Below are 60,858 nucleotides of genomic sequence, written 5' to 3'. Positions count from 1 at the left end.
GGCTTTAGGGTATTTTTAGGGCGTTTTGGGGTGGTTTTTTTTGGGTTTTTAGGGTGTTTTTTGGGGTGGTTTTTGGGGTTTTAGGGTGGTTTAGGGAGTTTTGGGGTTTTTAGGGCGTTTTTGGGGTGGTTTTTTGGGTTTTTAGGGCATTTTTGGGGTGTTTTAGGGTGTTTTTTGGGGTTTTAGGGTGGTTTAGGGAGTTTTTGGGGTTTTTAGGGCGTTTTTGGGGTGGTTTTTGGGGTGGTTTTTGGTGTTTTTGGGTGTTTTTAGGACGTTTTTGGGTGTTTTAGGTGTTTTTGGGGTTGTTTTAGGGTGTTTTTGGTGGTGTTTTGGGTGTTTTCTGGTGTTTTTGGGGTGGTTTTTGGGGGTGGTTTTGGTGTTTTTGGTGTTTTTGGGGTGGTTTTGGGGTGGTTTTTGGGGTTTTAGGGTGGTTTAGGGACTTTTTGGGGTGTTTTAGGGTGTTTTTGGGATGGTTTTAGGGTGTTTTTGGTGGTTTTGGGTGTTTTTGGTGTTTTTGGGGTGGTTTTGGGGTTTTAGGGTGGCTTAGGGAGTTTTTGGGGTGTTTTAGGGTGTTTTTGGGGTGGTTTTAGGGTGTTTTTGGTGGTTTTGGGTGTTTTTTGGTGGTTTGGGTGGTTTTTGGGGTGTTTTAGGGCGTTTTTGGGGTGGTTTTTGGGGTTTTTGGGGCATTTTTGGGGTGGTTTTAGTGTGTTTCAGGGTGTTTTTTGGTGTTTTAGGGTGTTTTTGGGTTTTTGGGGTAGTTTTGGGGTGGTTTTGGTGTTTTTTGGTGTTTTAGGGTGTTTTTGGGGTGTTTTTGGGGTGTATTTTCTGGCCCCCCTCACCTGTCCCCTGACGTGGGGGCTCAGCCCTCCAGGAACTGCTCCCGAGGCACCTCCAGGAGCACCACGAGCACCTCCCGGGCCCTGGGGGGAATGGGGGGCTCGGAGCCCTGCGGGACCCCAAAAATCCCCCAAAACCACCCAAAACCCCAAAAACCACCCCAAATACCCCCCAAAAACCACCCCCAAAAACCACCCCAAAACCACCCCCAAAAATCCCCCAAAACCACCCCAAAAACCACCCCAAAACCACCCCAAAACCCCCCAAAACCACCCCAAAACCACCCCAAAAACCCCAAAAACCAGCCAAAACCCCCTAAAACCGCCACAAAAACCACCCCAAAAACCACCCCAAAAACCCCCCAAAACCACCCCAAAAATCCCCCAAAAAACGCCACAAAAACCACCCCAAAATCACCCCCAAAAACCCAAAAACCACCCCCAAAAAAACCCCAAAAACCACCCCCAAACCCCCCCCAAATTCCCCACAAAATCCCCTAAAAGTCCGCCAAAATCTCCATCAAATCCTCCCTAAATTCCTCCAAAATCTCAAAAATCCCCACAAAATCCCCAAAAAAATCCCCCCAAATCCTCCCAAAATCCCCGCAAATTTCCCCAAAATGCCCTGAAATCGCCAAAATTCCTCAAAATCCCCAAAACACCCAAAATCTCAAAAAAATCCCCCAAAACCCCCACAAAATCCCCACAAAATCTCAAAAAATCCCCACGAAATCCCCAAAAATCCCCCCAACTCCTCCCAAAATTCTTCCAAAATTTCCGAAAATTTCCCGAAAATGCCCTAAAATCGCCAAAATTCCTCAAAATCCCCTCAAAATCCCCCCCAAAACAGCCAAAATCTCAAAAAATCCCCACAGAATCCCCGAGAATTGCCCCAAAACCCCCACGAAACCCCCCCAAAATCTCAAAAAAAATCCCCACGAAACCCCCCCAAATCCCCCAAAATCCCCCCAAATCCTCCCCAAATCTCCCCAAAAGCCCTGAAATCGCCAAAATTCCCCAAAAATGCCCCAAAATTCCCCAAAATTGCCCCGAATCCTCACCTGGCCACGGCCTCGCTGGCGATCGCCCTCAGGAGGCTCCGCCCCTCGGAGTCGGCGCTGTCTGAGGGGGGGGGGAATGGGGAGACCCCAAAATTCCCAAAAAAATCCCCAAAAAAATCCCCTCAGAAATTCCCAAAAAACAAGAAAATCCCTCCGAAAATCCCCAAAAAAATCCCTCAGAAAATCCTAAAAAACGACCCCAAAATTCCCCCCCAAAAAAATCCCCTCAAAAACTCCCCCCCCCCGCCGCTCCCCCGATTTCCCCTCAGGCCACGCCAAAAACCCCCGAAAATTCCCCCAAAAAATCCCCCCAAAAAATCACAAACCACCCAAAAACTTCCCCAAAATTCCCCCTCAAAATCCTAAAAAATGCCCTAAAATTCCTTAAAAATAAAATAAAAAATCCCCTCAAAAAATCCTCCTCAGACCCTTCCCCGATTTCCCCTCAGGCCACGCCAAAACGCCTCGAAAATTCCCCTCAAAAAAATCCTCCAAAAAAAATCACAAACCACCCCAAAATCCCCAAACTTCCGAACCCCCCCCCTCAAAATACTAAAAATGCCCCTAAAATTCCACAAAAATAATTTTTAAAAATCCCTAAAAATCCTCCTCAGACCCTTCCCGATTTCCCCTCAGGCCACCCCAAAAAACCCCCAAATATTCCCCAAAAAATCCCTCAGAAATTCGCAAAACCAAAAATCCCTCCAAAATTAAAAAAAATCCCCTCAGAAAATCCTAAAAAACGACCCCAAAATTCCCCCCAAAAAATCCCCCCACCCGCTCCCCGCTTTCCCCTCAGGCCACGCAAAAACCCCCGAAAATTCCCCCAAAATCCCCCCCAAAAATCCCAAACCACTCCAAAATGCCCCCAAAATCCCCCCTCAAAATCCTAAAAAAAGCCCCAAAATTCCTCAAAAATAAAAAAAAAATCCCCCAAAAAATCCCCTCAAAAAATCCTCCTCAGACCCTTCCCCGATTTCCCCTCAGACCACCCCAAAATCCCAAAATTCCCCCTCAAAATCCTAAAAAAAAAGCCCCAAAATTCCTCAAAAATTAAAAAAAAATTCCCCCCCCAAAATCCTCCTCAGACCCTCCCCAATTTCCCCTCAGACCACCCCAAAAACCCCTCAAAAATCCCCCCAAAATCCCAAATACCCTCAAAAATCCTAAAAAACGCCCCCAAAATTACCCGAAAATTAAAAACAAAAATCCCCAAAAATCCCCCAGACACTCCCCCCGATTTCCCCTCAGAGCCCCCCAAAACCCCCAAAAATCCCCCAAAATCCCAAAAAAATCCCCCCAAAACTCCCCTGCACCCCTCCAAATCCCCTCAAACCCTCCCGACCCGCACCTCCCTCATCCCCCCAAAATCAGAGCCCCCCAAAATCCCCCAAAATCCAAAAAAATTCCCCAAAATGTCCCAAAATCCCCCCAAAACCGCGCTCACCCCTCACGAGCACCAGCCCGGGGCCGCCCAGCGTCTCCAGCATCGTCGCGCGGCGCCTCTTAATGACGTCACGTACGGACATGCGCGCCGCCATTTTCACCACGTGACACTTCCGTACGGAAAAAGGCGCCACCATTTTTTGAATCTGCGCTTATTGATGACGTAACCGGCGCAGAGATGATGTCATCGAACATGGCGGAGAGAGCCGCCATGTTGGATAAGGGCGAATTTGGGGAATTTTGGGTTTTTTTGAGGAATTTTTGGGTTTTTTGGGGAGATTTTGGGGTTCTCCTTTTGGGTTTTGCCTCAAATCTTCTGGTTTTGACCAAAAAGATGCGAAACGAACGGAAAAAAGCGGAAAATTCTCAGAATCCGGCCCGGCCCGGGCGCCGCCATTGCCACGAGAGCCAATTCCTGGGAATTCCCCATTTTTTGGGAATTTCCCTTTTTTTAACCCTTTTTTCGCCTTTTCCCAGGATCATCCCGCTCCCTTTTTTCCCCAGAATTTTCCCAGTTCAATCTCAAGTTTTTAAATTCAAAATAATCTTTTACATTTTTATTAAAATTTTTAAATCTCATTTTTTATTCGCGCTCCGGGTGGGATTTGAGGGCGGAATAATCGGAACAATTCGGGGATTTGGGCAGAAAAATTGAAAATAAACACTTGAGAAAGGTTGGGGGGGGGGAATTTTGGGGGTCCCTGGGTGAAGTCTGGACCCAGAAGACCCCAAAAAAAAACCCACCAAGAAATAAAGAAAACGACACAAACCACCCCAAAAAAATTGGTTTTTATTTTCATCCCGTACAAAATCATCGGCAAAAAAACCCAAATTGGGGACGGGGTCCCAGCACCAGCGAAAAGGGGAAAAAAATCCAAAATTGGGGAGGGAGAGGGGAGAGGAACCAAAATTTCGGGGGGAGAAGGGGGAAAAGCTGAAATTTGTTGGGTGGGGAGGAAAAAAATGCCCAAAATTTGGGAACAAACAGCGAAATTTGCAGGGAGAGGAAAAACCACAAAATTTTGGAGGGGGGAGGAGAAAAATACCTCAAAATTTGGGGGGAGAAAGGGGAAAAAGCCAAAATTTGGGGGGAAAAGTGGGGGAAAAAAAGCCAAAAATTTGGAGGGAAAGGGGAAAAAAATACCCGAAAATTTGTGGGGAGGAGGAAAAATAACCAAAATTTTGGGGGGAGGAGAGGAAAAAATCCGTGAAAATTTGGGGGAGAAAGGGGAAAAAAATTGGAAATTTGGGGGAGAAAAGGGGGAAAAAAAAGCCAAATTTTGGGTGGGAAGAGAAGAGAAAATCCGTGAAAATTTGGGGGAGAAAGGGGAAAAAAAAATTGAAATTTGGGGGAGAAATGGGAAAAAAATTTGAAATTTGGGGGAGAAAATGGGGAAAAAATACCCAAAAATTTGTGGGGAAAGGGGAAAAAAGCCAAAATTTGGGGGGCGAGGAGAGAAAAAAATCCGTGAAAATTTGGGGGAGAAATGGGGAAAAAAAATTGAAATTTTGGGAGAGAAAGAGGGGAAAAAAAAGCGCCAAATTTTGGGCAGGAAGAGAAGAAAAAAATCCGTGAAAATTTGGGAGAGAAAGGGGAAAAAATACCCAAAAATTTGTGGGGAGAAAGGGGAAAAAAAGGTGAAATTTGGGGGAGAAAAGGGGGAAAAAAAGAGAAAATTTGGGTGAGGAGGAGAGGAAAAAATCCATGAAAATTTGGGGGAGGAAGGGGGAAAAATAACTCTGAAATTTGTGGGGAAAGGGGGAAAAAAATTGAAATTTGGGGTGAAAGAGGGGGAAAAAAATCCAAATTTTGGGAGGGAGGAGAGGAAAAAATCCGTGAAAATTTGGGGTAGAAACGGGGAAAAAATTTTGAAATTTGGGGGAGAAAGGGGAAAAAAAATTTGAAATTTGGGGGAGAAAATGGGGAAAAAATACCCAAAGATTTGTGGGGAAAGGGGGAAAAAAAAAATTGAAATATGGGGGAGAAAGAGGGGGGAAAAAAAGCGAAAATTTGGGGGGGGGGGGAAAAATTCCCAAATTTTGGGGGGAAAAAAAGCGGAAAGTTGGGGGTGGGTGGGGGAGGGGCTCAGACGTACTCGCGGGAAGTGGGGGCGCCCTTGGGGGGGGTCCTGGCCCGGGGGTACCCCCCCCCCTTGGCCGCCCCTCCCCCCCCGCGGCTGCAGCAGGACGAGGCCAGGAGGGACCCCCCGAGCAGCGCCAGCGCCGAGCCCGCCCAGCCCAGGAACAGCGCGGAGCCGAACTCGAACCTGCGGAGGGAAAATCGGGTCAGAAACGGCCGAAATCCGGCAAAAAATAGCAAAAAATGGCAAAAAACCCGGTCAAAATAGCCCAAAATGGCCAAAAATGGTAAAAAAAACCGGTTAAAATAACCCAAAATAGCCCGAAATTGACCCAAATTCACCCCGGGTCTGGCCCCGCCCAGCCCAGGAACAGCGCGGAGCCGAACTCGAACCTGCGGAGGGAAATTCGGGTCAGAAACGGCCGAAATCCGGCAAAAAATCACATTTAAATGGCAAAAAACCCGATCGAAATAACCCAAAATAGCCCGAAATTAACCCAAATTAACCCAAATTCACCCCAGAGCCGGCCCCGCCCAGCCCAGGAACAGCGCGGAGCCGAACTCGAACCTGGAGAGGGAAAATCGGGTCAGAAACGGCCGAAATCCGGCAAAAAATCACATTTAAATAGCAAAAAACCCGGTCAAAATAACCCAAAATTGACCCAAAATAGCCCGAATTTAACCCAGAATAGCCCCAGAGCCGGCCCCGCCCAGCCCAGGAACAGCGCGGAGCCGAACTCGAACCTGCGGAGGGAAAATCGGGTCAGAAACGGCCGAAATCCGGCAAAAAATAGCAAAAAATGGCAAAAAACCCGGTCAAAATAGCCCAAAATGGCCAAAAATGGTAAAAAAAACCGGTTAAAATAACCCAAAATAGCCCGAAATTGACCCAAATTCACCCCGGGTCTGGCCCCGCCCAGCCCAGGAACAGCGCGGAGCCGAACTCGAACCTGCGGAGGGAAATTCGGGTCAGAAACGGCCGAAATCCGGCAAAAAATCACATTTAAATGGCAAAAAACCCGATCGAAATAACCCAAAATAGCCCGAAATTAACCCAAAATAGCCCCAGAGCCGGCCCCGCCCAGCCCAGGAACAGCGCGGAGCCGAACTCGAACCTGGAGAGGGAAAATCGGGTCAGAAACGGCCGAAATCCGGCAAAAAATCACATTTAAATGGCAAAAAACCCGGTCAAAATAACCCAAAATTGACCCAAAATAGCCCGAATTTAACCCAAATTAAACCCGGGTCTGGCCCCGCCCAGCCCAGGAACAGCGCGGAGCCGAACTCGAACCTGGAGAGGGAAATTTGGGTGAGAAATGGCCGAAATCGCCAAAATTTATCCCAAAATATTCCAAAATATCTCTAAATAGCAAAAAACGCGATCGAAATAGCCCAAAATGGCCAAAAATGGTAAAAAATCCGGTTAAAATAACCCAAAATAACCCGAATTTAACCCAAATTCAACCCGGGTCTGGCCCCGCCCAGCCCAGGAACAGCGCGGAGCCGAACTCGAACCTGGAGAGGGAAAACGGGTCAGAAACGGCCGAAATCCGCCAAAAAATAGCAAAAAATGGCAAAAAACCCGATTGAAATAGCCCAAAATTGACAGAAATTGTAAAAAATCCGGTTAAAATAACCCAAAATTGCCAAAAATGGCAAAAAAAAAAAAAGGATCAAAATATCCCGAAATTGACCCAAAATCCAGCCAGGGAATTTGGGTGAGAAATGTCCGAAATCGCCAACATTTATCCCAAAATTCACCAAAATATCTCAAAATAGCAAAAAACGCGATCAAAAGAACCCAAAATAGGCCGAAATTAACCCAAAATATCCTGAAATTAACCCCAAAAACCCCAAAAAACCCAAAGCTGGCGGATTTCGCCCCAAAATCCCCCTTCAAAATCCGAAACCTATCCAAAAAAATTCATCAAAATCACCAAAAAAACCCCTAAAAATCACCTTCAAAGGCACCAAAATTGCCCTAAAATCCACCAAAATCGCCCCAAAATCCCCGAAAATCCCCAAAACCCCAAACCCAGCGGATTTCAGCCCAAAATCCTCCTCAAAATCCAAACCCCACCCTGAGGAAAATCTGTCAAAATCACCAAAAATCGCCTTAAAATCCACAAAAACCGCCCTAAAATCCACTGAAATTGCCCCAAATTGCTGCCACAAAAACCCCTCAGGACCCCAAAAGCTCCCAAAACCCCAAATCCTGCGGATTTCACCCCAAATTTTGCTCACTTGAGGTTGATGGGGATGGTGGGGTCGTAGAAGCTGGTGACGATCCTGTGGCCGTACCAGGAGCAGGAGACGAGAGCCAAGAGCCCTGGAAAACCCAAAAGCGGCTGAAATCGCCCCAAAAAAATATCACAAAATCGGCTGAAATCGCCCCCAAAAAATAACCCAAAAGCGGCTGAAATCGCCCCAAAAAACAGCCCCAAAATCGGCTGAAATCGCCCCCAAAAAATAACCCAAAAGCGGCTGAAATCGCCCCAAAAAACCACCCAAAATTGGCTGAAATCGCCCCAAAAAACACACAAAATCGGCTGAAATTGCCCCCCCAAAAAAGCCCCAAAATCGGCTGAAATCGCCCCCCAAAAAAAGTCCCAAAATCGGCTGAAATCACCACCCCAAAAAACCCCAAAATCGGCTGAAATCGCCCCAAAAAACCCCAAAATCGGCTGAAATCGCCCCCAAAAAAGCCCCAAAATCGGCTGAAATCGCCCCAAAAAATAACCCAAAATCGCCCCCAAAAAAGCCCCAAAATCGGCTGAAATCGCCCCCAAAAACAGCCCCAAAATCGCCCCAAAAAACAGCCCCAAAAGCGGCTGAAATCGCCCCCAAAAAAGCCCCAAAATCGGCTGAAATCGCCCCAAAAAATATCACAAAATTGGCTGAAATCGCCCCCCAAAAAAATCACAAAATCGGCTGAAATTGCCCCCCAAAAAAGCCCCAAAATCGGCTGAAATCGCCCCAAAAAATAACCCAAAATCGGCTGAAATCGCCCCCAAAAAAAATCACAAAATCGGCTGAAATCGCCCCAAAAAAACCACCCAAAATCGGCTGAAATTGCCCCAAAAATAACCCAAAATCGGCTGAAATCGCCCCCCAAAAAATATCACAAAATTGGCTGAAATCGCCCCAAAAAAACACCCAAAATCGGCTGAAATCGCCCCAAAAAAATATCACAAAATCGGCTGAAATCGCCCCAAAAAACAGCCCCGAAATCGGCTGAAATCGCCCCAAAAAAATCGCAAAATTGGCTGAAATCGCCCCAAAAAGACACCCAAAAACGGCTGAAATCGCCCCCAAAAAAAGCCCGAAATCGGCTGAAATCGCCTCCAAAAAAAGCCCCAAAATCGCCCCCAAAAAAGCCCCAAAATCGCCCCCAAAAAAAGCCCCAAAATCGGCTGAAATTGCCCCAAAAAAAGCCCCAAAATCGGCTGAAATCGCCCCAAAAAAATCACAAAATCGGCTGAAATCGCCCCAAAAATGTTGAACGGGGAGGAGAACCCCGAAATCGGCTGAAATCGCCCCAAAAAAACCCCAAAATCGGCTGAAATCGCCCCCCAAAAAAGCCCCAAAATCGGCTGAAATCTCCCCCCCTAAAAAATCCCGAAATCCGCTTAAATCGCCCCAAAAAAGCCCCAAAATCGGCTGAAATCACCCCAAAAATCTTGAACGGGGAGGAGAACCCCAAAATCGGCTGAAATCGCCCCAAAAAAGCCCAACCCAATTTCGGGGGTCCCCAAGCCATTTTTGAGGGTCCCCAAACCCAATTCTGGGGGTTCCAAACCCAATTTTGGGGTTCCCTGAACCCATTTTTGAGGGTCCCTGGGGGATTTTTTGGGGTCCCAAACCCATTTTGGGGGTCCCGGGGGGTTTTGGGGGTCCCAAACCCATTTTTGATGGTCCCAAACCCAATTCTGGGGGTCCCCAACCCATTTTTGGGTTCCCTGAACCCATTTTCGGGGGTCCCAAACCCATTTTTGATGATTCCAAACCCATTTTCGGCAGTCCAGGGGCGGTTTTGGGGGTCCCAAACCCAATTTTGGGTTCCCTGACCCCATTTTTGGGGGTCCCAAACCCATTTTTGAGGCTCCCAAACCCAATTTCGGGGATCCCAAACCCAATTTTGGCGTCTCTGAACCCATTTTTGAGGGTCCCCTACCCAATTTTGATGGTCCTGACCCCATTTTTGGGGGTCCCCAACCCATTTTCAGGGGTCCCAAACCCAATTTTGGGTTCCCTGACCCCATTTTTGGGGGTCCCCAACCCATTTTTGATGATTCCAAACCCATTTTTGGGGGTCCCCAACCCATTTCCGGGGGTCCCAAACCCATTTTTGATGATTCCAAAACCATTTTTGGGTTCCCTGAACCCATTTCTGGGGGTCCAGGGGGGTTTCCGGGGGTCCCCAACCCATTTTTGGGGGTCCCCAACCCATTTCCGGGGGGTCCCCAACCCATTTTTGGGGGTCCCCAACCCATTTCTGGGGGTCCCCAACCCATTTTTGATGGTCCCAAACCCAATTTTGGGTTCCCTGACCCCATTTTTGAGGGTCCTGGGGGGGTTTCAGTGGTCCTGAACCCATTTTCAGGGGTCCCCAACCCAATTTTAGGGATTCCAAACCCATTTTTGATGATTCCAAACCCATTTTCGGGGGTCCCCAACCCATTTTTGATGGTCCCAAACCCAATTTTGGGTTCCCTGAACCCATTTTTGAGGCTCCCGGGGGGTTTTCGGGGGTCCCCAACCCATTTTCGGGGGTCCCCAACCCATTTTTGATGATCCCCAACCCATTTCCGGGGGTCCCCAAGCCATTTTCGGGGGGTCCCTCTCACCTGAGAGGATGAAGAGGCCGCCCCCCGCCCCGGCCACCGCCGCTTTCTTGCGGGCGTCGTCGCCCCCGCAGCGCGTGCACCTCATCCCCGCCACGGCCGCGCCCAGCGCCAGCGGGCCCAGCACCCCCGAGAGCACCATGAGCGCCCGCGTGGCCTGCAGGTGGCCTGGGGACAAACGGGGGGTCACCAGAGGGGGTTTTGGGGGGGTTTGGGGGGCGTTTGAGGGGGATTTGGGGATGTTTGGGGGGTCCTGGGGGGATTTTGGGGGGTTTTGGGAGGGTCCCATGTGGCCTGGAGGTGGCCTGGGGACAAACGGGGGGTCACCAGAGGGGGGTTTGGGGGGTTTTGGGGGGCGTTTGAGGGGGATTTGGGGATGTTTGGGGGGTCCTGGGGGGATTTTGGGGGGTTTTGGGAGGGTCCCATGTGGCCTGGAGGTGGCCTGGGGACAAACGGGGGGTCACCAGAGGGGGGTTTGGGGGGTTTTGGGGGGTCCTGGAGGGGTTTGAGGGGGTTTGGGGGGGATTTTGGGGGGTTTGAGGGGGATTTGAGGGGGATTTGGGGGGTCCTGGAAGTGTTTGAGGGGGATTTTGGGAGGGTATGGACGGTCCTGGAGGGGTTTGGGGGGGATTTGGGGGGATTTGGGGAGGTTTGAGGGGGATTTGAGGGGGATTTGGGGGGTCCTGGAGGTGTTTGAGGGGGATTTTGGGAGGGTTTGGGGGGTCCTGGAGGGGTTTGGGGGGATCACCAAAGGGGTTTGGGGGGATTTGGGGGGGGAATTTTGGGGGGGGCCCAGCACCCCCGAGAGCACCATGAGCGCCCGCGTGGCCTGCAGGTGGCCTGGGGACAAACGGGGCGTCACCAGAGGGGATTTTGGGGGAGGTTTGGGGGGTCCTGGGGGGATTTGGGGGGGTTTGAGGGGGATTTGGGGATGTTTGGGGGGTCCTGGGGAGGTTTGAGAGGGATTTTGGGAGGGTATGGAGGGTCCTGGAGGGGTTTGGGGGGGATTTGGGGGGGTTTGAGGGGTCCTGGGGGGATTTGGGGGGGTCCTGGGGGGATTTGGGGGGTCCTGGGGAGGGTTTGAAGGGGATTTGAGGGGGATTTGGGGGGTCCTGGAGGTGTTTGAGGGGGATTTTGGGAGGGTTTGGGGGGGTCCTGGAGTGGTTTGGGGGGATTTGGGGGAGACTTGGGGGGGGTTTGGGGGGATTTGGGGGGTTTGGGGGGTCCTGGGGGGTGTTTGAGGGGGATTTTTGGGGGGATTTGAGGGGGATTTGGGGGGTCCTGGAGGTGTTTGAGGGGGATTTTTGGGGCGGTTTTGGGGATTCTGGAGAGGTTTGAGAGGGATTTGGGAGGTTTTGGAGGGGTCCTGAAGGGGTTTTGGGGGGATTTGGGGTAGGTTTTGGGGGGTTTGGGGGGATTTGGGGGGGATTGAAGGGAATTTGGGGGGTTCTGGAGGGGTTTGGGGGCACTTTTGGGGGAGGCTGGGGGGGTTTTGGGGGAGATTTGGGTGGCCTGGGGGGGGATTTTGGGGGGGATTTTGGGGGGGATTTTGCGGGAGTTGGGGGGAAATTTGGGGGATTTGGGGGGGTCCCGGGCTGGATTTTGGATCCCAGTGGAATTTTGGTGGTCCCGGGACTCTGCCGGGCGGGGCGGGGGTGACACCGGGTGACATCCGGTGACAGTTGGGGACAGGCGGGGACAGTTGGGGACAGGTGGGGACAGGCGGGGACAGGCGGGGACAGGCGGGGACGCTCCGGTGCCTTTATGGCCACCAGGGCGACCTTTGGCCACGGCCACGCCCCGAAACCGGGAGGGGACAGGGTGGGGACAGCGACAGCGACAGCGACAGGGACAGGGAGGGGACAGCGACAGCGACAGGGACAGGGTGGGGACAATGACAGGGACAGGGACAGGGACAGGGACAGGGTGGGGACAATGACAGGGAGGGGACAGCGACAGCGACAGCGACAGCGAGGGGACAATGACAGGGACAGGGACGGGGACAGTGACAGTGACACAGCGACCCCGCAATTGCCACCAATGGAGCTGCCGGGTGTCCCCAATGTCCCCAATGTCCCCCATGTCCCCCAATGTCCCCAATGTCCCTGTCACTTTCCTGATGTCCCCGAGACACCAATAGCCCTGATCCTGTCAGTGTCGCTGTCACAGCCCGGTGTCCCCAATGTCCCCAGTGTCCCCAAACCCCAATAACCCCGATCCCCCCTCAGTGTCCCCAGTGTCCCCAGTGTCCCCAAACCCCAGGATGGCCCCAATGTCCCCAAACCCCAATAACCCCAAAGCCCTGATCCCATCGATATCCCCAATGTCCCCAATGTCCCCAATGTCCCCAATGTCCCAAAGCCCTGATCCCATGGGTGTCACTGTCACACCTCAATGTCCCCAATGTCCCCAGTGTCCCCAGTGTCCCCAATGTCCCCAAACCCCAATAACCCCAATGTCCCCAATGTCCCCAAAGCCCTGATCCCATCAGTGTCCCCAATGTCCTCGATGTCCCCAGACCCCAATAACCCCAATAACCCCAATCCCATCAATGTCCCCAATGTCCCCAAAGCCCTGGTCCCATGGGTGTCACTGTCTGTCCCCAATGTCCCCAACATCCCCAATGTCCCCGGTGTCCCCAATGTCCCCAAAGTCCCCAAAGCCCTGATCCCATTGGTGTCACTGTCACACCCCAGTGTCCCCAGTGTCCCCAGTGTCCCCAATGTCCCCAGACCCCAATAACCCCAATAACCCAATTAACCCCGATCCCATTGATGTCCCCAATGTCCCCAATGTCCCCAATGTCCCCGGTGTCACCTGGCAGGGCCAGCACGGAGTCGTAGCTCTTGCACTGGAGCTGTCCCGTGCTGGTGCTGACGCAGCTCATCCAGAGCCCCTTCATTGTCACCAGGGCGGTGATGATGCTGTCACCCGCGAACGTCGACACCTCCCACTGCGGCAGCGCCGTGGCCGCCAGCAGCGCCAGCCAGCCGGCCCCGGCCAGGGCCAGCCCCAGCGCCTGCAGGCCCCCGTGCGCCATGGCCGGACCTGCAGAGCCGTTATTGATCATTATCGATCAGTTATTGATCGGTGTTGATTGGTTATTGATAGCTATTGGTACCCCATTGATAGCCTATGGACACCCTATGGATCCCAGCCGGCCCCGGCCAGGGCCAGCCCCAGCGCCTGCAGGCCCCCGTGCGCCATGGCCGGACCTGCGGGGGTTATCGATCATTATTGATCAGTTATTGATCGGTAATGATTGGTTATTGGTAACCTATTGGTACCCTATGGACACCCTATGGATCCCAGCCGGCCCCGGCCAGGGCCAGCCCCAGCGCCTGCAGGCCCCCGTGCGCCATGGCCGGACCTGCGGGGGTTATCGATCAGTTATTGATCGGTATTGATTGGTTATTGATAGCTATTGGTACCCCATTGATAGCCTATGGACACCCTATGGATCCCAGCCGGCCCCAGCCCCAGTGCCTGCAGGCCCCCGTGCGCCATGGCCGGACCTGAGGGGGTTATCGATCAGTTATTGATCAGTTATTGATCAGTACTGATCAGTTATCGATAACTATTGGTAACCTATTGGTAACCTATGGACACCCCATGGATCCCAATGGAACCCAATGGAGACCCCACGGAACCCTACAGACACCCCATAGAAAACCCACGGAACCCCACGGAACCTTCTGGAGACCCCACGGAACCCTATGGAAAACCCATGGAACCCTACAGAGACCCCATGGAACCCTGGAGGAAACCTACGGAACCCCATGGAACCCCACGGAACCTTCTGGAGATCCCATGGAACCCTATAGAGACCCTATAGACACCCTATAGAGACCCTATGGAACTCCACAGAACCTTCTGGAGTCCCCACGGAACCCTATGGAACCCTAGAGACACCTTATGGAACCCCACGGAACCTTCTGGAGACCCCGTGGAACCTATAGAGACCCTATGGAACCCCATGGAACCCCATAGAGACCCTATGGAGACCCCATGGAACCCAATGGAACCCCATAGAGACCCCATGGAACCCCACGGAACCTTCTGGAGACTCCATGGAACCCTATAGAACTGCATGGAACCCTATAGAGACCCTATAGAATCCTATGGAACCCCATGGAACCCTATAGAGACCCTATGGAACTCCACAGAACCTTCTGGAGTCCCCATGGAACCCTATAGAGACCCTATAGAACCCCACGGAACCTTCTGGAGACCCCGTGGAACCTATAGAGACCCTATGGAACCCCATGGAACCCCACGGAGACCCCATGGAGACCCCATGGAGATCCTATGGAACCCTACAGAGACCCCATGGAACCCCACGGAACCTTCTGGAGACCCCATGGAACCCTATGGAACCCCATAGAGACCCTATAGAGACCCTATGGAACCCCATAGAGACCCTATGGAACCACACGGAACCTTCTGGAGATTCCATGGAACCCTATAGAGACCCTATGGAACCTTATAGAACCCTATGGAACCCCAGGGAACCGCACGGAACCTTCTGGAGACTCCACGGAACCCCATGGAACCCCATGGAACCTTCCAAAACCCTATAGATGTGCTGTGGAACCCCATGGAACCCTACAGAGACCCCATGGAACCCTACAGAACCCTTTGGAACTCCATAGAGACCCATGAGAACCTTATGGAGACCCCATGGAACCCCACGGAACCTTCTGGAGACCCCATGGAACCCTATAGAGACCCTATGGAACTCCACAGAACCTTCTGGAGTCCCCACGGAACCCTCTGGAGACCCTGGAATCCCACGGAACCTTCTGGAGACCCCATGGAACCCTACAGAGACCCTATAGAACCCCACGGAACCCCATGGAACCCTATGGAACCCCACGGAACCTTCTGGAGTCCCCATGGAACCCTATAGAGACCCTATGGAACCCCACGGAACCTTCTGGAGACTCCATGGAACCCTATGGAACCCTGTAGAGACCCTATGGGAAACCTATGGAACCGCACGGAACCGCACGGAACCTTCTGGAGTCCCCATGGAACCCTCTGGAGACCCTATGGAACCCCACGGAACCTTCTGGAGACCCCATGGAACCCTACAGAGACCCTATAGACACCCTATGGAACCCCATGGAACCCTATGGAACTCCATAGGGACCCTATGGAACCCCACGGAACCTTCTGGAGACCCCATGGAACCCTATGGAACCCTATAGACACCCTATGGAACCCCATGGAACCCTATGGAACTCCATAGGGACCCTATGGAACCCCACGGAACCTTCTGGAGACCCCATGGAACCCTACAGAGACCCCCATGGAACCCTATGGAACCCCCCCCGATCGATCTCTGATCGATCTCTGATCGATCCCCGATCGATCCCCCATCGATTGATCCCTTATTGATCCCCTATTGATCCCCGATCAATCCCCTACAGGTCCCAGTCAATCCCTGATCAATTCCCCCCCGATCTCCATTGATTGATCCCCGATCAATCCCTTATAGGCCCCCTATTGATCCGGTACTGATCCTTCCTACAGATTCCTGATCAATCCCCTCTCAATCCCCAATCGATTGATCCCTTATTGGTCCCCTATTGATCCAGTATCAATTCCCCCCTCGATCCCCAATCGATACCCGATCAATCCCTCCCTTGATCCCAAATCAGTCCCCATCAATCAATCCCCGATCAATCCCCTATAGGCCACCTATTGATCCGGTATTGATCGCTCCTCAATCCCCAATCAATCCCCATCGATCAATCACCAACCAATCCCCTATCGATCCCCCCTTGACCCCCAACCAATCCCCAGTGATCAATCCCAGATCAATCCCCTATAGGTCCCCTATTGATCTGGTATCAATCCCCCCTCGATCCCCCCTCAATGCCTGATCAATCTCCGATCAATGCCTGATCAATCCCCCCTCAATCCCTGACCAATCCCCATTGATCAATCACCTATAGGTCCCCTCTAGGCCCCCTATTGATCCACTATCGATCCCCCCTCGATCCCGGATCAATCCCCGATCAATCCCCCCTCGATCCCTGATCAATCCCCCCTCGATCCCCCCTCGATCACTGATCAATCCCTGATCCATCCCCATCGATCAATCCCCGATCAAGGCCCAGACCCCCCCATTGATCCACTATCGATCCCCCCTCGATCTCCAATCAATCCCCCCTCGATCCCCCCTCAATCACCGATCAATCCCTGATCGATCCCCATCGATCAATCCCCGATCAAGCCCCAACCCCCCCCATTGATCCACTATCGATCCCCCCTCAATCCCCGATCAATCCCCCCCTCGATCTCCAATCAATCCCCGATCAATCCCACCTCAATTCCTGATCAATCCCCGATCAATCCCCCCCTCTATCTCCAATCAATCCCCGATCGATCCCCCCTCGATCCCCATCGATCGATCCCCCATCGATCGATCCCCAGCCCCCCCATTGATCCATTACCGATCTCCCCTCAATCCCCGATCAATCCCCAATCAATCCCCGATCAATCCCCGATCGATCCCCCCTCGATCCCCGATCGATCGATCCCCAAACCCCCCCTATTGATCGGTTATCGATCCCCCCTCGATCTCCGATCAATCCCCGATCAATCCCCCCTCTATCTCCAATCGATCCCCTCTCAATCCCCAATCGATCGATCCCCAAACCCCCCCTATTGATCGGTTATCGATCCCCTCTCGATCTCCGATCAATCCCCGATCAATCCCCCCTCTATCTCCAATCAATCCCCGATCGATCGATCCCCAAACCCCCCCTATTGATCGGTTATCGATCCCCCCTCGATCTCCGATAAATCCTCGATCAATCCCCGATCAATCCCCCCCTCTATCTCCAATCAATCCCCGATCGATCGATCCCCAAACCCCCCTATTGATCGGTTATCGATCCCCTCTCACCTGCGGGCCCGGCGGCGGCTCCAGGTGGGGTCGGGGCAGGGTGGGGGGGGGCAAAGGTGAGCGCACCTGTTCATAACGGCCGATGACGTCACCGCTGACGTCATCGCCCCGCCCCCCGGGTGGCAATAAATGGGTGGGGGAGGGGCGGGGGGGGGCAAGGGTCAGGGGTGGGGCGGGGGGGAGGGGAGGGGTGGGGGAGGGCACGGGGGAAATGAGGGGGGATTTGGGGGGGATTTGGGGGGGATTTGGGGTTTCTGGTGGGGATTTTGGGGTGTCCGGGGAGGTTGGGGTAGTTTGGGGATTTGGGGGGGATTTTGGGGGGATTTGGGGGATTTTGGGGGGATTTTGAGGGGATTTTGGGGGATTTTGGGGTTTCTGGGGGGGATTTTGGGGTGTCCGGGGAGGTTGGGGGGGGTTTGGGGATTTGGGGGGGATTTTTTGGGGGGATTTTTTTGGGGGGATTTTGGGGTTTCTGGGGGGGGGGGGATTTGAGGTTCCTGAGGGGATTTTTTGGGGGGGGGTTGGGGGGATTTTGGGGTTCTGGGGGGGATTTTTGGGGTTTCTGGGGGGGATTTTGGGGCTCCTGGGGGATTTGGCGTTCCCGGGGGAGGATTTTGGGAAGTTTTAGGGGGATTTGGGGTGGGTTTGGGCGTCCTGGGGGGATCTGGGGAGGATTTTTGGGGATTCGTGGCGATTTTGGGGGTCCCCAGAGGGAGCCGGGGAGATCTGGGGGGTCCTGGGGGGGGACATTTGTGGGGATTTTGGGGTGAATTTCCGGGAGTTTTGGCGGTTTCAGGGGATTTTGGGGGCCTGGGGGGAATTGGGGTGACCTCAGGTGGGTTTAAGGGGTCCCCAGGTGAATTTTTGGGGGTCCCCAGGTGAATTTTTGGGGTTTTGGGGTCCCCAGGTGAATTTTTGGGGGTCTACAGGTGAATTTTTGGGGTCCCCAGGTGAATTTTTGGGGTTTTGGGGTCCCAGGTGAATTTTTGGGGGTCCCAAGTGGGGTTTTGGGGTCCCAGGTGAATTTTTGGGGGTCCTCAGGTGAATTTTTGGGGGTCTCAAGTGGAGTTTTGGGGTCCCCAGGTGAATTTTTGGGGTTTGGGGGTCCCCAGGTGAATTTTTGGGGGTCCTCAGGTGAATTTTTGGGGTCTCCAGGTGAATTTTTTGGGGTCCCAGGTGAATTTTTGGGGGTCCTCAGGTGAATTTTTGGGGTCTCCAGGTGAATTTTTGGGGGTCCTCAGGTGAATTTTTGGGGTCCCCAGGTGAATTTTTGGGGTTTTGGGGTCCCAGGTGAATTTTTGGGGTCCCCAGGTGAATTTTTGGGGGTCCCCAGGTGAATTTTTGGGGTCCCAGGTGAATTTTTGGGGGTCCCCAGGTGAATTTTTGGGGTCCCCAGGTGAATTTTTGGGGTTTTGGGGTCCCAGGTGAATTTTTGGGGTCCCCAGGTGAATTTTTGGGGTCCCAGGTGAATTTTTGGGGGTCCCCAGGTGAATTTTTGGGGTCCCCAGGTGAATTTTTGGGGTTTTGGGGTCCCCGGTGAATTTTTGGGGTCCCCAGGTGAATTTTTGGGGGTCCTCAGGTGAATTTTTGGGGTCCCCAGGTGAATTTTGGGTGGCCCAGGGGGGTCCCCCCCGCCCCATTCAAAGCCGCACCCAGGCGATGACGTCACCCGAGACCAGCCTGGCCACGCCCCCCCGCTGACTGACAGGATCCCAGCGAGGTGGGCGTGGCTAAAGGAAGAAAGCCACGCCCGTTTGTTACGTGAAACTCCGCCCACTGACGTCACCGGCGCCATGGCGGCCCCGCCCGGGAGTGAAACAGAAACCGAAACTTTTGGGGGGAATTTTGGGACCCCCCACCCCCAAAATCCCCTCAGGATCCCCCAAAATCCCCTCAGGACCCCAAATTTCCCCACAGAACCCCAAAATTTCCACTCAAAACCCCCAAAATTTCCCCCCAAAACCCCCAAAATTTCCCCCCAAAATCCCCAAATTTCCACTCAAAACCCCCAAATTTTCCCCCCAAAATCCCCAAATTTTTCCTGTAAACCCCCAAATTTACCCCCAAATTTTCCTCCCAAATCCCCAAATCCCCTGGGACCCCCCCCCATATCCACCCCAAACCCTCCAAATTTCCCCCCAAAACCCCCAATTTTCCCCCCAAATTTTCCCCCTCAAAACCCAAATTTCCCCCACAAATTTTCCCCCCATTTCCCCCCAAAACCCCCAAATTTTCCCTCCAAAATCACCAAATTTCCCACCAAAAATCCCCAAATTTCCCCCCAAAACCCCCAAATTCCCTGCGACTCCCCCCATATCCACCCCAAACCCTCCAAATTTCACAGAATCACAGAATCACAGAAATTCTAGGTTGGAAGAGACCTTTAAGATCATCGAGTCCAACCCATGTTCTAATACCTCAACTAGATCATGGCACCAAGTGCCACATCCAGTCTTTTTTTAAACTCTTCGAGGGATGGTGACTCCACGACCTCCCTGGGTAGATGATTCCAGTATTTGACTACTCTTTCTGTAAAATACTTCCTCCTTATTTCTAGCTTGCATCTCCCTTGGCGCAGCTTGAGACTGTGTCCTCTTGTTCTGTCGGTTGTTGCCCGGAGAAAGAGACCGACCCCCAGCTCACCACAGCTACCCTTCAGGAAGTTGAAGAGGGTGATAAGGTCACCCCTGAGTCTCCTTTTCTCCAGGCTGAACAACCCCAGCTCCCTCAGTCGCTCTTCATATGGCTTGTGTTCTAAGCCCCTCAGCAGCCTCGTTGCTCTCCTTTGGACACGCTCAAGCATCTCAACGTCCCTCCTAAAGTGAGGGGCCCAGAATTGGACGCAATACTCAAGGTGTGGCCTCACCAGTGCTGAGTACAGGGGAAGAATGACCTCCCTGCTCCTGCTGGCCACACCGTTCATGATACTGGCCAGGATGCCATTGGCCTTCTTGGCCACCTGGGCACACTGCTGGCTCATGTTCAGCCGACTGTCAACCAGCACCCCCAGGTCCCTTTCCTCCTGAGCACTGTCCAGCCACACTGTCCCCAGCTTATATCGTTGCAGGGGGTTATTGTGGCCAAAGTGCAGGACTCGGCACTTGGACTTACTGAACTTCATCCCATTGGATTCTGCCCATCCCTCCAACCGTTCCAAGTCCCTCTGCAAAGCCCTACGTCCTTCTAACAGATCCACACACGCTCCCAGCTTAGTGTCATCTGCAAATTTGCTAATAAAGGACTCTAAACCCTCATCCATGTCATCAATAAAAACATTAAACAGAACTGGCCCCAGCACAGAACCCTGAGGAACACCACTGGTGACTGGCCGCCAGCTGGATGCAGCACCATTCACCAACACTCTCTGGGCCTGGCCATGCAGCCAGTTCCTGACCCAGCACAGAGCACTCCTGTCCAAGCCACGGGCTGCCAGCTTGTCTAGGAGTGTGCTGTGGGAGACAGTGCCAAAGGCCTTGCTGAAATCCAAGTAAACAACATCTACAGCCTTACCTGCATCGACTAGGCGGGTTACCAGGTCATAAAAGGTGACCAGGTTGGTTAAACATCACCTACCCCTCCTAAACCCATGCTGGCTGGGTCTGATACCCTGGCCATCCTGTAAATTTTGCGTGATGGCACTTAATATAAACTGTTCCATTATTTTACCAGGTACTGAGGTCAGACTGACTGGTCTATAATTACCAGGATCTTCCTTTGCACCCTTTTTGTGAATGGGTATCACATTGGCCAGCTTCCAGTCATCCGGAACCTCGCCAGTGAGCCAGGACTGATGGTAAATGATGGAGAGTGGCTTTGCAAGCTCATTTGCCAGCTCTCTCATCACCCTGGGGTGGATTCCGTCTGGTCCCATAGATTTATGAGTATCCAAGCATTTCAGTAGTTCTATGACTGCCCCCTCTTGGATAAAGGGGGGACCATTCTGCTCCCTGTCACCATCAACCAGCCCAGGTGGGCAGGTGTCTTGAGGGCAAGTCATCTTCCCACTAAAAACTGAGGCAAAATAGGCATTAAGCACTTCTGCCTTTTCCTCATCTTCAGATACTAAGTTCCCTCCTTTGTCCAATAAAGAACAAGGGCTGGTCATACCTTTCCTTCTACCATTAATGTATTTGTAAAAACATTTTTTATTATCCTTTACAGAAGTTGCCATTCTAAGTTCAAACTGAGCTTTGGCCTTCCTAATTTTTTTTCTGCATGCTCTAGCAGCCTTCTTGAATACTTCCTTAGAGACCTGTCCCTTCTTCCAATGCTGATACATCCTCTTTTTATTCCTAAGTTCCTCCAAAACCTCCTTGCCCAACCAGGCTGGACGTTTACCCCGTTGGCTGATCTTTCGGCACACAGGGATGGTCTGTTCCTGTGCCCTCAAGATCTCTGTTTTGAGGTATGCCCACCCTTCCTGAACTCCTTTGTTTTTTAGGACTGCTTCCCAAGGGACGCTCTGAATAAGTCTCCTAAACAGGCCAAAGTCTGCCCTCCGGAAGTCCAATGCAAGAATTTTACTGGTACTCTTCCTGATTTCACCAAATATTGAGAACTCTATCATTTCGTGATCACTTTGTCCCAAGCGACCTCCAACCACTACATCTCCCACCAGCCCGTCTCTATTTGCAAATAGCAGATCTAACATAGCCCTTCCCCTGGTGGGTTCACCCACCAGCTGTGACAAAAAGTTGTCCTCCATACATTCTAAGAATTTCCTGGACTGCCTCTTTACTGCTGTATTAAGTTCCCAGCAGATGTCTGGCAGGTTGAAGTCACCCACAAGAACAAGGGCTGATGATCTTGAAACATTACCTAGCTGCTTATAGAATAAGTCATCTACCTCTGCTTCCTGGTCGGGTGGACGATAACAGACTCCCAGTATGGTGTCAGCCTTGTTGGCCTTCCCTTTTATTCTTACCCATAGACGTTCAACTCCGTCTTCCTTAGTTTCAATTTCGGTGGCATCAAAAGTCTGCTTAATATAAAGGGCCACCCCTCCACCTCTTCTTCCTTTCCTGTCTCTCCTGAAGAGCTTGTATCCATCCAATGCAGTACTCCAGTTATGTGAGTCATCCCACCATGTTTCTGTGATGGCAACTGCATCATAGCTCTGCAGTTGCACCACGGCCTCCAGCTCTTCTTGTTTGTTGCCCAAGCTGCGTGCATTGGTATACATGCACCTCATCTGGGCTACTGACTTCTCCCCTAACTTAGCCTTGTAATTCTTGGGCCTGTTTCCAGATAGCTCAGCTGGTTCCCCTTCCCCCTTCAAACCTAGTTTAAAGCTCTCTCAATGAGGTCTGCCAGTTCATATCCTAAAACCCTTTTGCCCTTAACAGAGAGGTATACCCCATCTGGTTCCAGCAGAGAAGGTGCTGTAAAAGTTTCCCCATGATCAAAGAATCCAAAATTTTGCTGATGACACCAACCCTTGAGCCACTTGTTGATGATGCGTATTCTTCTGTTTCTTTCATCATTTTCCTCTGCCACCAAAGGGACTGAGCAGAACACTACCTGAGCTCCTGCCCTATCAACTACCTGACCCAGTACCCTGAAGTCCTTTCTAATTGCCTTGACACTCCTTTTCTCAATCTCATCACTGCCAGTCTGGAGTATCAGCAGTGGGTAATAATCAGAGGGCTGAATCAGCCCAGGAAGTCTCTCAGTGATATTTTGTACCCGGGCCCCAGGGAGGCAACAGACTTCCCTGTGGGATGGGTCTGGTCGACATATGGGACCCTCAGTTCCCTTCAGGAGGGAATCACCTACTACGATTACCCTTCTTTTCTTCTTGATGCTAGAGGTAGTGATCTGTCTTACAGATGAATCATAACTGGGGGGTTCACTGGTCAGACAATTTTCTCCTAAATCATCTGGTTGGGTCTCTCTATCCAGGGTCTCATACCTATTCTGAAGTGGCACTTGGCTGGATGATGGGGAGGGGGAGGACTTTTTGTTATTACCTCCCTGAATGGGGACCTGTTTCCACTCCTCTTCATCTACCAGGTGCTCTTCTGTTGCCCGAGGGTGGGAGGCATATAAGTCCTCAGTCTCTTGGTCAGAGGCCTCCCTTAAAGATGGAAGGGCTGAGCTCCACCAGTCTATTTCCCTTTCACTTTCCCTGATACTCCTTAACCTTTCAACTTCCTCCCTAAGCTCAGCCACCAGTGAAAGGAGGTCATTCACTTGTTCACACCGCAGGCAGGTCTCCTCCACAACACTCCCTGAAGCCACCGATAAGCTCAAACATTCTGGGCATGGATGGGTCTGTACAGACACATCCTTTTTGGAGGGCCCGACTTGGTCACTTGTACCAGCCACAGCTTTTGACCCCAAAACCCCCAAATTTCCCCCCAAATTTTCCCCACAAATTTCCCCCCCATATCCCCAAACTTACCCCCAAATTTCCCCCCAATTTTCCCCCGTATTTCCCCCTCAAAACCCAAATTTTTCCCACAAATTTTCCCCCCAAAATCTGCCCCCAAATTCCCCTCCCCAAACCCCCAGAATTTCCCCCCAAAACCCCCAAATTTTCCCCCAAACCCCAGAATTTTCCCCCAAAATTCCCCTCCCAAAACCCCCAAATTTTCCCTCCCAAAACCCCCCAAAATCTCCGAGTCCCCTCGCGCTCTCAAGGCCACCGCGGTGTCCCCTTTATTTGGGGGCGTCTGCCAGGCCGGGGGTGGCACCTGGGGGGGCCCAGGTGTGCCCAGGTGTGCCCAGCTGTGCCCAGGTGTGCCCAGGTGTGCCCAGGGTCTCTCAGTGACGTCTCCAAGGTGCCACACCCCAATAAAACCCAAATAAAGCCCCATAAAAATCCCATTTTTCCACACTTCAGTGTCTTCAGGGCTGTCCCACGTTGTCCCATCGATCTCTCCAGGTGTGCCCAGGTGTGCCCAGGTGTGCCCAGGGTCTCTCAGTGCTGTCCCACCCCAAAAAAACCCCATAAAATTCCCATTTTTTCCCCATTTTTCAGTCCCGAGGCCGCTCCAGCTGTGCCCAGGGTCTCTCAGCGCTGTCCCACCCCAATAAAACCCCATAAAAATCCCATTTTTCCCCATTTTTCAGTCCTGAGGCTGTTCCAGGTGTGTCCCATTGATCTCTCCAGGTGTGCCCAGGTGTGCCCAGGTGTGCCCAGGGTCTCTCAGTGATGTCCCCAAGGTGTCCCACCCCAATAAAACCCCAATAAAACCCAAATAAAGCCCCATAAAAATCCCATTTTTCCACATTTTGGTGACTTCAGGGTTGTCCCACGTTGTCCCATCGATCTCTCCAGGTGTGCCCAGGTGTGCCCAGAGTCTCTCAGTGCTGTCCCACCCCAATAAAACCCCATAAAAATCCCATTTTTTCGCCATTTTTCAGTCCTGAGGCTGTTCCAGGTGTGTCCCATTGATCTCTCCAGGTGTGCCCAGGTGTGCCCAGCTGTGCCCAGGGTCTTTCAGTGATGTCTCCAAGGTGTCACACCCCAATAAAACCCCAATAAAATCCCATTTTTCCCCATTTTTCCATCCCAAGGCCGCTCCAGGTGTGTCCCACACTGTCCCATTGATCTCTCCAGGTGTGCCCAGGTGTGCCCAGGTGTGCCCAGGTGTGCCCAGGGTCTCTCAGTGACGTCTCCAAGATATCCCACCCCAATAAAACCCCATAAAAATCCCATTTTTCCCCCATTTTTCCATCCCGACGCCGCTCCAGGTGTGTCCCACGCTGTCCCATCGATCTCTCCAGGTGTGCCCAGCTGTGCCCAGGTGTGCCCAGGTGTGTCACTGCTCCAGCATGAGCTCGCAGGCCCGGGCCAGCTCTGCCAGGCGGCGCCGGGCGTAGTCCAGGCGGTTCAGGGCCAGCTGGCAGCTCTTGCGCGCCGCGTAGCTCGAGCCCTCGTGGGGCTGCCCCGTGGCCACCTGGGCAGGTGAGGGACACCTGAGAGGGTGAGGGGATCAAAGAACCCCAAAAACCCCAAATTGTCCCCAAATCCCACCTGAGACACCCCAAACTCCCTCCCCAAATCCCACCTGGGACACCCCAAAATCCCAAAGAAATATCATTAAAAACTCACCTGGGCAGGTGAGGGACACACCTGAGAGGGTGAGGGGTCAAAGAACCCCAAAAACCCCAAATTGTCCCCAAATCCCACCTGAGACACCCCAAACTCCCTCCCCAAATCCCACCTGGGACACCCCAAAATGCCCCCAAATCTCATCAGAACATCACTAAAAACTCACCTGGGCAGGTGAGGGATGCACCTGAGCACCCCAAAATCCCCCTAAACCCACCCGGGACCCCCCAAATCCCACCTGGGACCCCCCAAATCCCACTCACCTGTGTCAGGTATCGGATCTGGGCCGAGAGCTCGGCCTCCACCTTGGCCACGGCGGCGCCGAACTGGGCGGCCTGACGGTCCAGGTGACGCTCCTGGGGCTTCTCCTTGGACAGCTCCAGGATCACCAGCCCTGGGGACACACCTGGGTCACACCTGGGGGCACCTGGGGACACCTGGGTCACACCTGGGGACACCTGGGGACACCTGGGGACATACCTGGGTCACACCTGGGGGCACCTGGGTCACACCTGGGGGCACCTGGGTCACACCTGGGGACACACCTGGGTCACACCTGGGGGCACCTGGGTCACACCTGGGGACACCTGGGGACACCTGGGTCACACCTGAGTCACACCTGGGCACACCCAAACCCCCCCTGACGGTCCAGGTGACGCTCCTGGGGCTTCTCCTTGGACAGCTCCAGGATCACCAGCCCTGGGGACACACCTGGGTCACACCTGGGGGCACCTGGGGACACCTGGGGACACACCTGGGTCACACCTGGGGACACCTGGGGACACCTGGGCACACCTGGGGACACACCTGGGCCACACCTGGGGGCACCTGGGTCGCACCTGGGCACACCTGGGACCCCTCCCCGTGACCTCTGACCCCATTTCAGTCTCTCCCATTGGTCCCTTGGAGATCACCTGAGCTCTGACCACGCCCCTTGAGTGACCACGCCCCCATTAGACCCCATCCCTTAACCGCCACCCTATCAAGCCCCGCCCATCACCGCCTCAAACGCCCGCCCACCATCACCATGGCAACACAAGCCCCGCCCTCTCCAAAATCCGGAAGTACCTCCCCGCGCCCCCCCAAACACCGCGGCCCCTCCCCCTCATGCCGCGCCCCTCCCCCTCCGCGCAAACCCCGCCCCTGTTCCCGGAGGCCCCGCCCACCTGCGCTCTGCAGGGAGGCGCCGATTTCGCGCTCCAGCTCCTCCAGCGCCCGCAGCCGCTCGTTGGCCACCCCGAACCCCGCCATGCCGCCCGCGCCGCTTCCGCCTCCTCTCGCTCCTCTTCCGGTTCCCTTCACCAATGGTAGCGCGGAGTTTCGGTCACGTGACAGGAAGCGCTCGCCGGGAGCCGCTCTGGGCGGAACTCAGTGGTGGCGCCGCTGCCTCCAGCGGCCGCTCTCCGTCGTCTCGGTGGTTTTGGGTCCTCCAAGGTTGTTTAGCGTCACAAAACCGCCCAAAATCCGCTCCAAAACCGCCCGGAATCGCCTCAAAATCACTCCCGGCTCCGTCAAAACGGTTTGGTCACTACAAAGGCCTACCCGGTGTTCTCGATTCCCCTCAGACTCACCTCCGGAGAAGGAAGGAGAGCTGGATGGGGGAGAGGGATTTAGGAGACCTTTTAGTCCATTTTAAAGCGTTCCTCTCCAGGCCACGCCCCTCGCTGCCTTTTATAGACCGTGTTTATCCAGGCCACGCCCCTCATTGTCTTTAATAGAGGCGCTTTTATTCAGGCCACGCCCCTTCATTGACTTTTATCGAACTCATTCACTAGGCCACGCCCCTCATTGCCTTTAATAGAGGCGCTTTCCTCTAGGCCATGCCCCACATTACCTTGTATAGACCTGCTTTCCTCCATGCCACGCCCCCATTGCCTTTTATACATGAGTTTTCCTACACGCCACGCCCTCCTTGCCTTCTATAGACCAATTTCCTACAGGCCACGCCCCTCATTACCTTTTATAGACCTTCTGTTCTATAGGTCGCGCTCCTCATTACCTTTAAAACACAGATTCCAACCAGGCCACGCCCTCATTGCCTCGTCTAGAGCCGCTTTCCTCTAGGCCACGCCCCTAATTACATTATTAACACCCGCTCTTCTCTAGGCCACGCCCATCATTACCTTTTATAGACGCTTTTTCCTCCAGGCCACGCCTCTCATTTCCTTTTTTAGCTCTTGTCCCGAAGCCCCGCCCACTCCCCCTCACGCAGGCACCGCCTCCTTTTTTCCCCGCGCTGTGACGTCATCGGAGCGCGCCGGAGAAGAAGCGGCCATGGCGGCGGTGGCGGCCCCGCGGGCCCCTCCGGCCGCGCCGCTGCTCGAGGCGCTCTCGGCGCTCTCGGCGCTGCCCCCGCACCGCGGGGCCCTCCCGGGCATCGTGCGGGGCCTCCGCGACAGCGCCGGGACCCAGGTACGGGCCCGGGAGGGGATCCCGCCCTCAGCGGGGGCGGCGCCGCCGCCTCAGGGAGAGAGAGGGGCCCCCCTCAGGGGTGGGCGGGAAACGGGATCGCCTCAGGGCTGGGGAGAGCCAGGAAACGGGATTGGGGACCCTAAAAACCGGGATTTAACCCAAAAACGGGATTGGGAACCCTAAAAAAATCTTATCTGACCCTAAAAAATGGGATCTAACCCTAAAAACGGGATCATTTCAGAGGTGGGGAACCCTAAAAAATGGGATTGGGGACCCTAAAAACCGGGATTTAACCCAAAAACGGGATTGGTAAGCATAAAAAGTGGGATCTGACCCTAAAAAGTGGGATCTAACCGCAAAAACGGAATCATTTCAGAGGTGGGAAACCCTAAAAAACGGGATTGGGAACGTTAAAACCGGGATTGGGAATCCTGAAACGGGATCTGACCCCAAACCAGGATCGTCTCAGGGGCGGAGAACCCTAAAAAACGGGATTGGGAACCCCAAACTCTGGGATCTGAACCCAAAAACGGGACTGGGAACCCTAAAAATGGGATCTGACCCCAAAAATCCGGATTGGGAACCCCAAAAACCGGGATCTGACCCCAAAAATGGGACTGGAAACCCTCAAAATAGGATTGGGAACCCCAAAATCTGGGATCTGACCCCAAAAATGGGACTGGAAACCTTCAAAATAGGATTGGGAACCCCAAAATCTGGGATCTGACCCCATAAATGGGAGTGGAAACCTTCAAAATAGGATTGGGAACCCCAAAATCTGGGATCTGACCCCAAAATCCCAGAGCCCCCCCCCTCAATCCAGGCTCCCCTCAGGCCCAGGGCCCCTCCCCAGGCCCCTCCCCCTCCTCCCATGGCACTTCCGGTCACTCCCACCTGACCCTTGACCCCCCAATGACCCCCACTGACCCCTGACCCCTTGATGACCCCTGACCTTTGTGTGACCCCCCCGCCCCTCCCCCAGGCTGCTCTCGGGGGGCTCCTCGGTGTCACCAGCGCCCGCCTGGGCTCCATGAAGACGCGGTGAGTGACAGCTCCGCCGGCCAATCACAGCGCAGGGCCCGCCCCTGCCGCCCCCTCATTGGCTGCTGCTCTGGGATGGGCAGGGTTGGGTAAAAACCAATGGAAATGCAGTGTGGGGGCGGGGCCAGCTCGGGAGCCAATGGGAATCGTTCTCTGGGCTGCTATTGGGTGAGGAGGAGCCAATCAGGGGAGGTTTTAGCCCTGTGGGCAGGGCAGCCAATCAGGAGGAGGGGGTGTGGCTTTGAAGCATCTTGTGATTCGCTGATTTGTTGGCATGGAGTTTTAGCAGCCAATCAGGTGTTTCCTTTCTTGCATAATTAATTAGGGTGGGTGGGGCTTGTGTGTGATTGGTTGCTGCTGCTGCGTGGGCGTGGCTTCATCTCAGCCAATCAGACTCCATGTGAGAGCCACACCCTGCTCTACACTGCCCTTATAAGGAAAGTGGGTGGGGCTTGGGCTTTAGCAACCAATCAGCACTGTGGGTGGAGCCGGGGTGGGCGTGGCTTTATCCCAGCCAATCAGATTCTCCCTGTGAGCCGCGCTCTCCCCTGGGCTGCCCTTATAAGGAAAGTGGGCGGGGTTTGGCGCTCCCCAGCAGCTAATCGGGGCTGTGGGGGTGTGGCCGGGCTCGTGGGTGGGCGTGTCCCGGCTCAGCCAATGGCGTTGCAGCTTCGAGGGGCTGTGCCTGCTGTCGCTATTGGTCAGCGAGAGCCCCAGCGAGGCCTTCCAGCAACACTGCCTGGGCTGGCTCCGCCTCCTGCAGCACCTGCTCCAGGTGAGGCGCCTGGGGACACCTGGGGACACCTGGGGACACAGCTGGGACACACCTGGGGACAGCTGGGGACAACTGGGGACACCTGGGACACACCTGGGGACAGCTGAGACACACCTGGGACACACCTGGGGACACCTGGGACACACCTGGGGACACCTGGGGACACCTGGGGACACCAGAGACACACCTGGGGACAGCTGGGGGAACAGCTGGGGACACACCTGGGGACATCTGGGGACACCTGAGACACACCTGGGACACACCTGGGGACACCTGGGGACAGCTGAGATACATCTGGGGACACCTGGGGGTACCTGGGACACACCTGGGGACACCTGGGACAGGGACACACACCTGGGACACACCTGGGGACAGCTGGGGACACACCTAGGACACACCTGGGGACAGCTGAGATACACCTGGGGACAGCTGGGGACACACCTGGGACACACCTGGGGACAACACCGAGGGACAACTGGGGACACCTAGGGACACTTGGGGATACCTGAGATTCAGCTGGGCACAGCTGGGATACACCTGGGGACACCTGGGACACACCTGGGGACACCTGGGACACACCTGGGGACAGCTGGGGACACATGGGGGGCACCTGGGACAGGGACACACAACTGGGACATCCCTGGGGACAACTTGGGACACTTGGGGACACCTGGGACACACCTGGGGACACCTGGGGACACTTGGGGTGGGGTTGAGGGTCCCGGGGGAGGTCCCACGCCCCATTTTTGACTGATTTTAATGAATTTTTAGTGGATTTTAATGAATTTTGGGGGTTTTTTTTTTTTGCCTATTTCAATCAGGACAATTCCAGGGGGGTCTCTCTAATTTGGGGAGGGGTCCTGATGGGTTTTGGGGTCCCCCCAGTCGCAGGACCCCCACTCAAGGTGGTTTTGGGAGGGGTCCCAGCCCCCATTTTTGATGGATTTTAATGAATTTTTCAGGATTTTAATGAATTTTTTGGGATTTTTGGGGTTTTTTTTGGGTTATTTGGATCGGGACAATTTTGGGGGTGGTCTCTCTAATTTGGGGAGGGGTCCTGATGGGTTTTGGGGTCCCCCCCAGTCCCAGGACCCCCCTCCCACGGTGGCCCTGGGGGTGTTTTTGGGGGGTCCCACCCCCCATTTTTGACCGATTTTCGCCATTTTTTGGAATTTTTCCAGGGTTTTTGGGGTTGTTTTAAATGGGACAATTTCAGGGGGGTCTCTCTAACTTGGGGAGGGGTCCTGATGGGTTTTGGGGTCCCCCCCCATTCCCAGGACTCCCCCTCAAGGTGGTTTTGGGGAGGTTTTTGGGGGGTCCCACGCCCCATTTTTGCCCAATTTCAATGAATTTTTTGGGATTTTTTTGGGGGTTTTTTTGGGCGATTTTGATGGGGTTTTTTCCAGGGGGGGTCTCTCTAATTTGGGGAGGGGTCCTGATCGGTTTTGGGGTCCCCCCAGTCTCAGGACCCCCCCTCAAGGTGGTTTTTGGGGGGGTCCCACCCCCCATTTTTGACCGATTTTCGCCATTTTTTGGGGTTTTTTTTGGGCGATTTTGATGGGGTTTTTTCCAGGGGGGTCTCTCTAATTTGGGGAGGGGTCCTGACGCTTTTTGGGGTCCCTCCCCCAGTCCCAGGACCCCCCTCCCACGGTGGCCCTGGGGGTGTCGGTGCTGCGGGAGCTGCTCAGGTTCTCGGCGCAGCTGCCGGAGCTGGCGCGGGACATCGGCACCAACCACATCCCCGGGATCCTCACCTCCCTGCTGGCCCTGAGGCCCGAGGTCCGGGGGGGGCTCCAAATGGGTCTGGGGGCTTCGGGGGGCGTCGGTTTGGGGGGGTTATGGGGAAAAAAATGGGAAAAAATGGGGTTAAAATGGGAAAAAATGGGGTTAAAATGGAGAAAAATTGAGTTAAAATGGGATTAACATGGGTTGGAATTGGGATGGGAAGGGTTGAAATGGGTCTGGGGGCTCCGAATGGGTCTGGGGGCTCCGAATGGGTCTGGGGGCTTCGGGGGGTTTGGGTTTGGGGGGGTTACGGTGAGAAAAATGGGAAAAAACCGGGTTAAAATGGGAGCAGAAAGGGTTAAAATGGGTCTGGGGGCTCCAGTTGGGTCTGGGGGCTTCGGGGGGGTTTGGGTTTGGGGGGGATTTTGGGAAAAAATGGGAAAAAACGGGGTTAAAATGGGAAGGAATTGGGATTGAAAGGGTTAAATGGGTCTGGGGGCTCCAATTGGGTCTGGGGGCTTCGGGGGGGGTTTGGGTTTGGGGGGGGTTGTGGGGAAAAAAATGGGAAAAAATGGGGTTAAAATGGCTAAAAATGGGGCTAAAATGGCTAAAAATGGGGCTAAAATGGAAAAAAGTGGGGAGTGAAAGGGTTAAAATGGGGTTAAAATGGGTCTGGGGGCTTCAAATGGGTCTGGGGGCTTCGGGGGGGTCGGTTTGGGGGGGATGTGGGGAAAAAAATGGGAAAAAACAGGGTTAAAATGGGAAAAAATGGGGTTAAAATGGCTAAAAATGGGGCTAAAATGGAAAAAAGTGGGGAGTGAAAGGGTTTAAATGGGTCTGGGGGCTTCGGGGGGGCTTGGGTTTGGGGGGGTTATGGGGAAAAAACAGGGTTAAAATGGGAAAAAAATGGGGTTAAAATGGGAAGGAATTGGGATTGAAAGGGTTAAATGGGTTTGGGGGCTCCAAATGGGTCTGGGGGCTTCGGGAGGGGTTTGGGTTTGGGGGGCTTGTGGGGAAAAAACGGGGTTAAAATGGGAAAAAACGGGGTTAAAGTGGCTAAAAATGGGGCTAAAATGGAAAAAAGTGGGGACTGAAAGGGTTTAAATGGGGTTAAAATGGGTCTGGGGGCTCCAATTGGGTCTGGGGGCTTCGGGGGTGTCGGTTTGGGGGGGTTGTGGAGAGAAAAATGGGAAAAAATGGGGATAAAATGGGACAAAGTGGGGTGAAAGTGGAAAATATTGGGTTAAAATGGGATTAAAATGGGTTGGAGTTGGGATGGGAAGGGTTAAAATGGGTCTGGGGGCTCCAGTTGGGTCTGGGGGCTCCAGTTGGGTCTGGGGGCTTCAAATGGGTCTGGGGGCTTCAAAATGGGTCTGGGGGCTTCAGGGCGGGGGTTTTGAGGGGTCCTGGGGGGATTTTTGGGGGGAATTTTTGGGATTTTGGGCAGGGGTCCCGAACAATTTGGGGAGGGGTCTCAGTGGGAGGGGTCCCCACGAATTTGGGGAGGGGTCCCCGTGAATTTGGGGAGGGGTCCCCGTGAATTTGGGGAGGGGTCTCAGCCCCTTTTCCCCCTCTCCCCACTGTGAATTCACTGCCCTGGGGGGGATTTTTGGGGTGAATTTTTGGGATTTTGGGGTCTCAGAAATTTGGGGAGGGGTCCCGAATAATTTGGGGAGGGGTCTCAGTGGGGTCCCCATGAATTTGGGGAGGGGTCCCTGTGAATTTGGGGAGGGGTCCCCGTGAATTTGGGGAGGGGTCCCAGCCCCTTTTCCCCCTCTCCCCACTGTGAATTCACTGCCCTGGGGGGGATTTTTGGGGTGAATTTCTGGGATTTTGGGGAGGGGTCCCGAACAATTTGGGGAGGGGTCTCAGTGGGAGGGGTCCCCATGAATTTGGGGAGGGGTCCCCATGAATTTGGGGAGGGGTCTCAGTGGGATTTCCCCGAATTTGGGGAGGGGTCCCAGCCCCTTTTCCCCCTTCCCCACTGTGAATTCTCTGCCCTGGGGGGGATTTTTGGGGGGAATTTTGGGGATTTTGGGGTGTCAGAAATTTGGGGAGGGGTCCCAAATCATTTGGGGAGGGGTCTCAGTGGGATCTCCATGAATTTGGGGAGGGGTCTCAGGAATTTGAGGAGGAGTCTCCATGAATTTGGGGAGGGGTCCCCGTGAATTTGGGGAGGGGTCCCAGCCCCATTTCCCCCCTCCCCGTTGTGAATTCACTGCCCTGGGAGGGATTTTTGGGGTGAATTTTGGGATTTTGGGGTCTCAGAAATTTGGGGAGGGGCCCCAAATCATTTGGGGAGGGGTCTCAGTGGGATCTCCCCGAATTTGGGGAGGGGTCCCCATGAATTTGGGGAGGGGTCCCCGTGAATTTGGGGAGGGGTCTCAGTGGGATTTCCCCGAATTTGGGGAGGGGTCCCAGCCCCTTTTCCCCCTTCCCCACTGTGAATTCTCTGCCCTGGGGGGGATTTTTGGGGGGAATTTTGGGGATTTTGGGGTCTCAGAAATTTGGGGAGGGGTCCCAAATCATTTGGGGAGGGGTCTCACTGGGATCTCCATGAATTTGGGGAGGGGTCTCAGGAATTTGGGGAGGGGTCTCCATGAATTTGGGGAGGGGTCTCAGCCCCTTTTCCCTCTCTCCACTGTGAATTCTCTGCCCTGGGGGGGATTTTTGGGGGGAATTTTTGGGATTTTGGGGAGGGGTCCCGAACAATTTGGGGAGGGGTCTCGGTGGGAGGGGTCCCCACGAATTTGGGGAGGGGTCCCCGTGAATTTGGGGAGGGGTCTCAGTGGGATTTCCCCGAATTTGGGGAGGGGTCCCAGCCCCTTTTCCCCCTTCCCCACTGTGAATTCTCTGCCCTGGGGGGGATTTTTGGGGGGAATTTTGGGGATTTTGGGGTCTCAGAAATTTGGGGAGGGGTCCCAAATCATTTGGGGAGGGGTCTCAGTGGGATCTCCCCGAATTTGGGGAGGGGTCCCCATGAATTTGGGGAGGGGTCCCCGTGAATTTGGGGAGGGGTCTCAGCCCCTTTTCCCCCTCTCCCCACTGTGAATTCTCTGCCCTGGGGGGGATTTTTGGGGTGAATTTCTGGGATTTTGGGGAGGGGTCCCGAACAATTTGGGGAGGGGTCTCAGTGGGAGGGGTCCCCATGAATTTGGGGAGGGGTCCCCATGAATTTGGGGAGGGGTCTCACCCCATTTCCCCCCTCTCAGTGCGAGCTCTCCACGCTGGAGGGGATCAAGTCCTGCCTGTCCTTCTACCCCGGCGCCTGCGGCTCCATGAGGGTGAGACCCCTCCCCAAAATCCCCAAAACCCCCAAAACCTCCCCAAATTTCCCCTTTGGGGTCCCCCGAGACCCCTCCCCAATTTAGGGGGAATTTGGGGAGGGGTCTCAGCCATAAAAACCCCAAAATCTCCCCAATTTCCCCGTGGATTTTTGGGATTTTGGGGTGAATTTCGGGGGAATTTGGGGAGGGGTCTCAGCCCCGGGACCCCCCAAAAAAACCCAAATTTTTGCTGTGGGGTCCCTGAGCCCCCTCCCCAATTTAGGGGGAATTTGGGGAGGGGTCTCAGCCCCGGGACCCCCCAAAATCTCCCCAAATTCCCCCTGGATTTTTGGGATTTTGGGGTGAATTTTGGGCCCATTTGGGGAGGGGTCTCTGCTCCACGACCCCCCAAAAAACCCCAAATTTTTCCTATGGGGTCCCTGAACCCCCTCCCCAATTTAGGGGGAATTTGGGGAGGGGTCTCAGCCCCGGGACCCCCCAAAATCTCCCCAAATTCCCCCTGGATTTTTGGGATTTTGGGGTGAATTTAAGGGGAATTTGGGGAGGAATTTCAGCCCCGGGACCCCCCAAAAAACCCCAAATTTTTCTTATGGGGTCCTCGAGCCCCCTCCCCAATTTAGGGGGAATTTGGGGAGGGGTCTCAGCCCCAGGACCCCCCAAAATCTCCCCAAATTCCCCGTGGATTTTTGGGATTTTGGGGTGAATTTTGGGGGAATTTGGGGAGGGGTCTCAGCCTCAGGACCCCCCAAAAAACCCCAAATTTTTCCTATGGGGTCCTCGAGCCCCCTCCCCAATTTAGGGGGAATTTGGGGAGGGGTCTCGGCCCCGGGACCCCCCAAAATCTCCCCAAATTCCCCGTGGATTTTTGGGATTTTGAGGTGAATTTCGGGGGAATTTGGGGAGGAGTCTCAGCCCCGGGACCCCCCAAAAAAACCCAAATTTTTGCTGTGGGGTCCCCGAGCCCCCTCCCCAATTTCAGGGGTATTTGGGGAGGGGTCTCAGCCCCAGGACCCCCCAAAATCTCCCCAAATTTCCCCTTTGGGGTCCCCCGAGACCCCTCCCCAATTTAGGGGGAATTTGGGGAGGGGTCTCGGCCCCGGGACCCCCCAAAATCTCCCCAATTTCCCCGTGGATTTTTGGGATTTTGGGGTGAATTTCGGGGGAATTTGGGGAGGGGTCTCAGCCTCAGGACCCCCCAAAAAACCCCAAATTTTTCCTATGGGGTCCTCGAGCCCCCTCCCCAATTTAGGGGGAATTTGGGGAGGGGTCTCGGCCCCGGGACCCCCCAAAATCTCCCCAATTTCCCCGTGGATTTTTGGGATTTTGGGGTGAATTTTGGGGGAATTTGGGGAGGGGTCTCAGCCCCGGGACCCCCCAAAAAACCCCAAATTTTCGCTATGGGGTCCCCGAACCCCCTCCCCAATTTAGGAGGAATTTGGGGAGGGGTCTCAGCCCCGGGACCCCCCAAAATCTCCCCAAATTCCCCCTGGATTTTTGGGATTTTGGGGTGAATTTTGGGCCCATTTGGGGAGGGGTCTCTGCTCCAGGACCCCCCAAAAAACCCCAAATTTTTCTTATGGGGTCCTCGAGCCCCCTCCCCAATTTAGGGGGAATTTGGGGAGGGGTCTCAGCCCCGGGACCCCCCAAAATCTCCCCAAATTCCCCGTGGATTTTTGGGATTTTGGGGTGAATTTTGGGGGAATTTGGGGAGGGGTCTCAGCCCCGGGACCCCCCAAAAAACCCCAAATTTTTTGCTGTGGGTTCCCCGAGCCCCCTCCCCAATTTCGGGGGAATTTGGGGAGGGGTCTCAGCCCCAGGACCCCCCAAAATCTCCCCAAATTCCCCGTGGATTTTTGGGATTTTGGGGTGAATTTTGGGCCCATTTGGGGAGGGGTCTCTGCTCCAGGACCCCCCAAAAAACCCCAAATTTTTCTTATGGGGTTCCCGAGCCCCCTCCCCAATTTAGGGGGAATTTGGGGAGGGGTCTCAGCCCCGGGACCCCCCAAAAAACCCCAATTTTTTTGCTGTGGGTTCCCCGAGCCCCCTCCCCAATTTAGGGGGAATTTGGGGAGGGGTCTCAGCCCCGGGACCCCCCAAAATCTCCCCAAATTCCCCCTGGATTTTTGGGATTTTGGGGTGAATTTAAGGGGAATTTGGGGAGGAATTTCAGCCCCGGGACCCCCCAAAAAACCCCAAATTTTTCTTATGGGGTCCTCGAGCCCCCTCCCCAATTTAGGGGGAATTTGGGGAGGGGTCTCAGCCCCGGGACCCCCCAAAATCTCCCCAAATACCCCCTGGATTTTTGGGATTTTGGGGTGAATTTTGGGCCCATTTGGGGAGGGGTCTCAGCCTCAGGACCCCCCAAAAAACCCCAAATTTTTCCTATGGGGTCCTCGAGCCCCCTCCCCAATTTAGGGGGAATTTGGGGAGGGGTCTCGGCCCCGGGACCCCCCAAAATCTCCCCAAATTTCCCCTCCCCCAGGGCAAGCTCGCTGCCCATTTCCTGTCCCGCATCGACAGCGAGAGCCCCCGGCTGCAGCAGGTGGGAGCCAAAACTGGGGGGATTTGGGGTTTTTTGGGGTGGTTTTGGGGTTTTTGGGGTGGTTTTGGGGTTTTTGGGGTGGTTTGGGGTTTTTTTGGAGTTTTTTTGGGTTTTTTGGGGGGGTTTTTTGGGGGTTTTTTGGGGGTTTTTGGGGTGGTTTTGGGGCAATTTTTGGAGTGGGTTTGGGGCGGTTTTTGGAGGGGGTTTTGGGGTTTTTAGGGGGGATTTGGGTTTTTTTTTGGGGAATTTTGGAGGGGTTTTGGGGTTTTTGGGGAGGTTTTGGGGGGTTTTGGGGGAATTTTGGGGTGGTTTTGGGGTTTTTTTGGGGAATTTTTGGGGTGGTTTTGGGGTTTTTTGGGGCAATTTTTGGAGTGGGTTTGGGGTGGTTTTTGGAAAGGTTTTGGGGGTTTTTAGGGGGGATTTTGGGGCTTTTAGGGGTGATTTGGGGTTTTTTTTGAGGTTGGCTTGGGGTTTTTGGGGTTGTGGGGAATTTTTGGGGTGGTTTTGGGCTTTTTTGGGGGGGGTTTGGGGTGGTTCTGGGGATTTTTGGGGGTGGTTTTGGGGCAATTTTTGGAGTGGGTTTGGGGCGGTTTTGGGGGTTTTTGGAGGGGGTTTTGGGGTTTTTAGGGGGGATTTGGGGATTTTTTGGGGAATTTTTGGGGTGGTTTTGGGGTTTTTTGGGGCAATTTTTGGAGTGGGTTTGGGGTGGTTTTTGGAAAGGTTTTGGGGGTTTTTAGGGGGGATTTTGGGGTTTTTAGGGGTGATTTGGGGTTTTTTTTTGGGGTTGGTTTGGGGTTATTGGGGTTTTTGGGGTGGTTTTAGGGTTTTTTGTGGTGGTTTTGGGGTTTTTTGGGCAATTTTTGGAGTGGGTTTGGGGTGGTTTTGGTGGTTTTTGGAAGGGGTTTTGGGGGTTTTCAGGGGGGATTTTGGGGTTTTCAGGGGGGATTTTGGGGTTTTTAGGTGGCATTTTGGGGTTTTTTTGGGGGGAATTTTGGAGTTTGGGGGATTTGGGGGTGCTTCTGGGGGAATTATGGCGATTTTGGGGGATTTTGGGGTGATTTTGGGGTTTTTTGGGGGGAGTTTGGGATGACTTTGGAGGGGATTTTCAGGGGGATTTTGGGGCGGTTTTGGAGGGTTCTGGGGTGGTTCTGGGGCATTTTGGGGCAATTTTGGGGCATTTTGGGGCATTTTTTGGGGGTTCTGGGGCGGTTCCTGGGGGTTTTTGAGGGTCCCGGATCAGAATTTTGGGGTCCCAGCCCCATTTTTGGTGTCCCTGACCCCGTTTTTGGGGTCCCTGACCCCATTTTTCCCCATTCTCATCTGGCCTGTGAGTGCAACACATCGGGCTGGGCGTTCTGGGGCAGATTTGGGGCATTTTGGGGCAGATTTGGGGCATTTTGGGGCATTTTTTGGGGTTCTGGGGCGGTTCCTGGGGGTTTTTTGGGGTCCCGAATCAGAATTTTGGGGTTTTAAGGTCATTTTTGGGGTCCCTGACCCCATTTTCCCCATTCCCAGCTGGCCTGCGAGTGCTACGCGCTGGGCTGGGGGCTCTGGGCCGGGGCAGATTTGGGGCATTTTGGGGCAGTTTTGGGGCATTTTGGGCATTTCCTGGGCAGTTCCTGGGGGTTTTTGAGGGTCCTGAATCAGAATTTGGGGGTCCCAGCCCCGTTTTTGGCGTCCCTGACCCCGTTTTCCCCCGTTCCCAGCTGGCCTGCGAGTGCTACGCGCTGGGCTGGGGCAGTTCTGGGGCAGTTCTGGGGCATTTTGGGGCAGTTTTGGGGGTTCTGGGGCAGTTTCCGGGGGTTTTTGAGGGTCCCGGATCAGAATTTTGGGGTCCCAGCCCCGTTTTTGGGCTCCCTGACCCCGTTCCTGTCTGTTTTTAGCTGGCCTGCGAGTGCTACGCGCTGCTGCCGGCGCTGGGCCGCGGTTTCTCGCAGGGGCTGCGGCACACGGAGTGCTGGCACCAGCAGCTGCAGGGGGTGCTGGCCACGCTGCACGGGCTGCTGGGGGCGCTGTTCGAGGGCTGCGAGACCGGTGAGGGATTTGGGGTCATTTGGGGTGGTTTATGTGGGATTTGGGGGGGTTTCGGGGGGTTTATGTGGGATTTGGGGTGGTTTATGTGGGGTTTTGGGCCTGTTTGGGGTGGTTTATGGGGTATTTGGGGGGTCCTGCAGGGGCTCCTGGGGGATCTCTTTGAGGGACGTGAGACCGGTGAGGGATTTGGGGGGGATTTGGGGTCATTTAGGGGGGATTTGGGGTCGTTTAGGGTTGTTTGGTGTGATTTATGTGGGGTTTTGGGGTGATTTATGGGGGGTTTGGGCGCTGCTGGCCATGCTGCACGGGCTGCTGGGGGCCCTGTTCAAGGGCTGCAAGACCGGTGAGGGATTTGGGGGGGATTTGGGGGGGATTTGGGGTCGTTTAGGGGGGATTTGGGGTGGTTTGGGGTGATTTATGAGGGATTTTGGGGTGATTTATGGGGGGGTTTGGGGTGGTTTATGGGGGTTTGGGGGGGTCCTGCAGGGGCTCCTGGGGGCTCTGTTCGGGGGATGTGAGACTGGTGAGGGATTTGGGGTCGTTTGGGGGGGATTTGGGGGGGATTTGGGGTCATTTAGGGGGGATTTGGGGGGGATTTGGGGTCGTTTGGGGTGGTTTATGTGGGATTTTGTGGTGATTTATGGGGGGGTTTGGGGTGGTTTTGGGGGTCCTGGCCACCCTGCAGGGGCTGCTGGGGGCTCTGTTGTAGGGATGTGAGACCGGTGAGGGATTTGGGGGGGATTTGGGGTCATTTGGGGGGGATTTGGGGTCGTTTGGGGTGGTTTATGTGGGATTTATGTGGGATTTTGGGGGGTTTGGGGGGATTCATGGGGGGTTTGGGGTGGTTTGGGGTGGTTTATGGGGGATTTGGGGTGGTTTAGGGGGTCCTGGCCACGCTGCAGGGGCTGCTGGGGGCGCTGTTCGAGGGCTGCGAGACCGGTGAGGGATTTGGGGGGGATTTGGGGTCGTTTGGGGTGATTTATGTGGGGTTTTGGGGTGATTTATGGGGGGTTTGGGGTGGTTTTGGGGGTGCTGGCCACCCTGCAGGGGCTCCTGGGGGCCCTGTTTGAGGGATGTGAGACAGGTGAGGGATTTGGGGTCATTTAGGGGGGATTTGGGGGGGATTTGGGGGGGATTTGGGGTCGTTTGGGTGAGATATGAGGGGGTTTGTGGTGGTTTATGTGGGATTTGGGGGGGTTTCGGGGGGTTTATGTGGGGTTTTGGGCCTGTTTGGGGTGGTTTATGGGGTATTTGGGGTCGTTTGGGGGGGATTTGGGGTCATTTGGGGTGGTTTATGTGGGATTTGGGGGGGTTTCGGGGGGTTTATGTGGGATTTGGGGTGGTTTATGTGGGGTTTTGGGCCTGTTTGGGGTGGTTTATGGGGTATTTGGGGGGTCCTGCAGGGGCTCCTTGGGGCTCTTTTTGGGGGATGTGAGACCGGTGAGGGATTTGGGGGGGATTTGGGGTCATTTAGGGGGGATTTGGGTCGTTTGGGGGGGATATGAGGGGGTTTGGGGTGGTTTATGGGGGTTTGGGGTGGTTTGGGGTGGTTTATGTGGGATTTGGGGATGTTTATGGGAAATTTGGGTGGTTTAGGGAGGATTTGGGGCTTTAGGGGAGATTTGGGGGAATTTATGGGAGATTTAGGGAGGATTTGGGGAGGATTTGGAGTCTTACAGGGCCGGTAAAGGAAGATGAGGATTTTGGGGTGAATTTTGAGGATTTTGGGCTGAATTTTGGGGATTTTGGGGTGAATTTGGGGGTGATTTGGGGTCATTTTGGGGTCTTTCAGGGCTGTTAAAGCGAGATGAGGATTTTGGGGTGAATTTTGAGGATTTTGGGGTCATTTTGGTATCTTACAGGGCTGTCAAAGGGAGATGAGGATTTTGGGCTGAATTTTGGGGATTTTGGGGTGAATTTTGGGGATTTTGGTGTAAATTTGGGGGTGATTTGGGGTCATTTTGGGGTCCTATGGAGCTGTTGAAGCGAGATGAGGATTTTGGGGTGAATTTTGGGGATTTTGGGGTGAATTTTGGGGATTTTGGGTGGATTTCGATGGGGATTTCAGGGATTTTGGGGTTTTGATGATTTTGGGGTGAATTTGGAGGATTTTGGGGTGAATTTTGATGATTTTGGGGTGAATTTGGGGGGTTTTGGGTGGATTTTGATGATTTTGGGGTGAATTTCGGGGGTTTTGGGTGGATTTTGATGGGGATTTCAGGGATTTTGGGGTTTTGATGATTTTGGGGTGAATTTGGAGGATTTTGGGGTGAATTTTGGGGATTTTGGGTGGATTTTGATGGGGATTTCAGGGATTTTGGGGTTTTGATGATTTTGGGGTGAATTTCGGGGATTTTGGGGTGAATTTGGGGGTTTTTCGCTCCCAGATCCGCTCCCTTACGAGGGCCCTGGGGTGGAGCTGCTGCTGCCCCCGCCCCAGGACGACGCTGGGGGGATCCTGACCCTGCACTCGAGGTTTTCGGGGCTCTGCCGCGTCCTCAAGCTGCTCCTGAGGTACCAAAATCCCCCAAATTCACCCCAAAATCCCAATAACCCCAAAAATCCTGAAATCCCCATCAAAATCCACCCCAAAACCCCCAAAATCCACCCAAAAACCCCAAAATTCACCCCAAAATCATCAAAACCCCAAAATCCCCAAAATCTCCATCAAAATCCACCCAAAAACCCGAAAATCCACCCCAAAAACCCCAAAATTCACCCCAAAATCCCCAAATCCCCGAAATCCCCATCAAAATCCACCCAAAAACCCCAAAATCCACCCCAAAATCCCCAAAACCCCAAAAATCCCCGAAATCCCTGTCAAAATCCACCCAAAATCCCCAAATTCACCCAAAAACCCCAAAATCCACCCCAAAATGCCCTGAGGGGATCCTGACCCTGCACTCGAGGTTTTCGGGGCTCTGCCGCGTCCTCAAGCTGCTCCTGAGGTACCAAAATCCTCCAAATTCACCCCAAAATCACCAAAACCCAAAAATCCCCGAAATCCCCATCAAAATCCACCCCAAAACCCCCAAAATCCACCCAAAAACCCCAAAATTCACCCCAAAATCATCAAAACCCCAAAATCCCCGAAATCCCTGTCAAAATCCACCCCAAAACCCCCAAATTCACCCCAAAATCCCCCAAATGCCCTGAGGGGATCCTGACCCTGCACTCGAGGTTTTTGGGGCTCTCCTGAGGTACCAAAATCCCCCAAATTCACCCCAAAATCCCCCAAACCCCAAAATCCACCCCAAAATCCCCAAAACCCCCAAAATCTCCATCAAAATCCACCCAAAAACCCCAAAATCCACCCCAAAATCCCCTGAGGGGATCCTGACCCTGCACTTGAGGTTTTCGGGGCTCTCCTGAGGTACCAAAATCCCCCAAATTCACCCCAAAATCATCAAAACCCCAAAATCCCCAAAATCCCCAAAATTCACCCCAAAATTCAGCCCAAAATCCTGAAATCCCCATCAAAATCCACCCCAAAAACCCGAAAATCCATCCTGGGAACCCTCAAATCCCCTCCCAGTCCCTCCCAGTCCCTCCCAGTTACCCCAAACTCTCTCCCAGTTCCTCCCAGTATAACCCAGTTCCCTCAAATCCCCTCCCAGTTCCCTCCCAGTCCCTCCCAGTTCCCCCCAGTTTGTCCCAGTTTGTCCCAATCCCCTCCCAGTTTGATCCCAGTGCTGCTGTTCCCATTCCCAGTCTGTCCCAGTCCCTCCCAGTCCCCCCCCAGTCCCTCCCAGTTTGTCCCAGTCCCTCCCAGTTTGATCCCAGTTTGATCCCAGTGCCTCTGTTCCCATTCCCAGTCCGTCCCAGTCCCTCCCAGTCTGTCCCAGTTTGATCCCAGTCCCTCCCAGTCCCTCCCAGTCCCTCCCAGTCCCCCCCCAGTCCCTCCCAGTTTGTCCCAGTGCCGCTGTTCCGCTCCCAGTCTGTCCCAGTTTGTCCCAGTCTGTCCCAGTCCCTCCCAGTCTGTCCCAGTTTGATCCCAGTCCCTCCCAGTCCCTCCCAGTCTGTCCCAGTTTGTCCCAGTCTGTCCCAGTCCCTCCCAGTCTGTCCCAGTTTGATCCCAGTCCCTCCCAGTCTGTCCCAGTTTGATCCCAGTCTGTCCCAGTTTGATCCCAGTCTGTCCCAGTTTGTCCCAGTCTGTCCCAGTTTGATCCCAGTCCCTCCCAGTCTGTCCCAGTCCCTCCTAGTTTGTCCCAGTTTGTCCCAGTGCCGCTGTTCTGTTCCCAGTCTATCCCAGTCTGTCCCAGTCTGTCCCAGTCTGTCCCAGTCCCTCCCAGTTTGTCCCAGTTTGTCCCAGTCCCTCCCAGTCTGTCCCAGTCCATCCCAGTGCCGCTGTCCCGTTCCCAGTCTATCCCAGTCTATCCCAGTCTGTCCCAGTTTGATCCCAGTCCCTCCCAGTCTGTCCCAGTTTGATCCCAGTCTGTCCCAGTTTGATCCCAGTTTGATCCCAGTCCCTCCCAGTCCCTCCCAGTCCCTCCCAGTCTATCCCAGTCTATCCCAGTCTATCCCAGTTTGATCCCAGTCCCTCCCAGTCCCTCCCAGTCTATCCCAGTCCCTCCCAGTCCCTCCCAGTTTGTCCCAGTCCCTCCCAGTTTGTCCCAGTTTGATCCCAGTGCCGCTGTTCCGTTCCCAGCCAGGATTTCGTGGCCCCGGTCACGGTTCCTGTTCAGGACATTCTGGATCTCGTTTGCCGCGCCCTCAACGTCACCAGCAAGAACCTGGTGAGTGCCCCCCCAAAAACGCCCCAAAATCACCCAAAATGACCCAAATTCACCCCAAAAAAACACCCAAAATTCACCCCAAAATCACCCAAAAATCACCCAAAAATTACCCCAAAAACACCCAAAAAACCACCCAAAAATCACCCAAAATGACCCAAAATCACCCCAAAAATACCCAAAAAATCACCCAAAAATCAACCCAAAAATACCCAAAAATCACCCCAAAAATACCCAAAAATCATCCCAAAAATCAACCCCAAATCATCCAAAAATCACCCCAAAAATACCCAAAAATCATCCCAAAAATCAACCCCAAATCATCCAAAAATCACCCCAAAATCACCCAAAAATCACCCAAAAAAACACCCAAAAATCATCCCAAAAATACCCAAAAATCATCCAAAAAACCACCCAAAAATCACCCCAAAATCACCCAAAAATTACCCCAAAAATACCCAAAAAATCACCCAAAATGACCCAAAAAACCACCCAAAAATCACCCAAAAATGAACCAGAAACACCTCCTGAGTGTCACCCCAAAAACGCCCAAAAAACATCCAAAATGACCCAAAAAACCACCCAAAAATCAACCCAAAAATCATCCCAAAATCACCCAAAAATCACCCAAAAATCAACCAAAAATCATCCCAAAACCAGCCAAAAATCATCCCAAATTCACCCAAAAATCAACCCAAAAAAACACCCGAAAATCACCCCAAAAATACCCAAAAATCATCCCAAAAAACCACCCAAAAATCACCCAAAATCACCCAAAAATTACCCCAAAAATACCCAAAAAATCACCCAAAAATCATCCCAAAAAACCACCCAAAAATCACCTAAAAATCACCCAAAAATCATCCCAAAACCACCCAAAAATCACCCCAAAAATGAACCAGAAACACCCCCTCAGTGTCACCCCAAAAACGCCCAAAAATCACCCCAAATTCACCCCAAAATCATCCAAAAATCAACCAAAGATCATCCCAGAAATCATCCAAAAAATTAAACAGAAATCAACCAAAAATCACCCAAAACCACCCAAAAATCAACCAAAAATCATCCCAAAAATCATCCAAAAATCATCCCAAAAATACCCAAAAATCATCCCAAAAATCATCCCAGAAATCATCCAAAAATCACCCCAAAAATCACCCCAAAAATCACCCCAATATTAACCAGAAATCACCCCAAAAAATCACCCAAAAACCACCCAAAAATCACCCAAAAATCACCCCAAAAATTAACCAGAAATCGCTCCTGAGTGTCACCCCAAAAACACCCAAAAATCACCCAAAAGGACCCAAAAATCAACCCAAAAAACCACCCAAAAATCAACCAAAAATACCCAAAAATCATCCAAAAAACCACCCAAAAATCATCCCAAAATCACCCCAAAATCACCCCAAAAATACCCAAAAAAGCACCCAAAATGACCCCAAAAAACACCCCCAAAAAAGCACCCAAAATGACCCAAAAATCACCCAAAATGACCCAAAAATCATCCCCAAAATCATCCCCAAAACACCCAAAAATGACCCAAAAAATGACCCAAAAATCACCCAAAATTACCCAAAAATCATCCCCAAAACACCGAAAAATCATCCCAAAAAAACCCCAAAATTGTCCCCAAATGACCCCAAAAATCCCCGGATTTGGCTGCAAAATGATCCCAGTTTAAACCGGTTTATTCCAGTTTAAACCGGTTTATTTCAACTTAAACTGGTTTATTTCAACTTAAACTGGTTTATTATGGTTTGTACTGGTCCGTACTGGTTTGAACTGGTCCATACTGGTTTATACTGGTCCTTACTGGTTTGAACTGGTCCATACTGGTCCATACTGGTCCATACTGGTTTCTACTGGTCCATATTGGTCCATACCGGTTTATATTGATCTATAATGGTCCATACTGGTTTATACTGGTCCTTACTGGTTTATATCGGTTTATACTGGTTTCTATTGATCTATAATGATCCATACTGGTCCATACTGGTCTATACTGGTTTATACTGGTCTTTACTGGTTTATAATGATCCGTACTGGTCCTTACTGGTCCTTACTGGTCTATACTGGTCCATACTGGTCCGTACTGGTCCGTACTGGTTTATACTGGTCCATAGTGGTCCGTACTGGTTTATAATGATCCATACTGGTCCATACTGGTTTATAATGATCCATACTGGTTTATAATGATCCATACTGGTCCATACTGGTTTATAATGATCCATACTGGTCCATACTGGTTTATAGTGATCCATACTGGTCCATACTGGTTTATAATGATCCATACTGGTCTATACTGGTCCATACTGGTTTATAATGATCCATACTGGTCCATACTGGTCCGTACTGGTTTATACTGGTCCATACTGGTTCATACTGGTCCATACTGGTTTATAATGATCCATACTGGTCCATACTGGTCTATAATGATCCATACTGGTCCATACTGGTTTATAATGATCCATACTGGTTTATACTGGTTTATACTGGTCCTTACTGGTTTATAATGATCCATACTGGTCCATACTGGTTTATAATGATCCATACTGGTTTATACTGGTTTATACTGGTCCTTTCTGGTCTCCCCTTGTGCCCAGGGCTGGCTGGGGGAGGGGCCCCTGCGGGCGCTGCTGCTGCCCCAGGTGCACCTGAACGCGCTGGAGGTGCTGGGAGCGCTGCTGCTGGCGTGAGCTGGACTGGGATGGACTGGGATATACTGGGATATACTGGGATATACTGGGAGGGACTGGGAGGGACTGGGAATGGACTGGGATATACTGGGATATACTGGGATATACTGGGAATGGACTGGGAGGTGCTGGGAGCGCTGCTGCTGGCGTGAGCTGGACTGGGATGGACTGGGATATACTGGGAATGGACTGGGATATACTGGGAATGGACTGGGATAGACTGGGAATGGACTGGGATAGACTGGGAGGGACTGGGAATGGACTGGGATATACTGGGATATACTGGGATATACTGGGAGGGACTGGGAATGGACTGGGAGGGACTGGGATATACTGGGATATACTGGGATATACTGGGATATACTGGGATATACTGGGAATGGACTGGGAGGTGCTGGGAGCGCTGCTGCTGGCGTGAGCGGATATACTGGGATATACTGGGATATACTGGGAATGGACTGGGATATACTGGGAGGGACTGGGATATACTGGGAATGGACTGGGAGGGACTGGGATATACTGGGATAGACTGGGATATACTGGGACGGACTGGGAGGGACTGGGATATACTGGGATATACTGGGATATACTGGGATATACTGGGATAGACTGGGATATACTGGGAATGGACTGGGAGGTGCTGGGAGCGCTGCTGCTGGCGTGAGCGGATATACTGGGATATACTGGGATATACTGGGAATGGACTGGGATATACTGGGAGGGACTGGGATATACTGGGAATGGACTGGGAGGGACTGGGATATACTGGGATAGACTGGGATATACTGGGACGGACTGGGAGGGACTGGGATATACTGGGATATACTGGGATATACTGGGATAGACTGGGATATACTGGGAGGGACTGGGAATGGACTGGGAGGTGCTGGGAGCGCTGCTGCTGGCGTGAGTGGGACATACTGGGATATACTGGGATATACTGGGATGGACTGGGATGGACTGGGAATGGACTGGGATGGACTGGGAGGGACTGGGATATACTGGGACATACTGGGATATACTGGGAGAGGGACTGGGGATGCTCAGAGGGATCCAGGCAGGATTTGGGGGGAATTTTGGGGCATTTTGGGCAATTCTGGGTGGATTTTTTTGGGATTTTGGGGAATTCTGATGGAATTTTTGAAATTCTGAGGGAATTTTGGGAATTTTGGTGTTTTCCAGGTGTGGGGCCCGCCTGGTGCTCTGGGGGTCCCTCCTGGGGGGGATTTGGGGGAATTTTGGGGGAATTTTGGGGGATTTTGGTCATTTCTAGGTGGATTTTTTTGGGGGATTTTGGGAATTCTGGGCGGATTTTTTTGGGGGAATTTTTGGGGATTTTGGGCAATTCTGGGCGGATTTTTTGGGGGGGATTTTGGGCAATTCCGGGCGGATTTTTTTGGGATTTTTTTGCGGATTTTTGGGTTTTTTGGAATTCTGAGGGAATTCCGATGGAATTTCGGGAATTCCGAGGGAATTTCGGAATTTTTCGGGAATTCCGATGGGATTTTGGCGTTTTCCAGGTGCGGGGCCCGCCTGGTGCGCTGGGGGTCCCTCCTGGGGGAGATTTGGTCAATTCTGGGCGGATTTTTTTGGGATTTTTTTGGGGATTTCGGGAATTCCGATGGGATTTTGGGAATTCCGAGGGAATTTTTCGGGAATTCCGATGGGATTTTGGCGTTTTCCAGGTGCGGGGCCCGCCTGGTTCGCTGGGGGTCCCTCCTGGGCCGCCTCTTCCCGCAGGTCCTGAGCTCCTGGAGCGGCCCCAGGGACCCCCCCCCGGGGCAGGAGAGACCCTTCGGGTACGGAAATGGGGGAAAAGGGCCCGGAAACGGGAAAAAATGTCCCAAAAATGGGGGAAAATGGCACAAAAACGGGAAAAATATCCCGGAAATGGGGGAAAAGGGCACAAAAATGGGGAAAATCAGCTGGGAAATGGGGGAAAAGGGCCCGGAAACGGGAAAAATGGGCTCGGAAATGGGGGAAAATGGCACAAAAATCGGAAAAATATCCCGGAAATGGGAAAAAATGGCACAAAAATGGGGAAAAATATCCTGGAAATGGGGGAAAAGGGCCCGGAAATGGGAAAACATCACAAAAATGGGGGAAAAGGGCCCAGAAACGGGAAAAATGGGCTCGGAAATGGGGGAAAATGGCACAAAAACGGGAAAAATATCCCGGAAATGGGAAAAAATGGCACAAAAATGGGGAAAATCAGCTGGGAAATGGGGGAAAAGGGCCTGGAAATGGGGGAAAAGGGCCCAAAAACGGGAAAAAGGGCTCAGAAATGGGGAAAAATATCATAAAAATGGGGAAAAAAAATCACAAAAATGGGAAAAATATCCCGGAAATGGGGAAAAGGGCCTGGAAATGGGAAAAAATGGCTCAAAAATGGGGAAAATATCCCAGAAATGGGGAAAAAGGGCCCGGAAATGGGAAAAATCAGCTGGGAAATGGGGAAAAACATCCCGGAAATGGGAAAGAATATCACAAAAATGGGGGAAAGGGCCCGGAAATGGGGAAAAACATCCCAGAAATGGGAAAAAATGGCACAAAAATGGGGAAAATCAGCTGGGAAATGGGGGACAATGGCACAAAAATGGGAAAAAAGGGCTCAAAAATGGGGAAAATCAGCTGGGAAATGGGGGAAAAGGGCCCGGAAATGGGGAAAATCAGCTGGGAAATGGGGAAAAATGTCACAAAAATGAGGAAAAACATCCCAGAAATGGGAAAAGTCAGCTGGGAAATGGGGAAAAAGGGCCCGGAAATGGGAAAAAATGTCACAAAAATGGGGAAAAATATCCCGGAAATGGGGAAAAAAAAATCACAAAAATGGGGAAAAATATCCCGGAAATGGGGGAAAAGGGCCTGGAAATGGGGAAAAAGGGCCCAAAAACGGGAAAAATGGCACAAAAATGGGGAAAATCAGCTGGGAAATGGGGAAAAATGTCACAAAAATGAGGGAAAACGTCCCAGAAATGGGAAAAATCAGCTGGGAAATGGGGAAAAAGGGCCCGGAAATGGGAAAAATGGCTCAAAAATGGGGGAAAAGGGCCTGGAAATGGGGGAAAAGGGCCCAAAAACGGGAAAAAGGGCTCAGAAATGGGGAAAATATCCCAGAAATGGGGGAAAAATCACAAAAATGGGGAAAAACATCCCGGAAATGGGAAAAAATGGCTCAGAAATGGGGAAAATCAGCTGGGAAATGGGGAAAAAGGGCCCAGAAATGGGAAAAAAATGTCACAAAAATGGGAAAAAATATCACAAAAATGGGGAAAATCAGCTGGGAAATGGGGGAAAAGGGCCCAAAAACGGGAAAAAGGGCTCGGAAATTGGGAAAATCAGCTGGGAAATGGGGGAAAAGGGCCCAGAAACAGGAAAAAACGGCACAAAAATGGGGAAAAAATCACAAAAATGGGGAAAAACATCCCGGAAATGGGGAAAAAGGGCCCAAAAATGGGAAAAATGGCTCAAAAATGGGGGAAATCAGCTGGGAAATGGGGAAAAAGGGCCCGGAAATGGGAAAAAAGGGCTCAAAAATGGGGGAAAATATCCCAGAAATGGGGGAAAAGGGCCCGGAAATGGGAAAAATGCCAATTTTTGGGGTCCCTGAGTCCATTTTTGGGGTCCCTGAGTGGATTTTTGGGGTCCCCAGGGCGGTTCAGAGCCGCCTGTACCAGGGGCTGGAGCTGTGGGTGCAGGGGGGGGTTTTGGGGTCGTTTTGGGGTTTTTTGGGGTGATTTTTGGGGTTTTTGGGGTCCCTGAACTCGTTTTTGGGGTCCCTGAGTCAATTTTTGGGGTCCCCAGTGCGGTTCAGAGCTGCCCATAGCAGGTGCTGGACCTGTGGGTGCTGGGAGGGTTTTGGGGTGATTTTGGGGGTCATTTTTGGGGTTTTTGGGGTCATTTGTGGGGTTTTTGGGGTGATTTTTGGGGTTTTTGGGGTCATTTTTGGGGTTTTTGGGGTCCCCGACCCCGTTTCTGGCCCCCCCAGGGCCGTGCGGAGCCGCCTGTACCAGGTGCTGGAGCTGTGGGTGCAGGTGGCCGGGGCGGCCTCGGGGATCCTGCAGAGCCCGGGGAGCCCCAGCGAGGCCCTGCTGGCTCAGCTGCTCAGCGACATCAGCGCCCCCTGCGAGGCCACCAAGGTGCGCCCCAAAACCCTCCTGGAGCCCCAAAACCCCTCCTTGCACCCCAAAACCCCTCCTTGAGCCCCAAAACGGCCCCTTGCACCCCAAAACCCCTCCTTGAGCCCCAAAACCGCTCCTTGAGCCCCAAAACCCTCCTTGAGCCCCAAAATTGTCCTTTGTACCCCAAAACCCCTCCTTGAGCCCCAAAACCGCTCCTTGCACCCCAAAACCCCTCCTTGCACCCCAAAATTGTCCTTTGTACCCCAAAACCGCTCCTTGCACCCCAAACCTGCTCCTTTGTACCCCAAACCTGCTCCTTGTACCCCAAAACCGCTCCTTCAGCCCCAAAATGGCCCCTTGCGCCCCAAAACCCTCCTTGAGCCCCAAAACCGCTCCTTGAGCCCCAAAACGGCCCCTTGCACCCCAAAAATGTCCTTTGTACCCCAAAACGGCCCCTTGCACCCCAAAACCCCTCCTTGCACCCCAAAACCCCTCCTTGCACCCCAAAATTGTCCTTTGTACCCCAAAACCGCTCCTTGCACCCCAAACCTGCTCCTTTGTACCCCAAACCTGCTCCTTTGTACCCCAAACCTGCTCCTTTGTACCCCAAAACCGCTCCTTGCACCCCAAAACCCCTCCTTGAGCCCCAAAACGGCCCCTTGCACCCCAAAAATGCCCCCTCTGTACCCTAAAACTGCTCCTTGCGCCCCAGAACCGCTCCTTGCACCCCAAAATTGTCCTCTGTACCCTAAAACTGCTCCTTGCACCCCAAAACGGCCCCTTTGCACCCCAAAAATGCTCCTTTGCACCCCAAAATTGTCCTTTGTACCCCAAAACTGCTCCTTGTACCCCAAAATCTCCATTCCTCACCCCAAAACCGCTCCTTGCACCCCAAAACTGCCCCCTTTGAACCCTAAAACGGCTCCTTTCACCCCAAAATTGTCCTTTGTACCCTAAAACTGCTCCTTTCACCCCAAAACCGCTCTTTGTACCTTAAAACTGCCCTTGGAGCCCTAAAACCGCTCTTTTTCACCCCAAAACCGCTCCTTGCACCCCAAAACCGCTCCTTTCACCCCAAAATCTCCATTCCTCACCCCAAAACCGCTCCTTGCACCCCAAAACTGCCCCCTCTGTACCCCAAAAATGCTCCTTTGCACCCCAAAATTGTCCTTTGTACCCCAAAACCGCTCCTTGCACCCCAAAATTGTCCTTTGTACCCTAAAAATGCCCCCTCTGTACCCTAAAACTGCTCCTTGTACCCCAAAATCTCCATTCCTCGCCCCAAAACGGCTCCTTGCACCCCAAAAATGCTCCCTATGTACCCTAACACTGCCCTTGGTGCCCCAAAACTGCGCCTTGAGCCCTAAAACTGCTCCTTTGCACCCCAAAATCTCCCCCATAACCCCAAATTCCCCCAAATTCCCCCAAAATCTCCCCAAAATTTCCTCCCAAACCTCCAAATTCCCCCCAAACTCCCCAAAATTCCCCCAAAATCCCCAAGTTCCCCACAAAATCCCCCAAAATCCCCCCAAAATCTCCCCCAAATCCCCAAATTCCCCCCAAAATCTGCCCCTTAACCCCAAAATCTCCCCCAAACCCCCAAATTTCTCCCCAAAAGCCCCCCAAGCCCCCCAAATCTCCCCCAAAACCCCAAATTCCCCCCAAAATCTCCCCCAAATTCCCCCAAATTCCCCCCAAAATCTCCCCTAAAACCCCAAATTCATCCCAAAATCCCCCCCAAACCCTCCCAAAATCTCCCCTGACCCCAAAATCTTCCCCCAAACCCTCCAAAATGCCCCCAAAATCCCCCACAAACCCCAAATTCCTCCCAAAATCTTCCCCGTAACTCCAAAATCTCCCCAAACCCCCAAATTCTCCCCAAAATCCCCTCCAAATCCCCCAAAATCCCCCCAAAATCTCCCCTGACCCCAAAATCTCCCCCAAACTCCCCAAATCCCCCCAAACCCCCCCCCAAAACCCCAAATTCCCCCCAAAATCCCCCCAAATCCCCCCCAAAACCCCAAAATTCCCCCAAAATCCCCCCAAAATCTTCCCCAAGCCCCCAAATGCCCCCCAAAATCTCCTCCAAATCCCCCCAAAACCCCCTCAAAATCTCCCCAAACCCCCAAAATCCCCCCCGAACCCCCCAAAATCTCCCCCAAACCCCAAAATCTCCCCCGAACCCCCCCCTGACCCCCCCGTTTTCCGGCAGCTCCGGGTGGAGCCCAAACCCAGCGCCCCCAAAAGGCCCAAACTGGGGGAGGGGCTGGAGGGGCCCCCCCTGCACCGCAAGGGGGAACCCGCGGCCAACAGCGACACCTGCGCCGCCGCCCTGGCAGGTAAGGCCCCGAAATCACCCCCAAAACCGCCCGAAATCGCCCCAAAAACGGCCCGGGGACCGCGGGAATGGACTCGGCACCCCCAAAAACCCCAAAATCAGCTGAAATCACCCCAAAATCACCCCAAAAATGGCCTGGGGACCGCGGGAATGGACTCGGCACCCCCAGAAACCCCAAAATCACCTCCAAAATCACCCCCAAAACCGCCCGAAAACGCCCCAAAAACGGCCCGGGGACCGCGGGAATGGACTCGGCAGCCCCAAAAACCCCAAAATCAGCTGAAATCACCCCAAAATCAGCCTCAAAATACCCCAAAATCACCTCCAAAACCGCCCGAAATCGCCCCAAAAACGGCCTGGGGACCGCGGGAATGGACTCGGCAACCCCAGAAACCCCAAAATCACCCCCAAAATCACCCCAAAATCAGCCCGAAATCTCCCCAAAAACAGCCTGGGGACCGCGGGAATGAACTCAGCGCCCCCAAAAAACCCCAAAATCAGCTGAAATCACCCCAAAATCAGCCTCAAACCGCCCGAAATCGCCCCAAAAACGGCCTGGGGACCGCGGGAATGGACTCGGCAACCCCAGAAACCCCAAAATCAGCTGAAATCACCCCAAAATCACCCTCAAAATTACCCTCAAAATACCCTAAAATCAACTGAAATCACCCCGAAATCACCCCCAAAATCGCCTGAAATCACCCCAAAAACGGCCTGGGAAGTGCAGGAATGAACTCGGCGACCCCAAAAACCCCAAAATTGACTGAAATCACCCCAAAATCACCCCAAAATTACCCTCAAAATACCCCAAAATCAACGGAAATCACCCCGAAATCACCCCCAAAATCGCCTGAAATCACCCCAAAAACGGCCTGGGGACCGTGGGAATGAACTCGGCAACCCCAAAAAACCCCAAAACCGCCCCAAAATCAGCCTCAAAATACCCCAAAATCAGCTGAAATCACCCCAAAAACGGCCTGGGAACTGCGGGAATGAACTCAGCGCCCCCAGAAACCCCAAAATCACCCCAAAATCGCCCTCAAAATCAGCCCAAAATCAGCTGAAATCATCCCAAAATCACCCCCAAATTGCCTGAAATCACCCCAAAAACGGCCTGGGGACCGTGGGAATGGACTCGGCGACCCCAGAAACCCCAAAATCAGCTGAAATCACCCCGAAATCAGCCACAAATCACCCCAAAAACGGCCTGGGGACTGCAGGAATCAACTCAGCGACCCCAAAATCACCCCCAAATCAGCCTCAAAATACCCCAAAATCACCCCCAAAACTGCCCGAAATCGCCCCAAAAATGCCCCGGGGACTGCGGGAATGAACTCGGCAACCCCAAAAACCCCAAAATCGCCCCAAAGTCACCCTCAAAATACCCCAAAATCAGCTGAAATCACCCCAAAAACGGCCTGGGAGCCATGGGAATGAACTCAGCGCCCCCAAAATCACCTCCAAAATCACCCCAAAATCAGCCAGAAATCGCCCCAAAAACGGCCTGGGGACCGCGGGAATGAACTCGGCGACCCCAGAAACCCCAAAATCAGCTGAAATCACCCCAAAATCTCCCCAAAAACGGCCTGGGGACCGCGGGAATCAACTCAGTGACCCCAAAACCCCCAAAATCGCCCCAAAATCAGCCTCAAAATACCCCAAAATCACCCCCAAAACCGCCCGAAATCGCCCCAAAAACGGCCTGGGAACCACGGGAATGAACTCGGCAACCCCAAAAACCCCAAAATCGCCCCAAAATCGCCCTCAAAATACCCCAAAATCACCTGAAATCACCCCAAAAACGGCCTGGGAACGGCAGGAATGAACTCAGCGACCCCAAAAACCCCAAAATCGACTGAAATCACCCCAGAAATTCAACCCAGGACCCCAAAATCTCCCCAGAACTGCCCAAATTCTCCAAACTGCCCCCAAAATTCCACCTGGGACCCCCAAAATCCCCCCGGGACCCCCCCTCAAAATCCCCCTGGGACCCCCTAAAATCCCCCCAAATCCACCCCAGGACCCCCCCAGTTCCCCCTAAAATCCCCCTGGGACCCCCAAATTTCCCCCAAAATTCCCCTGGGACCCCCAAATCCCCTCCAGGACCCCCCAAAATTCCACCTGGGACCCCCAAATTCCCCCCAAATTCACCCTGGGACCCCCTAAAATCCCCCAGGACCCCCAAAATTCCCCCCAAATTCCCCTCGGGACCCCCCAAACTCCCCCTAAAATCCCCCTGGGACCCCCAAAATTTCACCTGGGACCCCCAAATTTCCCCCAAAATTCCCCTGGGACCCCCAAATACACTCCAGGACCCCCCAAAATTCCACCTGGGACCCCCAAATTCTCCCCAAATTCCCCTGAGACCCCCAAAATCCCCCAGGACGCCCCAAATTCCCCCCAAAATCCACTCCAGGACCCCCCAAAATCCACCTGGGACCCCCAAAATTCCCCCAAATTCCCCCCAAATCCCCCCAAATTCACCCTGGGACCCCCCAAAATCCCCCCAGGACCCCAAATTCCCCCTAAAATCCCCCGGGACCCCCCAAAATTCCACCTGGGACCCCCAAATCCCCTCCAGGACCCCCAAAATTCCACCTGGGACCCCCAAAATTCCCCCAAATTCCCCCAAATCCCCTCCAGGACCCCCCAAATTCCCCCTGGGTGGGGTCAGGAATTGGGGAGGGGTCCCCAACCTTGACCTTTCCCCCCCAATTTTGGGGTTCCCCCCCCCAGCCCTGCGCAGGATCCTCCTCACGGGGGGACCCCTGATCAAGGAGGAGACGCACAGGTGAGAGCGCGGGGGAATTTGGGCAAATTTGGGCAAATTTTGGGCAAAATTTGGGGATTTGGGGAGGGATTTGGGAATTTTGGGGGGATTCTGGGGGGGATTTTGGGGAATTTTGGGCAAATTTTGGCAATTTATGGAGATTTTGGGGGATTTGGGGGGGATTTGAGGGGATTTTGGGTGAATTTTGGGGGATTTTGGGAGGAATTTGGGGGGGATTGAGGGGATTTTGGGGAGATTTTGGGAGGGATTTGGGGGATTTTGGGCAATTTTTGGAGATTTTGGGAGGAATTTGGGGCATTTCGGGGGGATTTGAGGGGGATTTGGGGCAGATTTTGGGGGATTTTGGGAAGGATTTGGGGGGATTTTGGGGAGGGAATCCCCCCAAATTTTGGGGCATTTCAGGGGGATTTGAGGGCGATTTTGGGGAATTTGGGCAATTTCTGGAGATTTTGGGGGGATTTGGGGAGGGATTTGGGGCATTTTGGGGGGATTTTGGGAGGGATTTGGGGGAATTTTGGGGGATTTGGGGAGGGATTTGGGGGATTTTGGGCAATTTTTGGAGATTTCGGGAGGAATTTGGGACATTTGAGGGGGGATTTGAGGGGGATTTTGCGATGGATTTGGGGCAATTTAGGGGAATTTGGGGGAATTTTGGGAGGAATCCCCCAAATTTTGGGGCCAAAATGCCCCAAATTTTGGGGCATTTCAGGGGGATTTTGGGAGGATTTTTGGGGGATTTGAGGGGGATTTTGGGGGAGTTTGAGGGGATTTTGGGAGGGATTGTGGGGAATTTTGGGCAATTTCTGGAGATTTTGGGGGATTTGGGGAGGGATTTTGGGCATTTCAGGGGGATTTTGGGAGGGATTTGGGGGAATTTTGGGCAAATTTGGGCAATTTATGAAGATTTTGGGGGATTTGGGGAGGGATTTGGGGCATTTTGGGGGGATTTGGGGAGGAATTTGGGGCATTTCGGGGGGATTTGAGGGGGATTTTGGGCAGATTTTTGGGGATTTTGGGAAGGATTTGGGGGGATTTTGGGCAATTTATGGAGATTTTTGGGCGGATTTGGGGAGGAATTTGGGGCAATTTAGGGGGAATTTGGGGGAATTTTGGGAGGAATCCCCCCAAATTTTGGGGCCAAAACGCCCCAGATTTTGGGGCATTTCAGGGGGATTTGAGGAGGATTTTGGGAGGAATTTGCGGGATTTTGGGCGAATTTTGGAGAAATTTGGGGGGAATTGAGGGGATTTTGGGGAGATTTTTGGAGGGATTTGGGCCATTTCAGGGGGATTTGGGGGATTTTGGGAGGGGTTTGAGGGGATTTTCGTGTGTTTCCCCCCAATGTTTTAATATCCCCCCCAAATTTTTGATATTCCCCCCAAAATTTCACTTTCTCACCCAATTTTTTTAATATTTTCCCCAAAATTTTAATTTCCCACCCCAATTTTCCTGTGTTTCACCCCAATTTTTAATATTCCCCCAAATATTTTAATCCCTCACCCCAATTTTTAATATAATCCCCAATATTTTAATTTCCCGACCCAATTTTTTGTTTTCCCCGATATTTTAATTCCTCACCCCAATTTTTAATATTTCCCCCAATATTTCAATTTCCCGACCCAATTTTTCTCTGTTTCACCCCAATTTTTTAATATTTCTCTCCCAAATTTTTTATATTTCCCCCCAAAATTTTAATTTCTCACCCCAATTTTCGTCTGTTTCACCCCAATTTTTTAATATTTTCCCCTACATTTTAATTTCCCAACCCAACTTTTATCTGTTTCACCCAATTTTTGAATATTTCCCCCAAATATTTTAATTCCTCACCCCAATTTTGAATATTTCCCCCAAATATTTTAATTCCTCCCCCAATTTTTAACATTTCCCCCAATTTTTAAATTCCCTCCCCAAATTTTTGATATCCCCCCCAAAATTTTAATTCCTCGCCCCAATTTTCTATCCCCCCCAAAATTTTAATTTCCCACCCAATTTTCCTGTGTTTCCCCCCTGCCAATTTTTGCCGTTTCCCCCCAATATTTTCTTCGTGAATTAACATTTGACTCATTAACTAATATCTGATTCGTTAACGTTTTATTAATTAATTAACGCTCCATTAATTAACCTGCTCCATTCCCCCGGTCGCAGCGGCTGCAGGAGCTGGTGGTGCCCCTGGCCCTGCGCCTGCCCCAGCTTTGCCCCCCGGAGCTTTTTGGCCCCTCGGGGTCGCCGTACGCCAGCGCCCGCTGCCGGGGGGGGCTCTACGGGGTCCTGCAGGCGCTGCTGCTGGGGGCCCCGCCCGGGGCCGCGCCGCCCCTGCCCTGCGCGCTCAGGGCCTTTGGGCAGGGCCAGAGGGACCCCGACGTGCAGGTGAGAGACGCAAAACTGAGCCCCAAAACAGCCCAAAAATGGCCTGGAAATCAGGCCAAAAACAGAGCAAAAATGGCCCGGAAATCAGGTCAAAAATGGCCTGGAAATAGCCCCAAAACAGCCCAAAAATGTCCTGGAAATCAGCCCCAAAACTGCCCCAAAACAGACCAAAAACAGAGCAAAAATGTCCTGGAAATAGCCGCCAAAACTGTCCCAAAACAGAGCAAATTCGGGCAGGGCCAGAGGGACCCCGACGTGCAGGTGAGAGACGCAAAACTGAGCCCCGAAACAGCCCAAAAATGGCCCGGAAATCAGGCCAAAAACAGACCAAAAATGGCCTGGAAATCAGGGTCAAAAATGGCCTGGAAATGGCCCCAAAACAGCCCAAAAATTCCTGGAAATCAGGCCAAAAATAGCCCGGAAATGGCGCCAAAACAGCCCCAAAACAGCCCAAAAAAGTCCTGGAAATCAGGCCAAAAATAGCCCGGAAATGGCGCCAAAATATGCCTGAAATCAGCCCCAAAACAGACCCAAAAAAGACCAAAAATAGCCCTGAAATCAGACCAAAAATGTCCTGGAAATAGCGCCAAAATAGACCCAAAACAGAGCAAAAATAGGTCTGGAAATCAGCCCCAAAACTGCCCCAAATCAGCCCAAAAATGTCCCGGAAATCAGCCCAAAAATAGCCCTGGAATAGCCCCAAATTATCCCTGAAATCAGCCCAAAAATGTCCCGGAAATAGCCCCGAATCAGCCCAAAATGTCCTGGAAATCAGCCCAAAAATAGCCCCAAAACAGCCCAAAAATGTCCCGGAAATCAGCCCAAAAATAGCCCCAAAAGAGCCCAAAAATGTCCCGGAAATCAGCCCAAAAATAGCCAGAAGTCAGCCCCAAAACAGACCAAAAATAGGCCTGGAAATAGCCCCAAAACTGCCCCAAATCAGCCCAAAAATGTCCCTGAAATGTCCCCAAATTATCCCAAAAATCCTCATTAAAATTTCTCTCTCCCCTCCCCCATTTCTCTGACCCCTCCCCCTTTCCCGTGGCCCCTCCCCATTTCCATGACCCCTCCCCACTTCAATGGCCACGCCCCATTCCTGTGACCCCTCCCCCATTTCCATGACCCCTCCCCTATTTCTCTGTCCCCTCCCCCATTCCCTTGGCCCCTCCCCATCCCATGACCCCTCCCCCACTTCAATGGCCACGCCCCATTCCTGTGACCCCTCCCCCATTTCCATGACCCCTCCCCTATTTCTCTGTCCCCTCCCCATTCCCTTGGCCCCTCCCCATCCCATGATCCCTCCCCCATTTCAATGGCCCCGCCCCATTCCTGTGACTCCTCCCCCATTCCCTTGGCCCCTCCCCCATTCCCTTGGCCCCTCCTCCATTCCCTTGGCCCCTCCCCCATTCTTTGGCCCCTCCCCCATTCCAATGGCCCCTCCCTATTCCCTTGGCCCCTCCCCCATTTCGATGACCCCTCCCCCATTCCCATGACCCCTCCCCCATTCCTGTGACTCCTCCCCCATTTCTCTGACTCCTCCCCCATTCCTGTGACCCCTCCCCCATTTCCATGACCCCTCCCCCATTTCTCTGTCCCCTCCCCCATTTCTCTGTCCCCTCCCCCATCCCATGGCCCCTCCCCCATTTCCATGACCCCTCCCCCATTCTTTGGCCCCTCCCCCATTCCAATGGCTCCTCCCTATTCCCTTGGCCCCTCCTCCATTTCCATTGCCCCTCCCCACTTCTCTGACCCCTCCCCCAAATCTCTCTCCCCTCCCCCATCCCGTGGCCCCACCCCCATTCCTGTGACCCCTCCCCATTTCTCTGACCCCTCCCCCATCCTATGGCCCCTCCCCCATTCCTGTGACCCCTCCCAATTTCCATGGCCCCTCCCCCATCCCGTGACCCCTCCCCATCCCATGGCCCCTCCCCCTTCCCTTGGCCCCTCCCCATCCCGTGACCCCTCCCCCATTCTTTGGCCCCTCCCCCATTTCCATGGCTCCTCCCTATTCCCTTGGCCCCTCCCCCATTTCTATGACCCCTCCCCCATCCCGTGGCCCCTCCCCCATCCCGTGGCCCCTCCCCCACCCCGGGCCCCTCCCCCACGCCCAGGTCTCCTCCCAATGCCGGGAGTTTCTCCTCCTCTGCTCCGCCCTTTGCCGCCCTTTGCTTCCCCCACCCCCTCCCCCTCCCACCCCTCCCCCATCCGGCCCCTCCCCCCACCACCCCCACCACCCCCCTCCCCCACCCCCGTTCCGCGCCCCTCCCCCCAACCCCGACCCCTCCAGCACCACCACCCCCAGCGCCGCCCCTCCCCCCACCCCCTCATCCACCAAACCCGACCTCCCTCCCCTCCCCCTCCCTCCCATGCCCCTCCCGCCGCCTCAGGGCGAGGCGGGGGCCCCTGGGGGCGGGGCCTCCGGCGGGGGCGGGGCCTCAGGGCGGGGGCGGGGCGCGGCCCCGCCGCCCGGTGTTCGTGCACTACGAGCGCGAGGAGAGCTCGGACGTGGAGATCTCGCTCGAGAGCGACTCGGACGATTCCGTGGTGATCGTGCCCAAGGCCAAGGCCGAGCTGGGCGAGAAGATGGGGGGAGGGGTGGCCGCCCCTCCCCCACCCCCTCCGCCACCCCCTCCCCCTCCCCCACCACCTCCCCCAACCCCTCCGGCGGCTCCGGAGGCCGCGCAAGGCGGAGAGAGGGGGGAGGGGAGGATGAGGGGGAAGGGGAGGAAGGGGAGATGGGGATGGGGGATG

At 53.3% G+C, this 60,858-nt stretch overlaps 3 protein-coding genes and 1 long non-coding RNA gene across 5 annotated transcripts; 1 reads left to right on the top strand and 3 right to left on the bottom strand.

Annotated features, from left to right (window-relative positions):
* Positions 1–830: 830 nt before the first annotated feature.
* Positions 831–3,399, bottom strand: LOC136570958 (uncharacterized). Its single transcript, XR_010785583.1, has 3 exons — positions 3,345–3,399; positions 1,898–1,958; positions 831–920 (listed from the first exon to the last, which is right to left on the bottom strand). It is a non-coding gene; the product is annotated as an uncharacterized lncRNA (long non-coding RNA).
* Positions 3,400–5,429: 2,030 nt separating this feature from the next.
* Positions 5,430–13,309, bottom strand: LOC136570962 (claudin-7-like). The gene is made up of 4 exons (XM_066571382.1): positions 13,085–13,309; positions 10,271–10,435; positions 7,668–7,752; positions 5,430–5,610 (listed from the first exon to the last, which is right to left on the bottom strand). Exons 1-4 carry the CDS (start codon positions 13,305–13,307, stop codon positions 5,430–5,432), a joined length of 654 nt encoding a protein of 217 aa, XP_066427479.1. The 5' UTR covers positions 13,308–13,309.
* Positions 13,310–23,820: 10,511 nt separating this feature from the next.
* MED11 (mediator complex subunit 11) lies at positions 23,821–27,273 on the bottom strand. 2 transcript variants are annotated; one of them, XM_066571380.1, is made up of 4 exons: positions 27,200–27,273; positions 26,409–26,833; positions 25,506–25,636; positions 23,821–25,087 (listed from the first exon to the last, which is right to left on the bottom strand). In XM_066571380.1, the coding sequence occupies exons 2-4, from the start codon at positions 26,491–26,493 to the stop codon at positions 24,950–24,952; spliced, it is 354 nt and encodes a 117-aa protein (XP_066427477.1). In that variant the 5' UTR covers positions 26,494–26,833; positions 27,200–27,273; the 3' UTR covers positions 23,821–24,949. The 2 variants fall into 2 exon arrangements, with proteins under 2 accessions (XP_066427477.1, XP_066427478.1); XM_066571381.1 differs by having other exon boundaries at positions 27,242–27,257.
* Positions 27,274–27,511: 238 nt separating this feature from the next.
* On the top strand, positions 27,512–60,793 carry PELP1 (proline, glutamate and leucine rich protein 1; the record flags this gene model as incomplete). The annotated part of the gene is made up of 17 exons (XM_066571379.1): positions 27,512–27,654; positions 28,637–28,695; positions 29,365–29,470; positions 31,100–31,249; positions 34,408–34,479; positions 36,965–37,024; positions 38,908–39,058; positions 41,446–41,572; positions 43,707–43,794; positions 46,398–46,486; positions 48,176–48,289; positions 50,479–50,629; positions 52,824–52,950; positions 55,686–55,741; positions 57,886–58,107; positions 60,219–60,500; positions 60,547–60,793. Coding segments are annotated over exons 1-17 (2,239 nt in total), but the record flags the coding sequence as incomplete, so codon positions are not given.
* Between the last annotated feature and the right edge of the window lie 65 nt (positions 60,794–60,858).

This window comes from Molothrus aeneus, unplaced genomic scaffold, assembly GCF_037042795.1.
Source record: "Molothrus aeneus isolate 106 unplaced genomic scaffold, BPBGC_Maene_1.0 scaffold_441, whole genome shotgun sequence".
Classification (NCBI taxonomy): Eukaryota; Metazoa; Chordata; class Aves; order Passeriformes; family Icteridae; genus Molothrus; species Molothrus aeneus.
This window is presented reverse-complemented; position numbering and strand designations above follow the sequence as displayed.

Excerpts from the sequence above, each read along its gene's own strand:
- LOC136570962 (XM_066571382.1), bottom strand. The coding sequence starts at position 13,307 with ATGGCGCACGGGGGCCTGCAGGCGCTGGGGCTGGCCCTGGCCGGGGCC. Across the intron at positions 7,753-10,270 it reads CGGCCTCTTCATCCTCTCAG|GGCTCTTGGCTCTCGTCTCC; the intron begins GTGAGAGGGACC and ends TGGGTTTTCCAG. Across the intron at positions 5,611-7,667 it reads ACCATCCCCATCAACCTCAA|GTTCGAGTTCGGCTCCGCGC; the intron begins GTGAGCAAAATT and ends TTCCCTCCGCAG.
- MED11 (XM_066571380.1), bottom strand. The coding sequence starts at position 26,493 with ATGGCGGGGTTCGGGGTGGCCAACGAGCGGCTGCGGGCGCTGGAGGAG. Across the intron at positions 25,637-26,408 it reads CGCCTCCCTGCAGAGCGCAG|GGCTGGTGATCCTGGAGCTG; the intron begins GTGGGCGGGGCC and ends GTGTGTCCCCAG. Across the intron at positions 25,088-25,505 it reads AGATCCGATACCTGACACAG|GTGGCCACGGGGCAGCCCCA; the intron begins GTGAGTGGGATT and ends TCACCTGCCCAG.